General features: G+C 27.5%; 4 protein-coding genes and 1 non-coding gene across 5 annotated transcripts in view; 2 read left to right on the top strand and 3 right to left on the bottom strand.

Annotated features, from left to right (window-relative positions):
• Positions 1 to 2,722, bottom strand: part of LOC132926922 (high mobility group protein 20A-like) — a 4,731-nt gene extending 2,009 nt beyond the window's left edge. The window contains exons 1-7 of the mRNA XM_060991348.1: positions 2,104 to 2,722; positions 1,905 to 2,024; positions 1,709 to 1,833; positions 1,420 to 1,554; positions 596 to 655; positions 152 to 205; positions 1 to 27 (exon numbers count right to left, since the gene is read on the bottom strand). The exon at positions 1 to 27 is cut by the window's left edge and continues 70 nt beyond it. Coding sequence (XP_060847331.1) covers positions 1 to 27; positions 152 to 205; positions 596 to 655; positions 1,420 to 1,554; positions 1,709 to 1,833; positions 1,905 to 2,024; positions 2,104 to 2,140 — 558 coding nt within the window. The 5' untranslated portion in view covers positions 2,141 to 2,722. The remainder of the gene's footprint in view (positions 28 to 151; positions 206 to 595; positions 656 to 1,419; positions 1,555 to 1,708; positions 1,834 to 1,904; positions 2,025 to 2,103) is intronic.
• A 12,490-nt stretch (positions 2,723 to 15,212) lies between these two features.
• LOC132923926 (laminin subunit beta-1) lies at positions 15,213 to 40,042 on the bottom strand. Its single transcript, XM_060987937.1, has 32 exons — positions 39,808 to 40,042; positions 38,900 to 39,016; positions 28,972 to 29,093; positions 28,776 to 28,906; positions 28,527 to 28,695; positions 28,276 to 28,404; positions 24,029 to 24,187; positions 23,670 to 23,901; positions 23,408 to 23,596; positions 23,148 to 23,327; positions 22,100 to 22,316; positions 21,855 to 21,966; positions 21,612 to 21,773; positions 21,237 to 21,366; positions 21,020 to 21,147; positions 20,338 to 20,533; positions 20,123 to 20,266; positions 19,660 to 19,891; positions 19,432 to 19,595; positions 19,139 to 19,363; positions 18,840 to 19,033; positions 18,660 to 18,756; positions 18,386 to 18,577; positions 18,134 to 18,314; positions 17,869 to 18,050; positions 17,477 to 17,712; positions 17,218 to 17,400; positions 16,967 to 17,155; positions 16,739 to 16,902; positions 16,533 to 16,674; positions 16,103 to 16,436; positions 15,213 to 15,915 (listed from the first exon to the last, which is right to left on the bottom strand). The coding sequence occupies exons 2-32, from the start codon at positions 38,964 to 38,966 to the stop codon at positions 15,776 to 15,778; spliced, it is 5,322 nt and encodes a 1,773-aa protein (XP_060843920.1). The 5' UTR covers positions 38,967 to 39,016; positions 39,808 to 40,042; the 3' UTR covers positions 15,213 to 15,775.
• A 5,200-nt stretch (positions 40,043 to 45,242) lies between these two features.
• LOC132924706 (uncharacterized) lies at positions 45,243 to 52,165 on the bottom strand. Its single transcript, XM_060989148.1, has 5 exons — positions 52,118 to 52,165; positions 51,823 to 52,013; positions 51,640 to 51,768; positions 51,083 to 51,255; positions 45,243 to 45,420 (listed from the first exon to the last, which is right to left on the bottom strand). The coding sequence occupies exons 1-5, from the start codon at positions 52,163 to 52,165 to the stop codon at positions 45,272 to 45,274; spliced, it is 690 nt and encodes a 229-aa protein (XP_060845131.1). The 3' UTR covers positions 45,243 to 45,271.
• On the top strand, positions 45,321 to 45,392 carry Trnag-ucc (transfer RNA glycine (anticodon UCC)). Its single transcript has one exon. It is a non-coding gene; the product is annotated as a tRNA-Gly (tRNA).
• Positions 52,166 to 58,593: 6,428 nt separating the features above from the next.
• LOC132927636 (dynein axonemal heavy chain 6) lies at positions 58,594 to 71,860 on the top strand. The gene is given in 27 exon segments (XM_060992218.1): positions 58,594 to 59,390; positions 59,452 to 60,102; positions 60,162 to 60,276; positions 60,327 to 60,784; positions 60,847 to 61,271; positions 61,334 to 61,472; positions 61,539 to 62,075; positions 62,141 to 62,392; positions 62,464 to 62,899; positions 62,995 to 63,667; positions 63,727 to 64,173; positions 64,254 to 64,426; positions 64,506 to 65,400; positions 65,465 to 65,710; positions 67,067 to 67,304; positions 67,375 to 67,863; positions 67,936 to 68,108; positions 68,181 to 68,361; positions 68,426 to 68,605; positions 68,666 to 69,439; positions 69,533 to 69,773; positions 69,840 to 70,142; positions 70,250 to 70,401; positions 70,519 to 70,869; positions 70,946 to 71,038; positions 71,109 to 71,427; positions 71,521 to 71,860. Coding segments are annotated over 27 exon segments (9,846 nt in total). The 5' UTR covers positions 58,594 to 58,715; the 3' UTR covers positions 71,751 to 71,860.
• Positions 71,861 to 72,089: the final 229 nt, after the last annotated feature.

Raw genomic sequence — 72,089 nt, 5'->3', positions numbered from 1 at the left:
TGGTTTTATTTTTATTGATTCTTGTTCCTAAATAAAACAAAATACAGTTATAAATAATTATTAATAATTTTTTAATTAAATAAAATCTTAATTCGTAGTACATATTTTTCATGCAACAATTTTTTAATTAAAGTTTTGATAAAAAATTAACCTTTTTTAATTTTGTATTATCAGAAGAGGGTTTTTCTTTTTTTAATTCTGGATCCTAAATAAAATAAATACATAAATAGTTAATTACTATTAACATTGAATTTGTAATTTATAATATCATATAATGTTTTCTATCTGACTTTACTAGTGCCACTGGTGACATAAGGATTATTAGTATTACTAATATCACAAGTGTCATAAATAACCCATATTCCAAGTAATGATGCAGTGTTAATTCTACCTCTATTCTTGTAGAAAAACAACACTGAGTATTTTAATGCATTGGCAAATTATACAATATTAAGAACTCCCGTGGAGTGTGGTGTATAATATAAGAATATAAATAAATGAAACAGATAGAAAACACTATTAATTTGTGATATATAAGTAGCATATAACTATTTTTATTTAAATATCTTTAGTATAAAAAAAAATGTTAACTAACCTTTTTTAATTTGGTATCACCAGATGATTTCTCTTTTTTAAATTCTTCATCCTCTTCGTCCTAAATAGAATAAATACATAGCCAGTTAATAATTATTAACAATGTAGTAATAGTTTTATAAAATCTAAATCTGTATTCAATATATATTTTATCCAACTATCTTCATTTAAAGCACCAATATGAAAAAAAATTAATATAACTTTTTGAACTTTATTATTATGAAATTATTAGCATACAGTAAGTTCAATTACTGCTTATTACTGAAAATAAATAATTTATATAATAGGTTAATGATTAAAAGGTTTCAACTAAGGGCGTTATACCCGCATGTGTTGTCTCTGTCTTACTAATGTAGATCATAGCAAATTTTCGTTCCCCAGAATACATTTTGTGATGTTAGCTTTAATATTAGAGTAAATTTACCTATTATTAAATTTAAAGGTAAGAATAATATCTAGAAAATGTCATATGATTTTATTGATATTATCATTTTAAAGTGAGTTTTAGCTATGTAAAATATTACAACTTTAAAGTATTCATATCTCACTTTAAAATGATAATATCAATAAAATCATATGACATTTTCTAGATATTATTCTTACCTTTAAATTTAATAATAGGTAGATTTATTCTAATATTAAAGCTAACATCACAAAATGTGTTCTGCCAAATGCGAATTTGCTTTGATCTATATTAGTAAGACAGAGACAACACATGCGGGTATAACGTCCTCTTAATATCTTATATTATAACGCAAAGAGGTTCGCCAGAGACCCACTTACACACATTTTTTATGAAAATAAAATAATTAATAATCAACTAACTTCTTGGATTTGGATATTAACTTTTTTCTTTTTCATTTTGCGTTGAATAAAATTTTTATATGCATCTGTCTTTTTATAAGCTGCTAATTCTTCAACATATTTTACTCGTTCTTGTTCAGCTGCTGAGAGATATAGCTAAAAAAAAATTAAATGTTATAAAATTCCTATAAAAGAATAATTAAAGCTTTTTAATGATAATTGGTGGATGGTTTTCTAAATATTTATTTCTGTATTTATTGATGAATAACACGACAATTCTCTTCTCTATAACATATTATAATATAATTACTTGTTTTTTATCTGCTGGCAACTGATTCCATTCAGCAGCTAATACTTTAGTTATTTCAGCAAATGGTAAATTAGGATTTTCCGAACGAAATTGTTCACGTCTGTCATTTAAAAATCGTATGTATCCTGTAAATATAGACAACTACTTAATCTATTTTCAATAACTAAAAAAATGATAATAATTAATATTTAATTACCAGAATGTGGGGGTCTTGGAGCTGTTTTGTCACGTAAACATTTTCTACGTCTTTTACCTTTTACATTATTCTTATCAACTTTTTTAGTTATACCATTTTCAATAAACGCATCATCTTGATCTATGAAATTTAAAAATTAAAACTAGTTAATACATATCAATAAAAAAATACGAAATTATAAATATAAGTAGGTACCAACCTGATTTGTCTACAGACTCAACGTTTTTAGATTCCATAATACTTTCAAAAAATCGAGCAAATTTTCCTAACAAAGACTAAGCACGCAATTGAAATTCATACAAGACTTATCATTAGAAATTCTGACGAAATTCAAAACACCATAGAATAGTAAAAAAAAACGATCGTGTAAACTGTAAAAATATTGTTTTTTATACCAAGAATCTTGATTGCAACCGAGTGGAATCAATGGCTTACACGCTGGAAATGTGGTCGGTCACGTAGAATACGGATCAATACACGTTTACACGAACTCAATATTTTATTGATATTAACTTTTTAAATTTTAAACATAAATGTGAATACGGCGTTGTTATTTTCACAAAACACGCTTAAAGGGCAACCTAACAGGCAGAGAAACGGTGGCTTTTACTCACGCAGACGCCTCCGAGCGATAAGGAAATCGACGTTCAAATAAGAGAGAAAACTGAAATGAGAATGTGAGACGCTGTAGTACAGCGGCTGTACACGGTTAACAACGATATCAGTAAGTTGTGTACTTGTCTTGTGTTTCCAATCGTAAGATAGTAAATAGTCTTCATGTATACAACTACTACCACGGTCGTGTTATACAAGACTGTAATCATACGACTGTAATCATACGACTGTAATCGACAATCGTTCAGTACAGCGGTCCGCGCGAAGTGAAGTTTCGTGTTTATCGATTGGCTTTGTTTTTGTTATGATGACTTTTTCGTGTTTTTCGATTGTAACAGCACTGGGCCCAGGGCCAGTAGGGCCACTGTTCTACGCAGTAATGCAATACGCATAACAAAATTATAATATTAGGTACACTCATGGTCGCGATGATAATATAATATAATATTATTATTATTATTTTTGTTAATTAATCATGATTACAATTTACAATTTACATTATTATATCATACTTATCATAAGTACTCTGCAGTCTGCAAGTCAGAAGTTCCGTAGTCTGTACTAAATACTCTCCGCTTACACTTATAGTTTTGCTGTGTCTGGTACATTTGCTGCATTTTCTACTGTTTCACCATTTTTTTTTTTTAATCCTTTAACTATTTTATTATGCCGGCTTTACTTTTGTTCGTTGTTTTAATAGTGGCAGCAAAAAATGGAAACGAGAAGTTGCAATACAATAATTTTTATTAGCAGATTTCATAAAGATGGTTCTATGGTTAGATAAATAAATAACAAATCCGTTAAATAAAATCTTTAATATTAATTTTTAAATAGGAATATCTTATAACATATAATTATGTTTAAAATACTCTCCAATATATCAATAACTAATTAGTAGGTAGATAATAAAACTTAGTAAACAAACGTATATCGAAAAACAACAATTACATTTTTCAGTGTTCGAGAAGTTTAATTTTTTTTCAGTATGTACTATATTCATTACATTTTTCACCCTGGTCATATACAATTCAAGGTTATCATTGTATCAAAATGTGTAGTTTTATTCTGTCAAATGTGGCAGGAAAATTAAGTCGGTGTGATATCATTGAGGTTGAAGTAATGAAATCCACAACAAAATATGTATAATATCGATTTTGTCATGATGAAATCCATCTATTTTTGATATTGAAATTAGATCCATTGAAATAGAAAAAATGTATTATTTGTTGTATAGTAGATAGTAGTTGTAAATGGTTTGAATGTTGAAACACCTATGCATAGTGATAGTCTACATACTCCAATTATTCAATCACTATAAATAAGTATACTATTTAAGACTTAGGTCATTTATAGTCACTTATTTATCTGATAAACTAATTTACTAATCAACTAGGCATCTCTGTAATATTATTTGTTGTTATTTTATTTAAATTACTAAACAAATAAATTGACTTTTATTTTGTTAATTCATAGAGACTTTTTTTCAGTATTTAACTAGTATTTAAATTAAAAATATCATGTCATAATAATCTTTGATGTTTTTATAATATGACACAAAAATTGAAATGTAAGTTCTTGCAGAATCAATTATATATTCAAAAGATAATTTTTATTTTTTTTCTGCTTATTATTTTTAATTTATTTTGCTTTGTGTCTTGAGAGTGTCATCACACAGCTATAATATGACTTTTAAAGAAAATAATACATTTCAGAATTATAAAAGTTTCTATGAGTATACACATATTTATTCTTAATTCACAATATAGTAAGATTTTTATAATAACCTAATGAACTAAAAAATTTTATTTGTTATTTATATACCGCCTTTAGTTGATTTTTTAATAATTATAAGTATAGTAAACATATATATTATTATTGTTTTATTTATTTAAAAACTTACAATGAAACAGGTAAAAATACTAACAGGTACTCATATAAAATAACTTAAAAATGTGCCAACTAAAACTGGATAAAAGGTATTATTAATCATTAGGGCTCGGGACATGCATTTTGCATTTTTTTTTGGAACTTTTTAGATGATGCTCTCCTGGCCACAAATGTGTTTCATTAGCATGTAAATCTGAACAACTAATTTTTATTTTGAATTTTTTGGTGTTTATTAATATTTAAGTCATTTTTTGACATTTTTAGGTCATTTTCCCACAATTTTACTGATTTCACATTAGTTCACTTCTTATTGTTTCTTGTCAATTGCCGTTATGCCGATAACTTACTTAAAACTTTGAAATTACCACGGACCAAGATTAGTACTTATCCAATTTTATCTCTCCGATTACAGTCGTCTTGTAGTGAATATTATTTTTTTTGTCATATTTTGAGTAATTTGTAAGCTTTGATAAATGTATATAGAATTTTATAGTAAAATAGAGTACAAATTTAAAAAAAATGTATTTTTATTAATTTAAAACAAATATTTCTAATTTTTTTAGGACATTTTTTGTCATTTTTATGTCATATTTGCATTTTTTTAGGTCATTTTTTAATGTTTTTAAAGTTCCGAGCCCTATTAATCGTATTTCAAACAGGTTTATATTTATTGACTTCATTAGTCATAATATTGTAATTTGTAAGTAATTTTTTTTCTTACCATTAGAATTCATTGCCTATTTATTATTATACATGGAAAAAAATAAATGTTAATTGTTAATAATACATACCTAAATATTGTCTATTTAATTATAATTTATCAGTTTATAACATCATTCTTTAGATTGAAAAATCATTTTAAATTTCTAAGAAGTATAGAGAAGACCTTATAATTTAAAATGCTTAACTTCATAACATTATAGAATCTTTAATTTGACAAAACAAGTACTACAAAAATGTAGTTTAATTTAGAAAATCAGAAATTTAAAATCCATTTCAATGATTTTTTGCCAAAATGAATCAGTCCAACCCAAATTAGTCAAAATCTTCATCTAATTAAATTAGTTTATAAATGGTTGCTTAAAGATATATATTAATTTTTTTTGATAAAACTTATATATCTAACAAATTGTTTTATGATTGTTATAATAACAAAAAAAAGCATGTGAATGGCTGTAGTAAGAGATATTATCAAATACTATTTAAATTTGAATGAAAATAAAAAATTATTTAATTTAAATCTAGGTATAAAAAGGAATATTGGCAAAAACCAATTTTTTATAATTATGGACTATGGTCACGATAACTAAGGAATTATTATCTAAAATTGGTAATTGAAGAGTTACATAAAATTTATTTTGATGTCGTATCTATGGTAACTGGTAAGCAACATAGTTTATGGCAAATCTTAAACGCTTTGGTCATAAAATGATTTTGTCATGGATGTAATATTCACCACTAACTGAGAAAGAAAAACCATTATAATTAACAGTATATATTGTAGCAGAGTAAATAAATGTAGCTCAGTGACAAACATAATTGTCATCACCAGGCGAATGATCTGGTCTGTTTATCTTAGTTCATAGTTATGATTAGGGAGCGAATGTTTATGCTTTAAAAAATTTAAAATAATAAATTATTAATAACTTAAAATATAAAATAAAATGTATTATTATTAAAATTAAAAAAGATGTTTGCAAACTGCTGTTGAATTTTTTGTTAATCTGAAAATAATATACATTGGTATATATTAGAAACCTAGTTACCGATACGAGTGAAAACCAGCTATTCCCGGTTGGCGCGCAAATATTACATAACCCTTTAGCTGCGGGACATTTTGATCTATTAATATTAGTCATGTCGAATTCATTAATATAATACAAATAAACTTCAAATATGCACTAAAAACATGATGAATATAGAAATATGATCAAACAAATATGCAAAATTAAATTGATAAATTTGAATTCTTTGAGTGATGAAACAAATTTCTATCTTACTCCATATTGATTTAGATGTTATTAAAAAATATGATAAATGCATAAACATCTGCTCCTTAGTTATAATAATATTATAAATTAATTGTATACATAACACAAAAATCTGAAAATAAAAAATATAAAATACACATAGTATTTGATATTTAATCATAAAGTAACTAACAAAATAATACCATTCAAACAGTTAAAATCATATATCAACCATAGAAATATATTAATTTATTTTCACCAATAATACAATTTTTAAATTTATATTAAAATCAATATGTGATTAATTACATAGTGAATCATGAATCTTACTGATTACAATAGTGTAAAATTAATTCAGATATACAAACTATTACAATTATAAAATATTTATGTATAGAGTATTTAATAAATAATAATTAATACAATAATGATTTTGTTGTAAATTAAATTAAAATAAAACTAAAGCATCATCAAAAGAGTGTCTAAGTATATTTATTTATTAGCAAAGTAAAAGGCTTATGGTAAAATTAATAAGTCAAATTGCATTTCTATTAAACAATAAAATGCTAAGGATATGTTAAATATGAGTGGAAAGGAATGTTAATTTAATTATCAATATATTTACCCGTAATTTATATACAATTAAACAATATAAGTATTAAGAGGTATAATTCCTATTTTTACATAAACTTTGAATTTAAAATTTGAAATGCTATCAAATATTGTGTACTTTTAATTATGAAACAGTTTTAAAAGTAATTACTGATATACAATGATAATTTATTACAAGTAAAAAGAAACATACACGGAAAAGGCTAATAAAATTCAGGTAAAATAATACAATAGACACAAAATCAAATTACATTTAAATTAGTTATCTAAACTAACATTTTGATTCTAATTTACAATAGCTTATTGTATTTATGATAGAGAAATAAGTACAACACATTAAAATAAAGAATATAAAATTGTATTAAATACATAAAACAGCTCTTATATAAAAATGATCATTTTAACTAATGAAATTAATTATAACAAAATTCATTCTTATGGCGAATTACTGTAATAATACATTTAAAGATTCTTTTTATCAGTATCAGATGTTTCAAGTGGTTCTTTAAGTAATGTTTCACTCTTGTTTGTCTTGTCTTCTTGATCCTCAGATGATTTTATGTTTTTATTAATACACGGGCAGGATGATAGCAATGAGCAAACTTGATCATCGCCATCATTACCTTCAGAATTTTCAACCGGTGTCCTGAACCAGTTTAACATGGGCTTGATAATACCCCATAAGAATAGCAACAATGGCACAAGCACACATGGTACACAAACCATTATTTAAGAATTTGATATCTGCTTAAATCAACTGAAACATAAAAATGTTATTTTTAATAATAAAAAAAGAAGTTACTCTACTATAAAGTAACTGTAAGTGTCAAGTGTACTTCATTATTGAGTAGGCCACTACAATGGATGTGCTAAATTTGAATTAAATGACAAATCAATATAAATAATAAAAAAAAAATTGTGAACAAAGACAAATTATAATGTTTATATTATATATTAATATTAATAAAAGAAATTAATTTTTCTATGAATTATATGGTAAGTTAAATTAATTTTTGCTAAAAATAAATCATTTATATTGTATAGTAATTATTAAAATGTTATTTCATATTTTAATAAACAGTGAATATTTCTCTAATGAATACCTTTTAATAGCAAATACCTCTATATAATGGACAAATTTCAGCGACCGAAAATGTTTGGTATTTAAACCGTTAAATACTATATATTGTTGGTCATACACTGTAATATCATTAGCTGTTATTAATTTATAAGTCAATACCAACATATTGGTATAAATAGCTTAAAATTAATCTAAATATTTTAAACATTGCATTGAGTTTAGAAATAGAATATAATTATATAAGTAATGACAAACGATTGCAATTTTTTATTCCAATAAGGTCAAAATTAATTTTCAAATCATAGGTGTAAAATTTAAAATATTTTATAAATTTTAATTATAAAGTAGTTTGCAAACTATTGTGACTTTAAAAAATGTTGTCAAAACGTTATCTTCAAACTCTTATAAAAAAAAATGTGATGTGTATTCTCAATACTTTTAAATTGTTATAGAAACAGCTTCTAGAAGATTAGAAAAGTAATCAATAACAAGTTTCAATTTTCACTTTAAGGTAGTTTTGAATAATAAATTGGATCTACTTTGTACTTTAAAGAAGTCAAAATTAAAAATTCTCAGTACTTTTTTTATAATTAGGAAAAACAAACTAAAAATTAATGAAAAATGGGAATTTTTACGCAAATTAAATATAAATACTTTCAATACCAATTCCGGTAAACAATCTTAAGTTCAAGCTACTCCTTCTAATCAAAACCTTCCCCATTTTTATTTAAACATCAAAACATTATTTACTTCTTTCATTTCCGAGTTCATAGAGTTATTTATTCCGTTTCTCATCTAATAGCTTTATTAAGTAAACATCAATTATAATCATCTATACCTTTGTAAATTTATCTCATAATATTGTTATTGTTTCATTTTAATATGCAAGCTAATTACATTAAATTCAATTTGATATTCTTATCTTAATTTTCTTTATTAAATATTATATAATATGAACCTATACTACTTTAAAATAATCTATATTGTATTTATATAACTATTAAAATTGTTATGAGCTGTATTGTTTTAATTATTGAGCTATAATGGTTTATTCTAGCAACTAATAATAAAAAAATAAATATTACTAATAAAATAATTATTGTTTAGTAACCACAGTTACCAAAACTTTGACAATTTTCACTCAGAATGATTTTTTCATTGTATACAATGGGATATCATTCAATCAAAATTTAACAAAATCCATTAGTTATCTACTCAATTATAAATTCCACTCGACGCCTAATATACAGCTTAATTAATTTTTTTTATAGTTTACTTGATTACATATTTGTTTTAAAACTAGATGGCTTGTGATCATTTATTTTTATTTTTAAAAGTTACTAGATAATACTGATTTGTGAATTCATTGAATTTTATATTTTATATTAGGTTTTATATTTAAGGATTCAACCAAAAAATATCTAAACTGATAAAGTAATCAAACAATTGAAAGTAAAAGTACATTTATACACTCTAATAATCTATTAACTTTTTTTTTCAGTCATCCGATTTTTAAAAAAAAATGAATGATCATAAATTACTTAATTACTTAATTTATAATACATTGCATTTTTAGGTTTAATTATGAAATTCTAAGTTTTATTAAATTAATTTATGACTTTTAACTTTGTTAAATTTACAATAAAATTATTATAGTACATAAGTATTAATAAATTTTTTTTTTTTTTTTAAACTCGGTATGATTACATTTGAAGTGACGCCCATGTGTACACCACGAATGTCATCATAATTTAGCATTACTTCCATATATATATAATCAAACAATATTTTTACATGAAACTGTGTAAAAATATTCATTGTACTGATGACATTAAACAGCGAGTTCTGCTTAATGTGATCACATTGGTTTAGATTCTAAACCTCTAGAAAGAATCTATTAACTGGTTGATTCCATTAAACATTTTTTTTTATTGATAAGTTTATATTTATATGTATGTTTAAAATTAAATTAAAATAAAAAACATTTAAAATAAAGTAAAGAATATCTTTATTTTTGATTATACTTGAGAATCTATTAATTTCATTTTCATATTAGCCTGAAATTAAAATCTATATTCAATATAGTATATACATGATATTTAAAATTAAATAAATAATAATGTATGTACATTGTAGGTACCTATAACTTTTGGAACAACAGAAAAGTATTGTTTTCGATATATTTTTGAATAGCTCTTTTAACTTTTTCAAAATAATTCTTGTTATTTTTTAGTGAAAGTTTGAAATACCATTAAAACGATAAGAATGTTCTTAAAAATGATTCAGTTATCCTGTACTCGGTGATCCTAATAAAAGATTAATTTAACATTAGTAAGTAGTAACATAAGATCTGGTTTGGGATTTGATTCCAATAAACGGTTGATCCTATAAACCAGTGATCACATTAATCGGAACTCACTGTATATGAAATTGTTTTATTCAGTTTGAACCATCTTTTAAAAATACATGAAAATTATTTTCTTATAATTTTTCCAACAATAAAAGAACTGCGCTATGATGAATAAATATGGTGGAAAAAACTTACAAAATGTAAACGACGATTTACAGACAATTTTGTAAATCGATGAAACACTCAATCGAAGACACCGAACACTACCGGACACTTGCTACTTTTATGACGAAAATGACAATAATTATTGTATTATTTTATCGACAAGAAATACTAATAATGATAGTATTTTACGTTTGTAGCACAATAACAATTAAGAACAATAGTAATTTAAGTAACACAAATAATTCGATGTGTAATACTGTAATAATAACAAGCAATCACTACTCATTTTCCGTTCCCTCGTGAACGCACTGATAACGGACCGATAACGATGATCAGACGTCATGTTATTATAATGATAACAATAATTTCAACTCTCGACGCGGGATTTTAGAAATTTGATTTTTTAAACAACAATTAAATTATTTATATTTTTCTAAACCTTATAGGTAGCCGCCAGCCGGTACTCGGTAGGTACGTATTACAATATTTAAGTGAATAATAATTAACGATTAACAGGTAGATAATTAATAAAATCATATTTCGCTTGTATACAAGCACGGCACTAGAATTATTTTCCAGGCGGGGCAGAGTGGGGCAAATATTTTTTTTACATGGGCTAAGGTTTTTTCAGCAAACAATGAGGTTAATTAAATAAAATATAAATATTTTCGTATCATATAACATAACATAATATAGCTATTAACTTTATAGTACAAACCTTTGAATAGTTAAAAATGTTTTAAGAATAATGTCAAATATTTTTTATGTACCTTATGTAAGAAATAATTTTTAATCACAGACCTTCAACAACTATATATTAACATTGAAGTACAAAAATGACAATTTTTTTATTACTTTAATATTACATACCTTTGTGAATGAATGATTATGTTTTTTACTTACATTTTATAAATATAAATTAAAGTAATTGTGTTTAGTAATGAACATATGAATTTGTTTGACTCAGCTTTAATACAATGATTTGGGATACATTTGTTTGTTTATTTTCATCCAGTAATTAGTACTCAATAAAAGTAATAATAAAAAAATAAAAGATTTTTTCCTTATAAGACAATATTAGTAGGTTAATCCATAATAAAAAGACCAAAGATCTTATTTGTTCAAACTTCATTAATTCAATTATTATTTATTATAATTTATAATAAATTCAATTTATTCCGCAATTTATAATGTTTTATGACTCTTTATGTATCAGTTACATACGTATATTATAGGTGCCCGACAGTGTGAAACATAGAAGTTAGAAAATAAGTACACTTTTACATCATATTAGATGGTTAAAAACTGAAGTTTAGATGGGTGGGCGGGACAAAAATTTCGCTTCACAAAAAAAAGTCTGAGTTCGGCGCCACTGAATTCACGTTTCTTTACCGTATACAAATATACGCAAAAACGTATTTACAGTTAAAACTCGTAAAAAAAATACCCACTACGAAAATATTACCAAAACAATGGAATAAGAATATTATGATTACTCGTCGGATTCTTTTGACATGTGTAAACCACTGGAATAATATAATAATAATATAATCCATATTGTGCAGTAGGTACGACCAGTTATAATCGTGATTAAATACTGCTACACACCAATGCTGAATCGTCAATAAAAAAAATAGAAGCAAAAAATGTAGTGAGTTAAATGTATATATACATTATATTATATTCGTACAGGGGACATTATTGTTTACAGTGAATTATCGATAACACCTGTGTATCGTGGAGTTGATTCCGCAGAATCATCTATTTACGAAAACAGTGTTATTATAATATCTATTCGGCTACTCCGCCTGTTTAACTGTTATAATACTACCTAACTATACGTACGACGTACCTATCGATTTGGCTTCGCGAGTCTTAAATTAATAAAAAAAAGAGAGAAAGTTCTGCAGTGTATATGTTAGCAGCAATGTGTATAATATTGGTATTTTATAAAATGTCTAGGAACTCTATAATACTATAACTATAACTCTATATAATACCAACTACAGCTGGCAATCTATAAAATTGTTTAAATTAACTAAGTATTATATGAAATGCCCAATAATGTAAGTATAGGTAATGTATTAAAAATCCATGTTATCAGTATTGATATTTGACAATGTACCTTCACCGGCTTCACCTAATATAAATCCATTAGTAATCTGTAATATCGATAAGTTTAATAAAGTATAGTTTAGACTGCCGACAGATGCCTCGATAATTATTTCGTCACCGTAGTCTTATACTATTTTCACATTTCAGTCTTTGACAAGGTTACACTAACTCGTGGAGACTGGAGAGTTGAGTACTGGTTGTGAAGAGTTGTAATTTTTCCTTATAAGTACCTACGTTCTACATAGATTTTTGTACTTTCCACTATTTTCTAGAATAGGTAATATAATATAATAAACTGTGTACTACACTACTACCCATACAATTTACAAATTCATTTTTTTGTATACTGGTAAAATTAATTGTCTTTATTATGATAAAAGGAAATTTATTTTTTTGGATTTTTTCTAGTGATTTTCCTTTTTTACATATTGCCAATTTGTTGTTTGTCATTCTATGAAATGCCTATAGTTATTATACAAAATATTTAGGAAATGTATGTAAAAAAAAATATATATTATACACTTCTTTAAAAATCACCAGGTATTATATAGAATTCCTAGGTATTTTATATAATAAATTATAAATATATTATACACATTGCACTAACATATACAATATATATTATACAATAGGAGTCGAATACTCGAATGTAACTCGTCATTGAGTAAGTAACTGTAATATTTATGTAACTTCAATGATAAACACCGTTGAATTCAAAAAAAGATTCTAACTGAAGACTATCTGTCAGTTTATATTATAGGTACTAAGTATATATTTTTATTATATTGCAATATATATTTTATTATTAGCATTACCAGCAATATAGTGTAATATATTACTTATATAGGATGATGAAAACATTTTGGCTGAAGACATTGAAATATATCATTGAGTGTATAACATCAAAATGTATGACAGGATTTAAGATTTTGTTATGACTATAATAGGTTAGCCAGCTAATCAAAAGCCTATAATATGGACTTGATATAAAGTCAGCAGGATCAATATATGCCCACAAAATAATATTAAATCCTATTAATCCCAACAAAAAAACTATATTCAATGTTATAATTTATAATGAACCTATATCGTACACAATACCTAACCTACCTACTATAATATAGTATCAGGGTGATATATAGCCATTTATAGGTGAGGCACAGAAGCATAGCCTTACCAGTCACGACTATAATAAGATGAAAGGAAAAAAATATTAATATTTATTGAAATTTTATTCAAAATTAAATAACTATTAAGATAATTTTACATTTTCTACAAACATTGGTATTTTTTTCTTTTAATTTTGTAATTTGTAATTTTAATTCTACGCCAGTTTGTTTTTAGTGTATGTCTTTTTGATACTATTTATATGCTAGTTTATTCTTCGAAGTTTTTAATAAATCTAGTCAATTTTTTTTATTTATGTATGTATTTGAGTATATTTTCTGGTTTTATTAAGCTTTTGCGATATACATATATATATATATATAATATATATACATTGGACAATATACAATATACATATTATTAGTTAAGACGTTGAAGTCCTTTTATACATTAAATAAAATATTATGTATACCTATACCTATACTTACAATTAATATTTTAATTTCTGTATATAAATTTTGGACTCGTTAATCTTGGTTGATACTAATGATACTTGATTGCATATGAATTAACTATGTAGGTAGGTAGGTAAGTACCTATAATTACTTAATTACTTTCAATTACTAATGTATTCATGTATGTGATATAATAATGGATTATCATCATACCTTTAATCTTTAGGTATAGTTTTTATGCATGCTCGTTAAAATGAAAAATCATGTCATTGCAAAATCAACACATTCCATTCTTGTCTCAAAAACAAATATTCATTTATCTTTACTCGTTTATATTGTGGTCAATCTACTACACATGTCACATAAATATACATAAATATATATATTATAATTATATTATAAATCCGTGATTTGAAGACATCATCTTAATCAAAGAAAATAAAAAAGAACATAATGTGACGACTATATTATTTTAGAACAATATCACTTTGAGATATCAGCTAATAAAATAATGGTAGGTCTAAATAACCCTTATTACTGTCTTAATGGTTAATATCTAAAGACTAAAACTGCTAAAATCCAGATGCTTGTCAAATGTTAAAACAATAATATGCAAATATTATTATTGGTATTAACAGTATTAATTTACTATAGGTACTTTTTTTTTAAAAACTATAACGCTTGACTGATTGATGATTGTAAATGCAATAATCTCACAGAAACGTGGAACTGATCGTTTATACTATATATATATATATTCGCGTTGCATACAAACCTCAAGTGGAATTTTAAACATAATTTTGGCTCCTTTGGTTTCTGTCTTTTTTCCAATTACTTTTAGCCAGACCAGAGCACCGAAGTACAGTAAGTACTACTGCGTAGCGTAACATCAATTTAGAGGTGACATAAATACATAATATATACTGTATCGTGTAAAAAGAAGCCAATTAGTTAGGTAAGAATTAATGTATTATACGCAAACTAAAGTCTAAAATAGTGTACTAGTGTATGTACTTGGATTTTTACATAGAAAACTATATTTTAATATTTAATTTGTTGGATTGTCATAAATAGGCATCTAGTTAATATAGATAATAACTTATAATTATTATTAGTTATAAATTAAGAAAAAAAATATTGTGTTGATTACATAATTTCTTATTAAGACTAAACTCATAAAATGTATTTATGTTAATATAATAATTATAAACAATTACAATTACAATTTAAAGATTAGGTATAATAAAACATTTACATCATACTCAGTTACAGTAAATATCTTTTTTCTTGTATAAAATATTATTTTCTCAGTCAGAAACTAAGTATAGTCTATATTTATTTTAAATGTAATGAACACAATTATTTTATAAATATCATAATATTATCAAATATAATACAGTGTGCAATGAACATAAAAAAGTCAAATAAATAAACATGATTTAAAAAATGAAAACTATTAAAATAAATATATGACACTCAACAATTGAAATAAAGTATTACTGCAATCATTTTTATTAATTATTGCACGTCCGATAATGATCGGCTTGTGAACTGATTTTATCTAAATTATCTGACATAATTTTATATAATTCATCTACATCCTTAGAAAGCCTTGAAATTGATTCCTCTTGACTAATAATGATTTGTTCGGCATCTAAAAAAACAAAAATAATTTTTAATTTCTCTAATATAAACGATAACCATTGATGGACATGTAATTTTTATGAAAGTTAGGTATATGGTTATTATTTTTAATACAACCTTAATCAACATTACTTATATTATTTACAACTGTATAAAACTTTATTTTTCTTAGTTTATTAATAACATAAATTTCTTACCTCCTAATTCTCTCAATTTCAAAGTAGTATTGGCTGACAGTTGACTAGCTTTTTCTAATAAATGTTGTGAATTATTTTTCGTGGTCTTTGCAATTTGTGCACGGTTGTCTAACTTGTTATTAGCATCATTATATAAAGCTAATAGTTGTGATGCTTTCTTTTCAGTATCTTCGACTTCTTGTATCAAAGTGCCCGCTTCTGACTTCACTTCATTAGCGTCTCTAACATTTTTTAAGAACCCGGTCTGTAGCGTTTTCAATTTACTTTCTATAACATTGATATCATCTAAGACTTTCTGAACATTTTCTTGGGTAACTCCCGTTTCTGATTTAACCTAAATAATACACAATATTTGTATAAATATCACAAGACAAAACGTATAGAATTAGTAATGGTTTAAACATTTTAATTATGGATATAGGTTACTAACATTTGTTATGCTATTATTAGCATCCACAATATTTTGATTTGTTATTAGTATACCATCATCGACCTTCTTTTGTATACTTTCTGCTTCGGCTAAGGCTGTTTCAACGCGTTCGGCAACCTGAAGTATATTTTTGGCAGCCATCCTAAATTAACATAATATTAAAGTGTGATAAAATAAAAAAAATGATCTTTGTATTTGTAAATTACTGTTTCTTTTCAGCATCTTCATTTAACATTTTGGCTAATGATAAATCACCAGCAGTTTCATTGATAATTGTATCAATATTTTTTGGTAGAGATAACGTTTTATTTATGTCTTCAGAAAGTTGATGTAATTGTTCAGGTTGTAAGTTAATATTTAATTTCAGAACCTATAATAAATTTACAAATCATATTTCACACCTTCAGTCATTATAATTAAATATAATATATTACCTCTTCAACTTTCATTGCAACATCAGTAGATTGAACTCCTGAAGGATTCAAAAATTTATCATGTCTTTCAATTAAATTATAACTTTCATTTAGGATGCTCTGAGATTGTATTTTGGCTCTCTTTGACTCTTCTGAGATTTCTTTAGTATTAGTCAATGCCAAATTTAATTCTTGATTAGCTTGAGATAACTGTATACAAACATTTTGTTTAAATATACAAAACTAATTAATAATATATTTTATCCACTTACACCTCTATACAACTCTTCGCCTTTAGCTTCTTTATCACGTATGTGCTTTTGCGCTTCTTTAGCAAAGCTATAGGCACGTTCTGCTTTAGTAGTAGCACCGTCTTCACACGATAAACCACCACAAAATCCACAACCTGCACCACCACAAAGCTTGTCGCAAGTTTCACCACCTTTATCGCAAATCTATAAAAAAAAATATATATACATTATTTATATAATTATATTATAATATGTAGATTTTAAATTATTTGGATTTTACCTGTTGGTTTAATTTAGGGATTTCTTGATTCAATTTATTCATCTCCTCGTTTAATTTTTCCAATGTAACTTCATTATCTTTAATACCTTGATTAAAAGAATTTACATTTCGACCAAAGAACAATTCAGTCCTCTTGCACTGGTGTTCAGCATCAGATAGTAATCTGTCTTGTAAATTCTCTTCCATCTTTAATGTTTTTGCTTTATCATATGCTTCTTTGGTTAAATTTAAAGCACCTGAAAAAATATTAATTTTAATTATAACATCTTAGTATTTAATCAGAACATAATTCGTTTATTAAGATAAATATCAACAAAGTATATTTTACATAGCTATTTCCTATTAAGTACTCATATTTAAACAATATTAACTCTTAAATATATTCTTTTTACCTTCAACATTTCGTTCTTGAAGTTGTGTTGAATTATTTTTTAAGCTTTGTGCAGTTTCTTTCAAGTTGATTGCTTTTGCATTAAGGTTTCCTAGTGTTAAATTAGCCAAAATAACTCTTTGCATAGTATTATCAATAGTTTTTGTAACTACATTCAATTGATCCATAGTAGTGAGATTAATCCTGTATTTAGTAATAAAACAAGCAATTATACATTTATAAGTAAGTATAAACTTTAAGTGTAGTGTTTGATGTATAATAAATACCTGAGTTGATCAATAACATTATTCAATGTTTGAAGATCTGTTGAACTTTTCGTAGTTGTTTGCAATATATTTCTTATTTCAGATATTTTTTTCTCCATAGTTTCAAATTGGTTATTATAAGCACCTGTAGTTCCAGTAGCTTTTATTTCGGATGCTGATTTAAATACATTCTCCGTTTGTTCTAATGTAATCAATAAGTCAATAAGTCAATCATACATCTTTAAGCTTTTTATTTCATAAGATATATTTTACCAATGAGCTCTTTTTGTGTTTGATCCCAGTTTTCAAAACATTCTCCACATGGACTGCAATTAGGAGCTTTACCTAAATATCCTCTCGCACAAGTGTCACATTTTTCTCCGCCTATTCCCAACATACAATTACAGTGCCCAGTAGTCTGATTACACTGTTGTGTAGCTGATCCTTCAGGATTACATTCACAAGCTAAAATAAAAATAAAAACATTTCAAATGTATATTTCATTAGCATATAAATTGTACCAATACATGTTTATAAAAATATTCACCATAGCATTCGTTGTTTGGATCACCCCAATAATTTGTTTGACACTGATTACATTGAGTTCCACCAAAACCTGGTTTACATTTACATTGGCCGTCGAACTAAAATATAATAATTCATATATATATATATATAATGTAGATGTAGGCATAAATTTATATAATTTATTTTTATTATACCATACCTGGTTACATTGTTCAGAAACAGATCCCACTGGGTCACAATTGCACGGTTCGCATCCATTTCCACTAGCAATTTTCCAATGATTGGGTTTACACTCGTCACAAGTCAATCCAATGACATTAGGTAAGCAAGGACATTGCCCAGTGGTAGAATTACATACTCTAGACTGTGATCCCAAAAAGTCACACACACACTCTATATGTTAAATAAAAAAAAAATCACAGTTTATAGAAATCTTTATTGAAATCTTTTTAGTTGTATAATATTATTACTTAACTAAAATAATTAAATTAACTATACCTGTACACGTCTGATGGATGGCATCACCATAAAAACCAGTTCTACACACTTCACAATTGTCTCCTTCTGTATTGAACAGGCATTGCAAACATTTTCCACTGTGAGGATCACAATTACCTGTCTTGGTTATGTCTACGTTATTATTACAAGTGCACTGCCGGCACATACCTCCAGGAACTTCCGGGTTTCCATAGTAGTTTTCATCGCACATATTACACCTGGAACCTACGAAAAACAACAAATTGTCAAACAATGAAACATTAGAATAAAACACACTATGAGTCGACGTTTACCTTTGTATCCAGTTTGACATTCACAAAAGACATCTTGTGTTTTTGAATCCAAAGCACACCGATGAGCATAGGAATGCCCAGATTCGACTGTTCCTGGACATGGACATGCTCGACATGGAATGTCTATTCCCAAACGTGGATCGCCGTAATAACCCTCAATACACCTGACATTTTATAAATAATAATATGATCAGCATATAACTTAAACAAATTGTATATAATACAGACCTATCACAATTATTTCCTTCAGTAAAACTTTGACAGTTAAGACATACTCCGGTGCGAGAGTCACATCCATCTGTGTGTCCATGGCACATGCATCTTTGACAATTCGGATAATTCCATGAGCCTGGTTCACATTGATCACACTCTCTTCCATAGGTCTGAGTTCGACACTTACATTGTCCAGTTGAAACATCACACAAATTGTCCAGAGCTCCAACGCTGTTACAGTCACATGCTATATAAAAAAAATAAACAATTAAAATGATTAGAAATAATTTAACATAAATAAAATATAAAATAAAGACTATATTATTATAAACTATTGTTTGAACTTTGCATACTTAACCTGAAATTTAATAATAATAATAATTTAAATTCAACAGCAATCTTTGAAGTGTTAATATTGATTATAATCTAAATTAAATTAATATTTTTAATTACTTAATTGTTTATATAAAAAAAGTACCTTTGCATCCTTCTGGGCCAAATCCATAAGTACCAGGAGCACAACGATTACATTTCCTTCCAACTACATTTGGTTTGCAAGAACATTTTCCACCCAATGAATCACAAATGGCACTAGTTGAGCCCGTTGGATCACATTCACATGCTAAACACAAAATCATATTTCAAAAAATATATTTTTATACATTTTGGTTACTTGTTAGTTGTTTTACTTACAAAAAGCTCCATCCAAATAATAAAAACCAACACTATAATGATATTTTTGACAAACATCAGAGTCAAGTAAATGATCTTTACGGATAGTGTAGAATGCTTCTTTACACTTATAACGTCTATATTCTTCAAATCGTTGTTCGTTAGCTGGCGATCCTTGGAAAAATGGCATACTTTCCACATGTGGTATTAATACGAGCTATAATTACAAAAATGAAAACTTAAAATGTCTATACCAATAAAACACCTTAAAATATAGTAGATACTAGTTACCTATATTATAATACATATATTCAGAGCAGAAACAAAAACATATTTGGTTTTATACTAAAGCATTTTATTTTCTTGATGTATTAGCATTATTTTTTTAAAGCCTATCAATGATTATTTAATTAATTATAGGCTGTATAATATAATATTTAAAAACGGTTATTTTTTAATTATTATAATTGCTTTTGCATTTTTAAATCTACCAATCTACACCATTTTTATATTTAACGTGATATTTTAACGATTTTGCACGAGTCATGTATTATAATTGTAACCCATAGTTAATACCAATAATCCAATAATGTCTATTATCCTATTAACCAAAACTAAATATGTTTTGATCGCAAAATACTCTATTGGAGATCTTATGTATAACACGAGTGTAATATTTTTTTTTTTTTTTTTGAGTGCTTACCGAATCAACCAGTATTGACGCGGATGGGTTAATTGTTCTGTTGTTGTATCTTTGGAAATTAATTTTCACTTTATATTCTTTTTTTGCTTCTAAACATACCGGTGGCGAAGCTATAGCAAACCTAGAATCTGAAAAAAACGTTTATAATGTATAAATCATATTTATAATTAATAGATACTGAATCATTGCAAATGTTTTTTAAATATATTTGTTTTACCTTGTGATAATAAAACGCTTCTAACATCTCCAGCATTGTAATTCACTTCATATTCCGCACAAGTACTGTTAGGTTCAATGGGTTTCAATCTTTCCAGCGTAATTCTGACATCATCCCAATCATAAGGAATCTGTAGATTATAGAACATTTACATAACAATAAACTGATTTAAAAAATCGATGATATGTAATTAATGTTTTATATTTATAAATTATAATATTTATTGTTTATTACAATGTAGGTACGTAATAATTTTATATCCATAAACTTATAGGTGCTCGTGTTTTCAATATACACCTGTTATATATAGGTAGCACCAGTTTGGCTGTCTTCGCGGATACAACAGACACAAATATTGTAGAATAATATACTCACTTGTGGTTCATATCTGAGCACGATTTCGTAATTAGTTGTAGCTGGTATATTCTTCAAATCAAAAATCAACTCAGCATCATCAAACACTTTCATAAATCCTGTACCTGTCCATGTATCTTCTCGGCCATCTCTGTAGGGTTCTCGAATAAAAACTTGACAATTCTAAAAATTTCAACCATGTATGTATAATGTATATATATGTATGTATTGAAGTTGAAAAAATTATATGAATAAAATACATACGTCTTGTCCACAGTTGGATAATTCAGCTTCGCTGACCAAAATGTCAACGGGACCGACAAAGAAGTTTTGCTCTGGTACACTGCACGTACGTCCTGATAAATGAGGTCGACACCTAATTGAAAAACATATATAAATTTTAAAAATGATCGATGTATGAATCTACGAAATGTCCATACAAAATAATATACCAAATCATTTTTTTTTATTTTGGATTTTTATGATTTATTATGTAAACAACGACTTACAAGCATTGTCCTGTGAGGACGTCACACATATTGTCGTATGCTCCACCAACGTCGCATTCACACGGCTTACAGCCATCTTGACTGTCAGATAAACCCCAAAAGCCTGGGATACATTGATTGCAGTCTCTACCAGCCACATACCTCTTGCACGTACATTCTCCCGTCTCCTTGTTACAACCCTGATTGTCCACAGTTCCTTGAGTGTTGCATGTGCACACTATTACAATAATAATATGCGTTAGCCATATAGGTACATATTAATACTAATTTATATGTGCTGTACAGTATAAACAATTATAACAGTGTAATAAAATATTGTAGGTACTCGTATAATTGCTTATTGGCAGAACAGTTTAATCCACATATTATAGTGTTAAGTGGGTTCGATCATTTTAGCAGGTCACTATGTATAAACTATATTAATTGAAACAATTCTATGAATTAACTATATTTTAATATTAATTTCAATGCCACAATAGCCAAACTATTAATATAGTACGAGTATTTTATAACAATAATAATTATTAAAATAACTGAATTATTCTTAAAATATGTATTTATTATTATATATTTTCTCTTAAACAAGTTTAAAAAAAATGGATTTGTTGAACAAGCTGTTTTCTATTATGTGCCTGGTATATTTTATGGATTGTCTAAACAATTTTTAAGAGCGGGGAAAATTCGAGAGGTGAACATTTACATGTTTAATTTAAAATTAATCTAAATATTTTGAAAATACCGCAGTAAATAATAATAAACGTAATAAGTAATCACTGAAAAAGGTTTATAAAAATTAAAAATGTTTATATATAAATTTGATATAAATTATACGTATCTATATGTATAATTTAAGAAAACTTAGATAGAAATCTCCTATTATACATTAGATTTACCTATTATATAATATATTCATACATAGCGTTATTATGTTTTCTAGGTAAAAAATTAAAATAGGGTCATTAAAGGAGTGAACTTATACGAAGACGCATATTAATATAAATTAATCTAAATTAAAAATAATAAACTTCAACGCTTCTATATCATATACCTTGGCATCCATCTGGGTTTGACTCGCTGAAATTCCAAAATCCGTTTTTGCACATGTCACACCGTCTACCTTCAACATTGGGTTTACAGTGACATCGGCCAGACTCTAACCCATTGATAAGATCAGTCTTGGAATCACATATTCCGTCGTCCAAAGAACCACCAGGATCACAATCGCACGCTACAATTAATATAATATTGATTTATTTTCAAACGTGTTTTGTATTTTAAAAGTTATAGTAAAACACTCATCAAACTCACGCAAACAGACATCGTGGTCAGTGAATGGTTTCGTGGGGTCTTGGTAGAAGTACTGCTTGCACTGTTCGCAGTTCCGGCCCATAGTGTTATCCGTGCATCCGTCGCACACGCCACCACTCATCCGTCCGGTTAACTCAAATACGGCAGCATCGTGATGACAGCTGGTCGCATGATTGTTACAGTTGCAACCTATAAAAAAAAAATGGAGCTATGAATAAAACCAAATCAATTTTTTTTATGCCAAGACGTGAGACAAGCTTACGTCTGCACGCGTTCGTCTGTCGGCCGATAGCCGGTTTCCACGGGAAGTCGTTGAAAAAGTCTTCGCAAGACTCGCAGTTAAGGCCTTTTGTGTTGTGAGTGCACTCACATTGGCCGTACACCATATCCGGTTTGCTAGGTGTACCGTCTTGCGGCAAGCACCTGGACGCGTGCCCGTAACACGAACAACTACCCCGCACTACCATCTCTGTGATTGCGTAGTAATATTTTTCCTGCACACGTAAATAATAAATATCACAGTCATTTATTATAACTTATAATCCATTACACAACAAGTGGGACCCAAAATATTATTATTATATAGGAAATAAATAATAATATCGATTGTTATCTACTTACCAAAATCTCATCTCGGTTGTCCAGCAAATCATCCCCGAGCGTATGAAGTTTGGTGAAATTAATCCTCAAATTGGTCATCTTCAACAGGTTTTGTACTTCCGGCGAATACGGATCGTCATACATGTGATGTAAATTAGGAGGCAACACTCTCAAAATCACCTATGTAAAAATAGAAAAAAAAACTCGTGTTTAGTATTGAGACATCGAAAATTTGATCTTATAACGTATAAAAGAGTGAAATTAAGTACACAACTATGAACTATCCGTTACTTCTATTTCCTAATATTTTGATAATATATAGAATCATAACTTTCCAAATTGATGTCAGATTTTACTTTCATTATAAACACCTCTTACCATGATTTTAAATAAAGTATACGTATAACTATAAGCTTTGCCATAGGAAACAATATATTATTATTGTATTTTACCTTAATAATACATCTTATAATAAAAATACAATAGATACAGACGATTACACAATAAACACGAATTTTATTTAGTTCGTAGTCTCAGAATCTAAATTGTATTGTAACACAAAATACAACCGAGTACAGTGTTTTTATTTATTAATTATTTCTTATTTATATTAATTTAATATCTTTGTATGGTTCAAATACCTGGTTGTTTATTATTAGAATTCTATTCTTAGTATGAATTCAAAAAAGTCTAAGCAACATGTCCATATTAAAAAAAAACCGAATCCAAGATAAAATAACACGTGTACAATTATAATCAAACTAAAAAAATTTCGAGTGACATCTTGGTTAAAAATTTCCAAATAAAACTAGACATTCTTGAAATAATGTGAACATTTTATAGTCTTTTCGTATACTTTTGATTGAGTTAGTTTGTGTTATAGAGGTTATGTAACACTAAATTAGGTTTCTAAATTAAGTTTCCCGAGTACATCATAAAATTAATAATGATTCTTATAAAATTTAGAACTACCTAGGGGGCAGAGTGTATTAATTTAATTATCATTTATTCATTTATTTATGTAATTAATTTGTCTTGGATTACATCCATTTTTGAAATGTTGAATACGTAAAGTAATTTTTATGTTTTAGATTCTGAACGGAATTTTTTTTCGTCTGTCCTTACGTTTTGGAGTAGAAATAATGCTTTAATTTTTGGCTTCAGCCCCTTTTTGAAAAGGAAAATTAATCTAATTGGTGTTTTTTTTTTTTTTGGGGGGGGGGGGGTCAAAAGAGGAATTTTCCAGTAGTTTTCAAAAGCGTCAGGAAAAACCCTAAAAAAGTAACAGAAAAACGGGAATTTTTACGCATAATCAGTTTTCGACAAAATTGATTTTTTTATTTTGTTGTAACTCTAAAACAAATCATTGTAAATACTTGAAATTTTCACCAAATATTTATATTAGCGTTATCTATTTACGATTAAATATTCAAAATATTTTGATTTTTCTAAACTATTTATATAGACAATCGAAAATTTCGAATTTTCTATATATTTTTTTCTTGAAATGCCTTAAAAAAAATTAACAATCCAAAAAATCTTTAAAATTGAATACATGGTTTATTGTAAGTTGTACTTATTGTAGTAAAAAAAAAAAAAAATCATTAGTCACAATTTTTGTTGATAAGCATTTTAAGTTCAAATGTTTACAAAATAAGTCAAAATCGCGAAAATTTGCGAAAATTTGAAGTTGAAAATTCATAAAATTGTTGTGATGATAAAAACCTAATACAAGGTTCTCCATAAGTTTTCCTTCAAATAATAACTATAAAAAAAACTTAAGCGTCAATATAGAAAAAAATTTATTAGCGTATGAAATTTAATTTTTTACGAAATCGCATAAGATAACGATAAATTACAATTTAAACATAGATAATAACAAATAATATAATATTATATATCCTACTAATTATCCTAGATTTACAAATCATCTCCGTTCAGAATCGTTTTTCGTATACCTAAGTACATTAAATAATGTCAATAATGATACCTATCACTGCATTTAAATTTAACACATCCATTATAGTGACCTACTTTCCATCTCTACTATACAGCAGAGCAAACATTTTAAATTTTTTTTTTTTTTAATATTTCGATTTAACATGTTATATATTAGCAATGACATTTTTTTAAATTAAAAATACGAATTGCTTAATATCAAAAAGCTCCACTTAAACTTATTAGTTGTAAATTAGTCGTAGTCGTGTTTAGTTACTATCGATGTTGAATAATAAAATACAATTTCTGTTTCCCCTTACATTCGCTATTGTAGAAACGACGTATAAAATGTCAAAATTTTAAATTTAAACTATCATAGTCAATCGTCGGACTTGTATCTTAAAAGTTTTTAGCTCAATAGTAAAATTAAAAATAAAATAAAATTTTTAAATGACATAGTTTTGTCTTCCTTTACTAGAGATATTTGTTATTTGTAGATGACTTAAACTTTATAGTTGTAGAAAACCATGAGAACCAATCAAAGGTACTTATTACAGTATAATTTGAATAATAATCTGATTTATTTGACGGGGTATTCAAGTGGTTTGTATATTGTAAATATTAATAAATTTAAACATAATATTTCCTCCTGTCGAAATCGTAATCTGCTGATCGGCTTCATAATAGTATACATAAATACATAATAGATAACGATAATTTAAAACGATAAAAGACATTTTGGTACTTAGGTATTACCTATTTCATCATCAGATCTAATTTTTAATACACATATAAAATAAATGCCATTTTTATTAGATTTTATAAAAATTTAGAGTTTCTTAGAATAAATTGCGAACGATTTAATGATTTACATTGCTTAAGAATTTTTTTTTTATTTCAAAATTGGTCTCAAATTTGGATTAATTATCTGAAATCTAATAAGTAACTGTAGGTTTTATAGAATAAATTGAAAAGTGGCACTATGTTTTGTTTGTATAGTATACCTATAGTACAATAAAATTAATTTTCCGGTTATCTAATTTTTGAAGTTGAGCGTTAATATATTATACATATTTTTATTGATGTAATTTTTTGTATATAAATATTTAGATGATTATATTAACAGTTTGGATTTGTTATAAAGTATATATTTTAATATATCACAGGCTAATACTCGTAGTTTTCTTTGGTTCAATACCGACCTCAAAGTATAAACAAAAATGTTATATACAATATACTTATATGTAGCCCCGCATAATGTATAGAACCTTTTAAACTCCTGTAGCGGTTTAAATAATTTTGATTTCTTTTCATATGGTAAGTGTAAATTAAAAACATTGTACTTTAAATGTAGCTGAGTATTAATGTGTACCTTTATATATTTGATGTTACACTGGCATTCTTGCCCTATCGCAAATAATATTATATTTATATAATATATTTTTCATAGATTTTGTTCTTGTTCAACTGTATTGTAGTTGTTCATTTGTAATAACTTTACGTTTAAAACTTAAAAAATGAATATTTGTAGTTGATACTTGATAGGATACAGAAAAATAAACAGGCCGATTATTAGGTACTTGTACCAATACTACCATTGATTATTAATACTAGATTTATAATCAATGCTTGCACTAAAAGAGTGGATAATCCTATAAAACTATCTATTATTTTTTTGTAATAATATTTTTATTTATTTGATTTTGAAGCTCGGAATACAAATAAACATAACTAAACTAGAGCTCTGACTTTTATTATTTTTATCATCAATTAAAAATATTTGTATTTGTTTAAACTAATTAAACTAATTAAACTTGTTTAAATTTATTTTTCTTGAAAAAATTTTGTATTAAAATTAGTATTTTCTTAAGTTTTAAGTCAAAGATAAATGTATTAAAAACATCTATCCCGATTTTAAATCAATATATTAAAACTTGTCTTAAAATGAATTCGCATCTATTATAAGTATAACTATCTGGGTACAATGTCGTATTTAGGTCGGGGCCCCTTATTGTATGCTGAAGTTGGGACCAAAGGACCTTTATAATTCTATACTCTATGTCTTTATATCATCACTATTTAATTAATTTAATTTCTGTGTTTAAGGGTACCCCACTTCCTGTAGGTCCAAGGACACCAAATTTCTTACTACACTACTGTCTAGGTACCTTAAATTATTAACTTATAGATTTAAATAACTTAAATTAAATATTAATTAATAACTAGGTATTTAGTGATTATTTTTCTCAATTTTCTAAAAAGTTCCCACTCAACATTAAAACGTTAAAATAAAGATAAAAAATATGAATAAAATATAAAAGGTAACATACTTCACCACTTTGAGAAGGAGGTACAGAAGAATATCTCTGATCGCAAACGACTTCGGTCAAATTACGTGGTGGTTCTTTTGGTATATTTGGAAAAACGGAATCGCAATCATAGGCAAAGTACCTATATACCTAAAATAAAAAAAATATATAAAAATTAAAACTACACTCAACAACAAGTGATATATTTTTCTGTGCCCTATAGTTGAAGCAATAGACATTTAAATATTGTTTTCTGAGTTTTTTTCACTTACCTGCCAAGTGTTTCCAAAATCGTAAGACCTCTCGACCAACATTACTGCCGGGCGAAACGTCTTAAACGTAATGATTAAATGAGTGAAATGAAATTCAGCCTCAAGGTCTAATTGAATAGTAACATTTTCCACGCCGTTTTCTGATTGCCACCATTGTGTACTTGCAATACTAAATGTCGTAAATAATTTAAAAAAAAACAACTCTCATGACCAAAATTATATATTTATATTTGTTTGCTAATTTTTTACCCAGATGAATGGACAATATTATCGATCCTATGACTTAGCGAATATTTTGCATTTGGTTGAGACGGTTGTCTTGAATCGCACCAAAAACATTTTTTGCGATCCTCAAGATTGTTTACGATACAGTATCTTTCCTAGAATATAATTTATTTAAATGTAAATATTTTTTGTGATCTATATGTATATAGCATTTACGAACCCTTTGCTTCAAACCACAAGTCGAAGATGCTTTTATGTGGTTTTCTCGACCGATCAATAGATTTCCAGTAGCCGGGTAACATGAACTTTTATCACACGATGAATAATACGCCCCAACATTAACTAAAAAAAATCAATCAATACGAAAATTAAAATCTAAAATCTAAATAAAAATAATTTTTAAAATTACTTTATTAACAATTATAATCGTAATAAGGGAATAACTCATATAGGCATATAAGAGCCATATATTATCTTGGCCAATATTACTTTTTTTTTTTTTTATAGTTTTAATGATGCACATTTTCAATAAATTTCTTCGATTTATACTTATGTTAATATTTTACAGTACACACTTATACAGATATAGACAATTTTAAAAGTTAGATTGATAGTTTTTCAAATACATCCCAATAATAAACAATGGTTACACGTCTATATGCCTAGCTGTTATCTTTCCATTCACATTTAATTTTCAAATTATTCAATCCAAATACATTAATTTATAATCATTATTAATAATTTATAGTATATTAAAACGAATTTTTATTTCACTATATTCAATTATTAACCAGACAATTTTTTTTTTTATTGAATTTGTAGCTTAATGTATTATAATATAACATTTTAATATAAGATTATACTCATTTATCTATAGATGGCAAATAATGTATAATTTGTAAAACCGCATAAGCGTTTTAGTATATACATTGGATACAAATATTTTTTTAAATTCAATATTTTATCATTGCATAAAATTAAATAACAATATAGTATTAATATATAAATACAGCACTATGTATATTATGCTGCGCTAATATGAGCGAAACGAGACAATAGTCCATCCGACAAGTGATCTTGCTATAATAATTGTGTTTCAATTTTTATTGTTTAATTTAAACAATAAACATATTTTTTTTTTTTTCTAAAAATGTAGTTACAAACAAATTATTTCAAATTTATTTATTTATTTGTATGTCATTATTTTAAATGACATTAGTATTTAGTATTCACTATTCAGGCATATGAATAAACTATTTTTAATACTTTCATAAATATTACATTATTAATGTTTAATATTATTAATTGCAAGCTTTTAGGTTTATCAAAGAATATATTATGCATTAAATTTCAGAATTATACATAAACTTTAAAAAGTTTAAATCTAATGATTAACACGTTCGCGGTCAGTTACTGCTATACCAGTAATTTCATTTTTTTTCAATTTTTATGTAATTGGTCACTACTGTTATAACAGTAATTTACAAAACTAACGAAATTGGACATTACTGCTCATACAGTACTGTTTTTAATGATATTATACGAAACTAGAAATAAGACTGACCCATTACGTATACTTATATATTTGGGCACGTAACATTATCACACAATAATATTATTCCAAATGTGACATGTTCTATTTTTACATTTTCTGGTGGAATTTTCGTTTTTATGTTGATATGGATGTTGTTTGCTTTGTAATTATATGATATTATGATACAATAATATTATTATTAAAACGTTTATACGGAAAACGATTATAGAATAACAATTTAGTCGTGTTTTGGACGCAAGACAAAGCGTACGTCATTATTTTCGTGTTAATGATTTACTGTGTGATAATTAAAAATGGCTAATAATTCTAAAAAAGCTATTGAAGAGTTTTTAGATGAAAGTTTTGAAGATGAATCAGACATATCGAATATGTATGATTCTGATGCCGACCCGGAATATCGACCAGGTGAGAATAATACTAATATTAATTTTGCTGGGCCATCACAAAGCTTACAATTAACAAGTGCAGACGATCCATCAGCCGATGAATCGTTTTCCGAAAGCTCAAGTGATAGCAGCGATGATGAACCTGTTGATAATAGTAATTTAAGGGTGAACAATTATTTAGACATTCCAGACTTTGGTTTTAATAGTGATTCGATAGGAATAAAACTAGAAATTAATGAAAGTGCTCATAATAATCCAATTGAAATTTTTAAACAAATTTGGACCGACGAAATAACTGAAATATTTGTATCTTCTATTAATAAATATGGTGAAAATATGAGTCTCCAATGTCGTCCTCACAATAAAGGAAGTAGATCTACGCATTTTAAGCCAACAACCTCTGAAGAAGTACAACATTTTTTGGCAGTGTGTTTGCTTGGAGGTTCCATCAAATTTTCGGTTGTTAGAGACATGTTCTCTAATAACCCATTATATTATCATCCTATTGCTGGTCACATTATGTCAGGACGGAGATTTGAGAAATTATGTAGATGTTTTAGTGTAGAATATGCAAATGATACGAATCCATTGGTAGGCCCCATGAAAAAACTTTATCCAGTATTTGACATGTTAATTCAAAACTTTCAAAAGTCATATTTTCCCGATGAAAATCTATCAATGGATGAGTCATTGTTATTACATCGAGGTAGATTGGTATGGCGTCAATATATAAAAGGAAAAAAAGCTAAATATGGTATAAAATTCTATGAACTATGTACTCATGATGGTTACGTTTTGAATGTCGATATGTACAAAGGCAAACAAACATCGTCAGCAGTTGAGGAGGGGGTATCAAAAGTTGACAATATCGTCTTAACCCTTATGAAACCGTTTTTAAATAAAGGGCATAGCCTTTACATGGACAATTTTTATAATAGTGTAACTTTATCAAATATTTTATTAGAAAAAAAAACCCACACAACTGGTACTCTGAGGTCCAATCGCAGAGGAAACCCAAAGGAAGTAACCACTAAAAAATTGAAACGTGGTGATCATATTTGGAGACGCAACAAAAATGTTTACGTATCCAAATGGAAAGACAAACGCGATATTTTATGTTTAACTACTAAAAATCATCCAAAAATTATACCATCAAAAAACAAATACGGCATACTCAAAAATAAACCAGCAGAAATAGTGGACTATAACAACTGCATGAGTGGCATTGACCGCAGTGATCAAATGGTCAGCTATTACTCGTCTCCGAGAAAATCGGCAAGATGGTATAAGAAAGTATTGTACCATATGTTAGACATTACTACATGGAATTCATATTTTATTTACAAAAAACATTTTAATACAAATTTAAGCTTTAAGCAATTTCGTGATCAGCTAATTAAAAATTTGATAGGACTTCCAATGCAAACTACAGCAACAGATCTATTTAAAATTAAAAAAACAAAAATTCAAGCACCTGAAAACAATCACTATGCAGAAAAAATTCCCATACCACAAAATTATAAAAGACTCACATACTTTAAAAATTGCATTCAGTGTTACAAAACTAAAATACGAAAACAAACATCATTTCAATGTAAAGTCTGTGGTAAACCTCTTTGTCCTGGGAGATGTTTTGAAGAATGGCATAATTATAATCAATAAGAAATAAATATTTGTTTAAATTCACTTATGATATTATCAATTTTATTTATATTTACTTATATTATGTTTTAAATTAATTTGTATCATGAATCAAGTTGAAATCATGCAATAAAAATGTTTTTCTCTTTATATTTCTAAAGTTTGGTATTGATTTTTAAAATAAAACTCAAGTTCAGTTATTATTTTATGGTTTTGAATTTATTTTATACTATTACTGTTATAACAGTAATGTCCAATTACTAAAAACAAAAATATGCAGCAGGTCAATACTTCTATAGCAGTACTAAAATATTACTGCTATAGCAGTACTAAAATATTACTGCTATAGCAGTAATAAAAAAGTGCTTTTCTGATGTAGATACATAAATTATATCAAAAAGTGAGGTGTCCGTGAACGTGTTAAAAGATATTTTACAACATTTATAATCAATGTAGTACCTTAAACTGTCGTGAGTAAAATGGTATACATTGTATAAGTACCAACTATACAACATACATAATTCATTATTACGAAATCACTCAATTAGTATTTAAACTTCAAATAAATGGTTTTGTAATTTTGTACTTCCAGTAAAAATAAACGTGTACATATAGTACAATTAAATTTACAAATTAAAATTATCGAAGTGCACTGAATGGTTTTTCTTCCTCGTTTACAAGCCACTTTAAGTATAAATGTTATCTCAAATATAATATCTCATAATGTCATCACACTAAACATTGTACAGATTATATATTTTTTTTAAATAAAAATTTACAAAATAACTTAAACAGATAATGTATTTATATAAACATAAGCATCAAGAGATATTACGCGGGAATTTTTTCAATTATATTTCAAAAAATATCGACACAATATTTAAAAATGTTTAGTACAATTTTCAAAATCTTGCGTAAGTATTTAATTGGTAGAAAAAATGTTATTACAAAATTGTAAAAAACTTTAATAGAAAATTGAGCATAGATTAAACTATTTAAAAATTATTGTTTCCATGATAAATTAAATAGAAAAAATGCTCAATTAGTATAAAAATATTTTTAAATAAATGTTATTATAAGTTGCAACTAAATGTAATAAAATTATTCTAAAGATTTCAAATTATTTATTCTGAGATTTATTTTAACATTTTGTAACTGAAAATTTTTTATAATTTTAAGCATTTTTATTAATATTGAGTAAGTATACCTATGTAGTACCTATACATACAATACCTATATACGTATTTTAAGTGATTCAGTCTATAAAATTAAAAATACATAATTTGACTATTGCAAGTAGCTTATAAAATATATTATTTAAAAGTATTTAGGTAATACTCTAATACTTTTTATAAACGTTTAAAATACTTTTCATAAATAATAATAATAAAAAAATTCTTTTTATTTATATAAATCGTTTGGATATAATAGGTAATATTTTTAAATAAGTCGTATTAATGTATTATTAGGTACTTATTTTTGGTAAAATTATTTGTTATTGTATTTCATTCGTCATTTTATATAAGTTCTGTATAGGTATAACTTTATTGAATTACATAATTGGTTTATTTCGACATAAAAAATATAAAAATTAAAACGATCATTTTCCGTTCAACTGAAATTTATAAAACAAACAAGTACAGACAGGACCAGTCCAATGAGATAGCAAAATAGGCAGTCACCTATATAGGGCGACACTAGTTTAGAGGTGGCAAATTTCGAATGAACCAAAATAATTTAATTATTATATTATTTAGTTGTATAGGTATACAGAAATGTATATTTATTGTTCACAAAAACCAAAAAAAATATATCTAATAATATTATAATAATTCATTTACAGCGGACGCGGCGGTAAATTAGAATTGTCTAGGGCAGCTAAAAACCTAAGGACGGCCCTGAGTACAGATATTAAAATTTTACGAAATCGATTGTAGAAGTATTTATAATGTTATTTAATTAACTTTAAAAATGTTTACTTAAACATTATTTAACCAACTCTTAATAATCTATACTTAACTCTTAACAAGTAACAACTATGCAGCATTTCCATGATAAATCACTGGAATGTAAAAATAGTAAATTTTAAATGTATTACCCGCGATAACACACGTGACACGCACCAAGTATATTACTCAGTATACCCATACAAAACGACCAAAACCATTAGACGTACAAAATCTATCACGCTGAGTTTTTAGAAAAAAATTTCTGATTTTTATTAAACATATAATGATGAATGATGAATTGCAGTGAAGTTTCAAAACATGAAACCACCCTTAGGGTATAAAATACTAAACCATAGAAAAAAAACGGACAATGAATATGGATTTATTCAGAAAAATATATTTGTTAGTTGAAATACCAAACTATACATCATCGTATAATTAATAGGTGTGTACCTGCATACAATTTTATCATAACAGTAGCTGGTTCATTTTAATTTATTTAATTTAATCTACGTATCTATATTCTATACATTGTAACATAATTGATACATAAAATATGTACTATAATAAATAAGTACCTACTGTACATTTTATAATCGATGGTTATAATTATATTATGTGATTAGGTATGTAAAATTCGGTTTTACAAATAATATATTATGATCAATGAAATATATTCTAAAACACGTTTCATCGAAAGATGACTGAGGTTATCAAAATATTGTACAGGCTAACTGCTGCCACGCACCATACGCATACGCTGCACAGTCCAATGCCGTTCGGTATAGTTGGGTGGTCGGCTGGCGAAACCTAATCAATTCGCGGAAGTCCGTGATGCGTTATCACCAAATTCATTATAGGCATAGGATGTATGTACAATATTAATTATACACATGGTGTGTATGTGTATCAGCATAATATGCTACGAGGGATGTTAAAAACAAAGTTTAATATTATATTATACAATAACAAAATAAAGAAAACCAAAAAAGTAAAAAAAAAAAATTATAGGTAGGTAATAGGTAGGTATGCTACGTTATTATTTTCACCTTATTCCTAATATGAATGATTTTTTTTCAATCTAGTTTTTTTCTAATTGATTTACTTAATTCACATATTACCTATTTATTATAAGAATACCTACCTAATATATTTAAAATATCTATCGAAATTTTACGATTTAATGACGCAAGTTACAAATTACTCTAATGGAATTACATTTTCAATAACTCAACTATAATTATTTTATAATTGATTTAAGTCAATTGAATTATAAATAAATGTACCTAAAAAAATTATTTTTCTAAAATAACGTGTTATTTTTACTTTTATTAAATAATATTGGGTTCGAAAATCAAATAAATGTTTTCCAAAAAAAAATGTGTGCAGTAAAATTTTTATAATCATTCAAAAACATTATTATTATTACGTTAAGAGGACGCCATACCCGCATGTGTTGTCTCTGTTTTACTAAGACGTACATTATAACAAATTTTCGTTCAGCAGAATACATTTTGTGATGTTAGCTTTAATATTAGAGTAAATTTACCTATTATCAAATTTAAAACTAAGAATATTATTTAAACAATGGCATATGCTTTTATTGATATTATTATTTTAAAGTGAATTATAGTTATGTAAAATATTACAACTTTAAAATGTTCATAACTCACTTTAAAATGATAATATCGATAAAATCATATGTCATTGTATACATAATATTTTTACTTTTAAATTTGATAATAGGTAAATTTACTCTAATATTAAAGCTAACATCACAAAATGGATTCTGATGAACGAAAATTTGTTATAATGTACGTTAGTAGGACAGAAACAACACATGCGGGTATGACGTCCTCTTATAAGCTGTAACAAGTAGTTCAAATTTATAATAATTTCTTAAACTCGATAAAATATTTTCTTTTTAGTGCAATTTATAACACAGGCACTAGAAAACTGTTTTAATTTTAATGGTAGAAAGTGTAATAAATATTGATTGGTATAATAGGAATAATGGGAGTGAATAATTAATAATAAGAACTCTATTAATTTTATACAAGTATATTAAGTTTTATTTATATACATTCAAAAGTAAATAAAGTATGAAAGTAGTAAATAAGTAGGTACTTTTAAAAAAACCTTTTTTTAAATATTTTAAAATCCTTTGAGAAAATTAAAAAAAATTATTAAATTTTTGATAAATTGAATGTGAAATTTTTATATATTTACATAGCATTATCAAAGAAAAGTGCCTGTAAATTATACATAATTTATATAATATACATATTGATCGATAATAGTATAATAGAATAATATTAAAAATTGTAATCTATGTGTAGATCTTTTATTTGAAAAATGTATTTATGACTTTATGAGTATAAATCTGATTGACAAAATAATATACAAATGATTTAATATCGATAGTGTATTGATTAAATTCTGTATATTTAGGTACACTAATACAGTAATACACTATAATAAAAAAATAATATAGTATTATATTTATTTTAATAATAAATTATTTTATAGAAAAATGTTGTAAATGTAATATAATAAATTATGTTTAAAACAATCATTTCATTAAATGTATTATATTATCATTTATAGTTTTAATTTCGATCACTCGATTACACAGCATCCATAAAAATATATCATAAAAAAATGTCATAGCTATAATAGTAATAATAATTCAATCATAAAAAATAATATCGTTAAAAGTATTAACACTGTATATCAACACTAGCGGATGAACGGGATTTTGTCTGTAGTTCATTAAAAAAATTATATTCAGATAAATCTTTCGAAAATGCGTCTATGAGAGAGAAAAATAGTGAATAAGTGAGAGAAACCACTATTCATTAAATACGTCTGTAGCATGTAATAACCTATTGTTGTTAATGTTTTACTTCGACCGGAAACTTGGTGATAACATTAAAAAATATGAATATTCAGATAATACATCCACACAATATTCGTTTAGAGGAAATAGATCTATTGAATAAACGTATATATATATATTTATTAGTATATAAGTATTAATGTATTATCAATATCGTTTGTCGTGTGAATGATAGATAATATTATAGTAATATAGTTCACTGTTTATACGTATGGCGTTATAAAACACTTGCATAGTTAATAGGACGATAATATTACTTATTTTACAATATTATAATATTTTTAATAAAATAAATATCAAGTAATTCAACTGTCATAGCTCATAGATGTATACATTTTATTTTTATGGTTGTCTAAAAAAAGGTATAAATGGTATAATACCGTTTAATATATAATGCTTTGTTACATAATGAGATAAAGTTCCGGTCGAGGTTTTCTGATGAATGATGGTTATAATCAGTAACATACAGTATGGTTAAAATAATTCTAATAGAAATATATTGTTATAAACACAAAATTAATTTAAGTAAATAAAAAAAATTGAAAAATATACCATTACAAAAACATTGAAACCGCGTTTTAATAATTAATAAAATATTTTATTTTTATTTTTTATTGTATAAAATAACAATATACGGTTTAAAAAGAATAAATTGCCTTTATTTTAATAGACTGACAAGCAAATATATTTTATGATGAATAAGAAAAATAATATTCATAAATGCTTAATGTTAGTTATTACTTATTATTAATACATGGTATAGATAAAATCGGCAAAAATGGATCAAACGAGTTAGGTATATACTTATTAAGAACATTAATATACATGCTCAATTTAAACGTAAAAGTTAATGTGCACTGTGCAGATAATATTTTATCAGTATTTGATTTCCAAGCATATAGGTACTCTAGTTGATGAAATAGGTGTTATTACTTATTTATAATAATAATGTATACTTCTTATACAATATTGTATTGTTTATTAATAAAATTACATATTTTATATAGGTATAAAACAAATTTTGTTTACGGCATTTTGTGGTGAATTAAAAATAAATCAATGTATAAAAATTGTGAATGGTTTTCGCCTGTAAGTACAAAGAGAGAAACAATTTGAATGATTATTGTACTCAGCGTCTCAGCATGATATTCAGATACATTTTATCGTGTCGGAATAAGTTATACTATGCATTTGTATATCAGAGTTAAAAATTAGAATACTTTTAACTTTTAAGGATCGCTTGTAACTGTATTATTTAACATACCTACCTAGTGCCTACAGGCTACAGGCTACTAATGCGAATCGTTTTTATACTATATATTACTATATACGTGCGTTGCAGTGATTGTGAAAACTGAAAAGGAATTTCAAACGATAGCTAAAATCTATATACACGATTGGAGTTAATTTTTTTGTAAGTAATAGACATCCCATATTAAAAATTGCGATTATATTATGTCTATAAAAGTGTTCTGTACGAACATATTCATAATAATCGCAAAGATCAAACGTTTCCTCGCGAATATCGCGATATTTTACACTTTCGTCTTATAATAATAATGACATTATTATATACACGCACGGGTTAGAGTAAGCAGCATTAAGTCTTAGAGAAACAGGAAATGAATGACCGTCTGTCTTATATTATATTATACAGGTATGGGCGATATAATAATAATAATAATAATATAAAATCTTATAATAATATGGTATCTTACCCAATGAGAATAGCAACAGCAGAGCCGGGATGATGGTCCACGACGTTTTCGTCGTGTCGATCAGCATTTTTTTCTTTTTTTTCTAACGACTTACACGCACCGCAGTTGGCAAGTCATCTGAAACACACACGACCATACAATCACACACTCATACTCCTAGCACGCGCATGTACACGCACACACATATACACACACTGCATATGCACATGCACACGCACACACGTCGATCTAGCGCTCGTAGATAGATATACCCAAATAGTTCGGACGAGGGACCGAAACCGAAAAAAATATGTAAAATGTGTGCGCCACATGTGTCGGGCACGACTGACACACGTGTGCATCGGATGATGGCTATTCATTCACACGCGGGTCCTGTTTTCGTACAATACTAAGACGGTACGACACATTATAATGACCATCGAATTCGTGTATAAACACGAAAATCCGTCAACATTTTAAACAGATAATTGTTTTCCGAAGAGACTCGTGATAGGTATCATATATATGCGATACATAAAATAAAATAATACAAAATAGATAAAATACCCACTTACACAGTACCTATATTTTCGTACAGCATATACTTAGCTATATAGGTGATGTGTATATGGTACCCAATCGACTTTCCAAAAACGGACTATACGATTTTAAATCGTTTTTAAAAACCCAACCTGTACGCTTCTGTTTGAATTATACTTATACTTCTATCGTTTGATAATATAACGTCTGTATAATATTATATTATTTGTCATATGGTCGACCGGTAAAGTGTACAATATTATATATTATTATAGTAGCAATATCATAAAACACGACAATATTCGCATGTATATATGGTGATGGTGATCTCTCGGCGGAAATATATGGATCATAAAAATATAGGATATTACTATAGGCACGACACTTACCTGCTTGTGGACTGGAAGCTCGCGATCGTTGTCGTCAACAGCGCATGTCCAGCGACGGATTGCGCGCGCGGCGTCCCGATTACGCGGATAATATTGTGTATATGATCGCGGCGACGCGCAATATTGTGTACTGGTGCTAGTGCCGGTGCTCCTGTCGCTGGTGGCCCCGTGTGCTGATGCTGCGAGTGCGCTGTCGATGCGGCGGCGTCGGCGGACAGACTGCTAAAAATAAAACCGGTTGTGTCCGCCGGCGCGGCGACTGCTACTCCGGCGGCGGCGGCATCGGTGGGGGAGTACGCCGCCGCATGCCTCCGCGTGTGCGTGCGCGTATGAGCGTGCCCGCGATCGCTCGCTCTCGGATGCTGCGGACGTCGCGGCGCGGACCGGCGCTCGTAAACGGATTTTATATTTTTATGTTTTTGGGGATGATGAACTCGCAACCGAGACGGACGTGTTAATCCTACCTACCGCACACACACACACACACACACACACATGCATATCTGCATGTGTTCGTTCGCTTTGTACCCTTGTATAAAATATGTATGAACTATGTCAGATCCTTTATTCCTTTTTTATTTTATCGCACACGGCGGCAAAAGAAACTGCTTTGTTGCGTACTGTTTGGCCCGATAAGTAAGACCCCGACCTGACCTAACCTCTAGGTACGGATTACATTATGTATATTACGGAAAATATAGAATTGGTTCCCAAAAAAAAATTACTAATCAATAATCATCATACAACTGTTCGAAATGTATGGCATCTATATACGAATAATTTACTAAGATTTTATTCCAAAAACGGAGACCGAATTTTAATCTACTTCAGAATGAATAACAAATTATTGCAAATCGATCGACGTAAAATTTGATTCAGAATTTTATCCACCTGCCCAAATAATATAGTATATAGGTATTTGATATATATATATATGAAATAAAACTTTGAAAAGCTTATTAGTGCGTTAATATGTAAAAGGGACCGTATTCTGCTATAGATATAAAGTGTACCTCACCGCAGTCACCATTGATGTATAAGTCACTGTAAAATATGTATTAAATTTAAATTCAATGATAAATCATTGCATATGAAAAACAATTCAAAACCAATAAGACCGTTTTTCAGTCTATAATATTAAGACGTATATTTAATGATATATTTATGTTATTATATTAAAGTAATTTATTATATTAGTAATAGGTACACTTATACTGTAATTTGAATTAATTTTTCCAAAAAAATTGCAGCATAATCTAACCTGCATTTATTTATTATATATGATAATAGTAGTATAGTACCTACCTATGTATTAATAACATATATTATCAACTTTTGAGTCAATACCGACTTACCGTAGAATGGTAATATTAAATTCGTGGTATAAACAAGAAATAGTATAAATTAAATTAATCTAAATGTTTTAAAAATTTCATTATGCTATTTTATATATTATCTATACAAAATACAATAGTATAGATATGTATAAATTTCTATTTCTAATTGTAATTTCATCAAAATTTAAAGTTTTTAGAAAACTTGAAATTTCATATTCTTGGCTTCAATATGAAATACTTATAAGCAACTTTGTTTTAAAATTTCGAATATTATAGGTGTGAATATAAAAAGTGTTTTAAACATTAAATTTTTTTAAATTTTCATGATTTTACCAAATTGTATGCCAATATATTATATTTGTGACTCTTGACAAAATATTATGCATTAAAGCCAAGTGTGAGGAAGTTCAATGAATCATTTTTCTTTCATATTATTATTCATTATAAATATTTAATTAAATAGAAAATTATTTTCATATAAGTTACAAAACAATTAAACATAACAACGAGTACTTTTTTTAATCTAGATTAATATTTACATTGAAATTATACATTTATTTTTACACGTCAAACTGAAGCATATAGAATATAATAAATCATTAGCAATATACCTATACAATGAGAGGTGTGACGTTGAATATACTGTACTGTAATAATTAATAATATAGTTAATTTTTCGAGTTTCTGATATTCGATAACTGACGTCAGCATTTTCTGCACGGACTGAAATTTATTCTTTTATACTATAGACTACGGCTAAACTATGTGTTCAGAAATTAAAATCATATTTTTGATAATATAAATTTTACAGCACACTTTTATCGTGTACACGGACTCACTCCATGGACTGCATCCCTAATTGAAAGTTGCATTTATTATTATTTGTTTTTATTCAGTAAGCAATAATATTTACTACAGATTTATTGGTGCATTATAGGCTATCGAAGCGTAAGTAAATTATCTATTTATCTATGGCTATGTTACGAGTTTCAAATGTTCTGGATTTCACGATTCTCGTATTTGCCCAACACGATTACGTATGTAGGTTGAGTATTATTCAGCAGTAATGTGCTGTGTAATTTCAACCGTGAAACATTCGTAAAACGAACGCGTACACATCGAGATGAATATGATACCTCTATTCATAATCGTCTAAGCACGAATAATCGTTTAAGAATTACTACACGTTCATAAAAGCCATAAGGTTGATAATATAAGCCTACCTATTTAACATCTAACAATACTCGATCAAGGAGTTGGTTTAGTAGTTTTCCTACACAAGATTAAAGTTGTTTCATCGAAATATATTTTCGCGTGAAAGAATTAAATCGCAATAAATTATAATTGAATAGGTACCTATTATACCTAGTGATTAATATCCCGTATAGTTGTAGGTACTTTGTACATTATGTACTTTGTATAATTGTATTGGTAATTATTTATTTGTTTTGATTTCGTTTTTGGACCAATGCACTGATAATTTCTGCCTGTGAAAGGTATTCAAATGTCTAATACTTACACGCGAGAAATTAAAATAATTTTAATTCCTAGCACGTCAAAAATCAAGACGGTTGCCCTATAATTTTGCGATTTAAGCAGAAAACATCTGGTGCCTTTACCCAATGAACACAGTAGAATGTAGAATAACCATAAGGTATTTATAAATATAAATTAATTAAACAATAAATAATAAAAGTATATTGAAAAGTTAACATTAAGAAAATCCAATTTTTTTTTAATGTGTCAACTACAGTAAATCGATCAGAATAATTTTTATTTACATTCACTTATTAATCATTATGTAAAAATAATAAAATGTCATAAACATAAACTATTGAAGTATTAATATTATAATTTACCATAAATACTTCATGGGTTTAATAATATATTATATTATAATATGTCATACTGGTATAGATTTCAAAGTCATTGATTAGCCATTAGTGTATACGTCACAACTCGAATTTTGTCATTCAACCTTACATACTATTTCATTAAAGTAAAAATAATTTTAAATATATGTTTTTATTTATATTTTTCATTTTTATTAGCTATTTACTGCAATAAGTAGTAAGCCAAAGCTTACCAGTAGGAAGTAGCCAGTTTCAAAGTTGTAATACTTTTTTTTATACTCGTACTTTTTGACATAAAAATTAAAAAATTAAAATATAAATAAAACTTTTTATATCATGTATTTTCTCGTAATTATGTATTAGTATTCTTACAAATTATTTAAAGAAAAAACTTACTGGCTATTGTAAAAATTACTAATTAGAAGCAACGGCGAGCGTCACTTCAAAATTTGGTCCAGAGAACAAACATATTTTCAAAACCACCTTCCATCTTCAAGCAATAAGCAAATATTCGAACGATTTTATGAGAGTTCACTCATTTTGTGAAATCATTCTATTCACTTTTTTTTATCATTATTATTAGTGTTAGGTATATATTTCATTATGTATATTGTGTATCGTTTCATAAAGACTAACTAGTAAGTAGTTAATTACATATAGTAACTAACTGCATATAGTAAGCAGCATAATATAATATAGCACATACTATACATATAGTACATAAATTATTTCGAATAAAATTGTCACAAAACTCATGAAAATATGTGATAGTATTGGTCCAACTTTGCTATTTTGCAAAATATGCATAAACATTTCAGTTCTTAAAACGTATTTCCAATAAGTAATCAGTAATCATAAATACCTTGTACACACGACAATTAAATTAGTAACATACTATATTCACACTCATTGCTATAAGTTCATAAAATTAAAATTAAATTCAACTATCATTGAAAGAAAAATTATAGGCACTTCAGAACCCCTAGTTCTAGTGCCCTAACTCCTGAGCCCAGGTACTATCGCACCTTCTGATTCCTCTTAAGCCACTGTTAGGTATTGGCTATCAAAAACAATCCTTAAACTTTCATGTTGATGCTTAGAGAAAATATTCAGTTTTAAAAATGAAAAAATAATTAATTTAAAAAAAATTCATGGATATACCTATGTTTAAATATGGACATATGGTATGTTTGGTCTATTGATAATTTATTTATTTTATTTATCATCACACATTTCGACTACAATGATCATTATAACTACAAGCCTATAAACAATATTTTTCTGTATCTAGTATTTTTATATGACATTAGTAAGCTTGTTTTTTTTTTATGAAAAAATAATAGGTTTTGGTTAGTTCTAGTCCTAAGATTTCATTTAGTGTTTATTTTTAATTTACCTAATTAAAAAGCAAGCAAGTAGGTAACTGTATTGTTGTACAGTGGATGTTGAATGTATAAACTGTAATGTAACAAATTAAAATTCAATGATATGTAAATAATAATTGTATACGAAAAACGATTCTGAATCGGCCTATACTGAGTATATTTTATCATTTATTTTATATTGCTATTATAGTAATGTATTTTACTATAAACTAACACGATAGGTTGAATTAATTTTTCCCTAAAATATAGAATTATTTGATTACAATAAATAATAAATATCTATATAATATATGTACAACTGTTAATTATTATGACGTTTTAAAGCATTTAGACCGAAACATTTTTATTAACGTAAAAAAAAAAATAACTAAAAACTTTGAAAACTTTAGACATAGGTATATTAGTAGTTAAAAAACTTAAAATATTTTGAAAATTATACCATTGTATATAAATTTAAAAATGCTAATATATACATTTGGTGCAAATTCAAAGTAAAAAGCAAATTCGGTATTTTTTTTTTGAATTATTACAAAAAGACGAAATTTGATTTTGTCAAAAACTAGTTTTGTGTTAATTCTCATTTTTACTAATTTTTTTTTGTTTTCATAGTTACCAAGAAAAATACTAAGAATTTTATACTTCTGAGTTCTGACTCCTCAAAGTACTAACTTAAATATCCTTCGCTACCTATACCAGAAATTGTATATAATATATTGTATGTAATAATATAATACAGTAGTTGGATATCGAATAATCTTTAATGTATTTAAAAGCGATGTCAAAGACACAAAAACTAAATTAAATTAAAAAATAAAACATGTCATATAATTTTAAAACCAATAAACTCATCGCTCTAAAAGAATTAAAAAATACAATATTGTATTATTTTTTAGAAATCAAAACATAAAATAATATTAAATTTTCTATTACCTTCAACTGCGATGGTGGTGTAATGGTCAGCATAGTTGCCTTCCAAGCAGTTGATCCGGGTTCGATTCCCGGCCATCGCATAAATTTTTTTACTTTTTTTTTGTATACCTAAAGATAAAATTTAATACAGGATTTCTTTAGTTTTTTTTTACTACAATTTAATTAAAAATTACTGTAAAGTCATATATATTGTTTTATTACTAATAGACCTATAATTTCTTACAATAATAATAGGATCAAAATTGTTTTTATTATTTTGGTATACCTAATACCTATAATTTATAATACAAACAATATTAACTCTAGAAACTTGAAATATTTCATCATCACTTAGATTATTATTTTCTATACAAAATGAAAATTTCAAAATATTTAACCTAATTATAAGCTATTGTTACCTATAGGCTATAATTGATTTGAAGTGTTCCATCTTTAATAAAAATTATAGGTATACCTACTATAAATGTCGATAAAAAATATTATAGGTACTCGGTCAAAATGCTTGAAAATGCATTACAAGGTCCTTTATAAGTTATTTTTCTTGTAAACGAAATCAAAATATCCTGTTCGTCTTAAAAAGCAATGAAAATCTATTTATCTTCCCCCAAAAAAACACTGAGTATAGAATCTAATTTTGCATTAATTTGTTCATGATTTTTCTTTATATAATTTGATATTTTGATGTTAAATGTTAATCTTGTATTAGGTATTATTATAATATTTATATTAACGGCAGTTAAGTGCTTATACCATAATTATACCGTTTATAGCTACGTTCGTTTATATTATTATAAATCAAATTAATAAATTTCTTCAAAATCATACGATTGCGTATATGTATTATCCACGGTTATCTATATATTATATTATACTATATTAATAGTATTTTCAAAATAATAAGATAACCGCGGTAAGATCAAATATAATATTGAATATAGCTCCATTCGAAATCTTGAGGAATGTATCTAATTATTAGTGTTCGGCAGCACTGCCCTCAACACACAGCATGCTGTTATAATATAACAATATATATATATATATATATATATATATATATATATTTATAAACGTGTATTTATTATATCCGGGAAAACATCTGCTGCACAACCCTCTTTAAAGAGTGGTACGGCACACACAGCACACTATACGTGTTCCCAAAGACAATCACAAACGCACCGCAGTGTATAATATAATGTTGCTATAATAATGTACGACTATAATAATATCGAGTTTCATCTTTATTGTATATTATAATATTATATATGCTTCATAAATTAACGTTAATTTATAATTATTTTAATGTTTTTTTATTAGGGAGGTATTCGTAGGTAATAGATACACATATTTTGCCTACGGGAGCATATTATAGTTTTTTATAGACGTATATTATCCAAAATAAACATATCTATATAGTATCGTTTGACTATACTTGTACTCGTATAGTTATTGATATGCTCATAAGGATTGGATGTGATAGTCCACAGTATTGTAATGTTTTATATTCCTATCATTGGTTTTATAATTTATTTATATTATACATACTAATACATAGGCATGTATATTGTAAAGATTGTCTGATCACAAACGTATAACTAAAAAGACTATTTTAAAATGTGTACACGACCAATATTATTGACAAAGTTATATAATTAATTGCATTTTTAAAATTATTTTAAAGAAAATATTATAAGTAATGAAATGATAAAATCTGATCACACATGTATACAAAATCGAACTAAGTTCTTTTTATTCTAGGGTCCTAATACCTTCCTATTTAATATTAAATTTTAATTTATTACTATGTTAAAAGATTTTTTAATTTTTTTGCGATTTTGTTTATTTTAGGCAATGGTCGATAAAATTTATAAATTATCACCTAATTTTTAATAAAAAAAATGAGAATAACTATATTATAGCTATAATATTGTGTACTATTCCACATAATTTTATATTATGCCGTATTTATTAATAATAGAATTTAATTTTTTTTTTTTTAATAATGATGTTAAAAACTTGTTCTGAACCTAATTATTTGAAAATGTATTACAAAGTCCTCGTGACTCGTGAATTTCTGTTGTAAGTATTTTACATTCAAAAATAAATTGGTTAGGTACATTTTTTGTAATGGTTGGACCTTTAAAGTTTATATTTGTTCAAATTAATTTAATTACTCAAATACTCAAATTATTTTTTAGTTAAAAATAACTTAAAATGTATCCATTTTCCTCCAATAAATAAAATAATAAAATCGTCATTCGTTGTCAGAATGTTAAATTAAAAATAAAATAATAAATAAAATATTTCAAGTATAATTATAATTTATAATAATATAAAATACACCGTACGCGCCGAACTTGGCGGGTGGCTAAAATCAGAGTGAATATAATAAAAAATTAGATAATAATTAATAATAAGGGTTGATGATAATGTAACCAGGCAATATGTAAAATATAAAATATAGTAAAATCACTACAGTATATATTATATAATATTATATATTTTATATAATTATAAGACATTTTAAGCAACAAATGAATACCTGTTTAATGTTTAAAGAAAATAAAAATTAGAATAATATGAATAATTATTTTACTTGTAATTACATACCTAGAAATTAAGCGACCAGAATTTAATCAACAGATACGCGTAAAATGTGATCCTAGCCATATTTTATCTATATAATTCGGAACGCAACACTACAACACTGGCTGAAATATTGAAGGAAAATAGACATAATTTTAGTCAAAAATAATGTGGAGGAAAATGGAAACCAACCTTTTATTTTTTCAGAGGAAAATGGACAGTGGAGGAAAACGATATCTTGTTTTTGGAGGAAAATAGCTACGGCCATAGTATATACAGTAGAATCTCATTAATCCGGACCCTATTAGACCTTCACTTAATCTGGATAACTGACTTAAGCTGTTTTCACATTTATTTCATTTTAAAATATAAGTTATAACAAGTTCTACAAATTGTCAACATGTTATCACGATTAAATACCAATTAAATATTGTCAGCCATTTTTTCTTTATTCGCCTAATACTATGTATGTATATTGTATATTATAAATTATAATACACATATTCTCAAATCTATAATACACGTATTTTAGTTATTTTGTTTAATTCAGACTTACATTAAAACGGACAACCTAAAGCCTTAATTGGTCCGAATTAATAAGGTTCTCATCTACTGTACTTTTAGTCTTTAGATTGTAATAGCTTGAAAATTGAATACAATGTTGATAATTATAAGTTTTAAATAATATATTTCCTAATAAAAATTTAAAAATATTGATAATTTATAAGCACAGTTTTTTTCTACGCATTTGAAGTTCAAATATTGACGAAATGAGATAGTTAAACGATAAATAACGATTTTTCATATAACTTATAACATTTTAGTTATTATGTTAAAACACAAAAATAATTAATTGAAGAAAATTGAAACTTTATATAACTTTATTCTTCATACAAAATGTTATAATTTTAAAATATTTTGACTAATTTTAAGTTATTACGTTACCACGAACCTGTTACCACACCATTGTATACGGTAGTACAGTACCGTTGCCTTTTAGTATTGACTTATAAGTTAGTAACAACAATATAATAATATTATTATTATATAATACACAATAATATATACTATAGAGAACCTATATGGCTACATAGTACATAGAATATGGATATGTGATATTTTTGGTAAAAATTAGTTCAATCTACATTATTAATATTTTACTAATACTCAATAGTAATTTAAATATACAAATTTTAAAGTATACTTATTTGTTAGAAGATATGTATAAACTGAGATTGTTACCGCTCAGAATTATTCGTATGTCATGATTTATCAATGGAATTCAAATTACAAATTTTAATTTTTCTAACCCATATAATATGTACTGTGACTATAATAAAATAACAGTTATTCAAGCTGTCAATAATAATTTAGAAGCATCAACTTTTAAATTCAGATTTTATCAGGTAGATAACTTAATAATCTAATAAATAATAAATATTGTCATTCATTGAAATTGGAAATATTTGATAAGGTATATAGTATATAGAATATAGATCTAAGTTGGCAAAAATAAGAATATTAAACTATTAAAATTTAAAACTAACTCAATAAAAAGATTAATTTTAGATATAATATTAAAATTATAATTATTAATTACTCACTTTAAATATTCGCTGATATCTGCAATATTAGACGTCGATTTTACAAAATGTATGAAAAACTACACCGTACAGACATATTTTAAGTACCTGATAAATAGAAGTACCTACTTATAATAATAAATAATATTATAAATAAACGTTCCGTGTTTGTCACTACAACGAATATAATAATTTATCTACCTATATATTATAAAAATTAATCTTTTTTTGTTTACTAGAAACTGAAAAATTATTGGACTATTTTAAATAAAAGTTATGTCAATAGATTCTTTGAAACCCAGGGAATGTTTATTATAGCTTTATTTTTCAACTTCTATAGGGCTCTATAGAGTAGCTTCGACATGAAATTTGTTTCGGACTTTCGGAGCATAAAAAATCGAATATTTTTGTATATTTTTATATTTATAATTGCCATTAGGACTTAGCCGCAGATAATAAGATAGATGACAACTACTATCATTATGGTTGGATATAATTTTCTATATTATTTAATATTTTTAAACTATAATAAAGCTATTTTATATTAACTTAAAATTGAGTCGCAGCTATTTTATTTATATATAGTAAAAGCAAAGTATTGAGGTTTATGTAATAAACAAATACTCGACCGATTTTGATAAAAAATTATTTAATTTAATTATTAGAAAAGACTCGGGTAACACTTAATATATATATATTTATATATTATATACATATATACAGTGACGTAATTGTGGGGGGCAAGGTGGGGCACTTGCCCCCCTGACAATTTTTTGAGAGATTAAGGTATATTTTTTAACCGGGGGGAGGGGTGTCAGGGTTTTTATAATAATAAACATATTACATTCATTATACGTTCCCCCCTAGATTTTTTCTCAGTTACGCCACTATATATAAGTGACAAAGTGTATTACCGAGGCTTATAGAATAAAAAAATTATTTATTTATTTATTTATTTTATACGGACAATGTCCAATTTACAATATAATATAATAACGATAATAATAATTGACAATTAATACATTTTTTAATAATTCGATATGTGTAGTACAATTAATACAATAATACAATAATAATAAAAATTAATTATCACAAATATAATATAACGACTTGTAGATCGAAACGTTTGCCTATATTTATTAATTTTACTTATACGGATAGTGTTCAATTTACAATATAATATAATATGGATATTATATTAATTGATTAATTTTAAGAAATTTTTAGATAATATCTATAGATTGTACCAGTTATTTTAGGGTCGTTTAACCGCTTATTAGTATTATATAAAAATCATGACCGCATACTAGTTTTATTTCAAAAAAAAAAGTTGCTTATTATCATTAATTATAAATTACTTATAATCAATGCCATTGCCCATTACATCATTACTATAACGGCTGCAGGCGAATTTCCCATCTCAGTTTCATTCATCCCAGGCCAATACCTACGCAGCTAACATCTTCGAATAATCATTAATAATAATAATATTTATCGTATAATAATCGTCTACGAAACAACAATATTGTTAGTGTTAGTGTTTTCGATAATTCGAGAGGACGACGTCCAGATTAAATGCGCGATACGTGACTTAAAGTACTTACCACGACCAGTGAAAAGTGTGTATTTCGGACAACCTGGTCTGACGAGCCGTGACGGGTTGACGGCGCAATGGAAGATGTCGTCAGGTATTTTCCGGTCACGGGCGATCGCTGGCGTCATGTTACTGTAACCCGTTTCGGAGATGTACGAGCAGTAGCCGTTCAAAGATAGTGGACTGTATTGGGAAATGGAGAACATGGAATATAAGAAATAATTATCATAATAGAAAATTGAAGTAAAAAAAAAAAGCATCGAGACAGCTAGGTGGATACACGCCGTCGTCTACCGATAGTAAACAAAAATAATAAATAATTATAATACGAAATATTGATATTTAAAAATATGATAATATTAATTCACAATAATATGGTATAGGTACCTACTTATTGGATATGGTTAGTGCTTATCATATTATAATAGGTCTTTATTAACGCTAATCAGGTGTACAAAAATGATTGATAATAGATAATAAATAGCAAAATAATATTATGTTATACAATAAGATGGCAACGATCGACTTACGACCATACATATGCACCTATTTACATAATGACCAAACCTTTGTGCATGGAGACTCGACCGTGGGCAGGAACGTCTTGAAAGGGTGCTGTGGAAGACTGATGGACGTTGACTGGAACACTTTCGGGAGTGGCTGGTCCAAAACACGTGAAATTGCACGGAGACACACCTATTTATAACCATTAATTAAGACGTACTATGCTTAATCGACGATACAACGCACGTCGAACAAATGGGTGTGTAGTAGGTGCGATACACGCCCGCGCGTGGTTGTAGATTGCGGACACTTTCACAGAAAGAACAATTACGGCTGTGGCTGTTGATGTTCACTTCAGTCGAGTGATTGGCGGGTAAATACGCGTAATATTCTATCTGCACAACTGCGGAAAGACTCCATGGCGGAACACATTCGACCTAAACGATATTGCATCATTGCAACGAAAAACAATAATCGACACGAACGGGTCGAGAAACTAAACTGTGAGACTACTGAGATTTCGGGAGACGGCCCCCCATACAGGAACCGGTGGACTCGGCGAGGTGCGCTGGACTGCAGGTATATCCATTATCCGTAGTAGGTATACCCGCGGAGCGCGGCCTTATCGCGCGATAAAAATAGATTATATACTGCAAGGTACAGGTAAACACAAAATCACACACGTAAACGGCGTCTGAGGTCTAATCAAATGTAAAAAGGTGATATGTAAATATTGTGCCCGGGTAAAATTTTAAAAATGAATAGCTTTATTTTTGTAAAATCAAACAAAATTACAATCTCTAATTTATACTTAATTCGTTACAGCTATATAATATACATAATTAATATAATGAAATTGAAAATTAAAAAAAATATGTATAATTTTAAAAAGTACAATATTAAGACAAATAATAACAATATATTGTTGATATATATTCATCAACTGGAGTTTTACCATTATTAAATTTGTTAATTAAACTAACTTTTTAAAGTTTTTGTTTTGTTAATTTTTTTTTCTAGAAACATAAAAACATTTGGATGTTGTATAAAAGTTATAATTAAAATGAGAAGTGTTGGCTATCACATCGCCTATTATTTGTATAGGTGAATAGCACCAGGTCATTCGCGACAATTTTACGTCGGCAATCAACCCACCGTCGATATTGCCGACATTGGACCAAACCGCTGCTGTTCAATCTGCCAATCACGCGATTAAGCGAGTTGACTCATACGTCAGGATTCAGTTAATTACTTACCTCAACAATTTCTATACAGAATCATTACACAGAACGGGTACAAAAGCAACTATTGCTTAGATACGTATCCTTAGTGATGACCCAAATCAACATCAACTATTTAGAAAATAATGAATGTTAAATAAAATGTAAAATATTTGCCTTATTTTTGAACAGTTTATTTACGTCTGAAATAATGTCATCTGAATGGAGTTTGTCAGAAGAAAAAAAATTAAAAAATTATAACAAGTAAAATAATATTTTACACTTTAGATTTTTTAACTAATTTTTTTTTTATTTTCTAGTGATTCAACGAATCTTGATAAAAATGTCGACACGAAAACACTACATACAAAGTATTTACAGTCAGTATTATATAAAAAAGAGAATCCTGAAACTTTGGTAATTTGATTTTTTGTTTACTGATTAGGAAATAATCAAGGCTGGGCAAGTTAATGATATTTTTTAACTCAGTTAAGTTAAGTTAAATTACAATTTAAATTAAGTTAATAGTTAAAAGTTAATTCAAAATTTTCTTTCAATTGAACTAAATTAAGAGTTAACCAAAATTTAATATTAACTTTTTAACTCAGGTTAAGTTAGTTAAAAAAAGTATCTTGTTTTTACATAGGTAAAATTAAAATAATCGGTACCTAAAATTGTTCATATTAGGTATTAGACAAAAAAACTATTATTATTGTATATGTTCCAAAAGGTAACAGTACAAATTTTGTTAGCACATTTATAACTTATAAAATGTGTACCAACTACCAGCAATTTGTATACCTACAATAGTTCTCACAACTCTATTGAAATTAACTTAATTTGTTTAAATGAAAATTAACTCAAATTAATTAAAAGTTAATTCGAAAACTCCTAAAATTAATAATTATAAAAAAAAATAACTTATTAAGTTATAAACTTAACTTTAAATTATTAACGCGTTAATGCCCAGCCTTGGAAATAATATTTATTCAATTGGTATACATGTGCAATGTGCATGCTAAAAAATATGTATTTTCTACGATCAATTTAATTAAAAATGGCGAATTTATTATTATGTTTTAGTCTGGTTTTTTAGAATATACAAAAAAAAGAGAAGACTATGATAATAATATTGGAAAAGAAATTGAGGAGGACGATGTGGAATGTATGTATATAAATATAATTGATTATGTAATATAAAATGTGTATAATTTAAGATTATAGTAGCATTGTGTTGGTTTTAATGTTTAGCTACGGAACCAAGTGAGTTAGAAAGTTCTGTGTCCGATGAATCCGAATTAGACGACAGTACTGGTAAAACTGATGAACTGCAGTATTGTACAGAAGAACCTCCTGTAGTATTAGACCTAGATAAACTTATAGATCAGCTTAAGACTTCAGCGGAATACAAATTCGTTTATTTAACTTACGCTGTCAACAAAATGTCTATATTTTTTTCTCCATATTGTTTTAAAATTATTTTGTTCAAGAACATCGACCCACAATGTTTTTTTACGCTAAGTAACGAAGGTTTGATGTCACATGTTAAAGATGAAATAACTTTCACGCCCTTTGCAGAGTTTGAAGAACAGTATATATCTTATAAGAAAATTAAAGATGTAAGTTAATACATTTAGATCATGAACTAAGATATCTAGCATGGAATGGAAACGAACTGGTGTCGGGTAATAGAAAGCCGGGTCGCTTGAGATTTAGTAGTTTAAAGTTTTGTAAGGGAGGAAAAAATGGCAATTTTATTAAGGTATCGAGCGGTATTTATCTAGTTTATATATGATGAATTTAGGTAATGCTTGATATAAACCTTTTTGTTTCTCTCTACCGTACAAGACTCTCCTGAACCATAAGCAGCAGCTCGGTAATATGACTTTCGTTTCCTGTTCATTCTATCATAATCGATGAGTTGTACTCAGTATTTATACAGTGTTCCGTGAGGATTTATCCATTGCGACATCTCTTAAAATTATGAGAATATCATAAATATGTTTTTTTAATACTCACAGGGAGGAACAAGGATTACAAGTATTAATTAATTTAATTTAATGTTTTGGTAAAAAAGTTAAATAAATAATTTTTTATTAAATTATTTAGCCATTTTATAGTTTATTTTTCTCAAAATGTTGACGTTTCAACATTTAAATTTCATTTGCATTGTGATTGTATTTAAAAAAAAATTAGCTTTGAGAATATATTTATATATATTTTCTGTACTATTATACGGGAACGAGCCCGTAGGTAACATGTTTGATAACACTGGTACTTATATGGTATTAAATAATTCACAATTTTTCTCAAAACCAGAAACATATTAAAAATCATGAGAATAATAAAAATAAGATGTTGAAACGTCAACATTTCCGGAAAAATAAACTACAAAATAGATAACTTCGATTTTTTTAAATGATAAAATTAAAAATTAATTTTTTTAAACTTTTTTTACCAAAAATAAATTAAATTAAATTAAAATATGAAATACTTTAAGTCCTTGTCTTTGTGAAACTTATAAAAAAAAATAAAATTATGATATCTTTATTATTTCAGAAGATATCGCAATGGGTAAATCCCCACGAGACACTGTATACATAATTAATCTTGTACAATTATACTTATATGAAATATGTATCACATGCAAATTTATATACATTTAAGAATATAACATTCTACTAAGCAAGTATATTTATGTATATAATATAATAGTATTTAGGTTTTTAAGTTTTAACCATTTATGGGCAAAGAACATTGATCAAATTTAATAAGTGTTCGTATTGTATGGTATATTGTTTATAATTTGTAATTAAGTAAATTACTAAATACTTTGAACAATTTCATAATCATGAAGAAAAATTTAAATTGGAATTAATCTACGTGGATTTATTTTTAATTACTAATTGTTTCACGAAAATTTAATATTTTAAACGTTTATACATTTAAAAAAGCAATATTGAAGAATATTAGATTAATTTTCAAAAATTAATAAAATCTATATTTTTATTTATAGCTGAAATTCTTTAAAAAATTTCAACAATGGAAATGTCTGCACTTGTGGTATAAATCTATTTCATTGAAAAAATTTCAACATACGAGTCAAGAGTTACAAGTTCCTCTAACAGCATTTCTTCTAAGTAATCGACTTCTAACAACGTCGTTACAAATATCCGAAGTTATTAACGAGATTATGGAAATTTGTTTGTATAATAGTTCTGTAACCGAAGCGATTACTTTCCAACAATTTAAAGAACAACAGGTTAGAATAGAGTATTAAAGTGTTCACATTTAGTAATGTCATTAGGGTGGGAACTATTGCATCATTACTTTTGAGTCATCTTTAGTTTTGTTTGTGGTACTTATGGAATTATTAAATTATAAATGAACTGTATTTTTTTTAAATTAAACCATCTATCTTATGTAGAAATGCCAAATTTCTAGTGCAATTAAAGTATGTCTTCTTATACCTAAGTATTTTCATCCAATTGTATCGTTTAATTTCTAATTCCATTGATTTGTTGTCATACCGTAGTAAATTGAAGTCAGTTACTATCAAACATGTAGTAGATAGATACATAAGACTCATAATCAAAGTCACAGTTATTATATATATGAACAATTAATTAGGTGATACTAATACTTATATTTTAAATTACAAAAAATTATTAATGCACAATACGCTTTTGTAATTTCTGTACATAAACTATAAGAAATATATTTTTAAACGCATTTTCGTAATAAATTGTTTAGTTTCATACAAGGTATTTTTATATTTTTTTATTAATAAATTACAAAGTATGATATTTGCTTTTATTACAAAATATCAATTCATATGCCCCAATTGCCCTAGCGTAGATTACGTAACTAATCATACTCTAAATTAAATATATGTATATTCTTTAAATTTATATTTCATTTTTTGCGTGGCATTTTTTAGTTGAATAGCACCACATCAGCTATTAAAACCTTGAATGAATTTTATTTAAAAATCAAAAGATTGATGTTGGTCACATGCGAAAATGTACTGAAAGACACTGGGCTTACTGTTGAGGACCCAGATTTTAATGAATTAAGTAAAAAATCAGATATTACACAAGATAAAACGCTGTTCGAGCAACAGAGGTCCAAGATCAAAGTTTGCAAGAGATTATGTAATTTTATAATGTACATTGATTTCTTTTTACAATCGAATTTACACAAGTTCGTCCAAAAACAAATTATGCGGTTTGAAGCAGAAGTGTACACGCACTACAAGTACATTCCTAGTGACGATTTACTAATCGGAACTGATGTTGAGATGGTATTAGAAGATAGTAGGTCTTTGGATGATCCCAAGGTATCGAACTGATAAGCGATTATTTTAATGACATTTTATATTTTATTTATCACTGATTTTGTTTATTGTTATCCTTCTAGTTTCCAATATTCATATTTGAGGTTTATTTAACGAAAACAGGTACTGAGTTTAATTACTGCCTAAACGATTACATCACGTACTTATCGTTTTTAATGGAAGATTGGAAAACGAATATTGTAACTCACTTCACTCCACTCCTGGACGATAACGATTTCAATAGTTTTATAAGGTGAGTCTTGTATGATATATAAAAAGTACCTTCGCTATTTACGATTTATCACTCTGATCGATCATAATAACGATTGTCTTAGTCCCTCGTTTTTTGGTAAAAATATCGATCGACTGTGCGGCAATGGACCATCATTACAATTTCTATTTGATATCGATGAAGAATATAAAAGCGCTGCGGAAAAAGTTTTAAGTTATATCAATATAAACTTTGGAGCAGTTTGTAAATACTTAAAACGTGTGGAATACGTTTACAATATCTTTAGAGAAAATGAAGAGCTGGATAGAAGAATTATCCAAAACGAAACCAGTAAATATCAAATGAATAGGGTTTTTCTTGCATCATAATGAGTATTGTTTTTTACAGGTTTAACGAATTTTCGAAAACTATTAGAGAAATACAGACAGCAACTAAACGATGTAAATAAAATAAATTCTAATCAAATGTTAGGCATGTTTAATTTACAATTCGATTCAATGAAAAATGTTGTTAGACCTACTTGTAATTTATTATTAGAACTAGTAGAGCAGACATTGACCAAGTAAATTATAATAACATAAGATAGCTATTAATAGAGTGGTTATATTTAATCATTAATTACATTATATAGAGTGGGAAAACAGTTGGTAGAAAAATTATTAGTTGAAATAAATGAATCCCTCAAATACCTCTATACTACTCCATTTAACGCTGCACAATTTGTAGATTATAAAAAGTTTTTACAAACATATTCTAAAAGGGTATGTATTTAAATAATTCGTTATCTACTCATTAAATCTTGAAGAATACGTTAAAAAATGGAACATATGTTTTACTATTTCAGTTAGAAAAAATAGATATCGAACTAAATTATATTAAGGAACTTTATGAATTAGCTGAGGAATTTGAAATACCTGTTGCTGAAAGAGATATTGATAATTATGATGTAAATTATATTTTTATCACAATTGTAATTATTTTTCAAAAAAACTCAATCATATTTACTTACAGAAATTTGTAGAAGAGCTAACTTCTTTACAAATAGTATTTGAAGACATTTATAATGATCAAAATAATCTTGTAAAAGATTTCATCAAAATAATTGATTCTCAAATAACAGGCATGCTTCAAGTAGTAGAAGAAATATTTATTGAAGCTCAAGTAATAATAATTTGAAATGCAAATGTATTATTTTATTTTTAAATTTTATTTTCAGGAGCCATGGCTAATTGATATTAATTCAGATACAGATCATGTATTAAAAACATTATCTCTACTTAGTGAACAATTAGTAGAACTTCAAAAAGAATCGAACTTGTATAAGTCTTATCAGCGTTATTTCCGAGTAGAAATGACAAAAGTTGATATTTTGACAGAAGCAAGTGAAGCTGTGAGACTAAGAATATTGCTTAGAGATAGTCTAGTTGAATGGGGAAAAAAAATGTCTGCTTGGGAAATAGATAATTTTCATAATCTAGATGTAGAACAAATGAATACGTTTTTAGCACTAAATTTAAAATACGTTGTCCAATTTACAAAAAATCTTCCTGAATGCGAACTCATAAATCTTATTGATGAAAAAGTACAGTCTTTTAAAACAAAAATGTCGATTATAGCAATGTTGAGAAATCCGAATCTTAAGAACCATCATTGGATAAAAATTGAGCAGATACTTGGGACAAAATTCCCAACAAATCAGACACTTACTCTTAAAATACTTGAAGAATTAGACGTGTTTAGTTACGGTACTGAAATAATGGAAGTTTCTGGACAGGCCAGTTCTGAAGCCACTTTAGAAGCAATATTAAAGAAAATTGAAGATTCTTGGAAAATAGTAGATTTAATTGTACTTCCTTATAAAAATACACACGATATTTTTATACTTGGTTCATTGGAGGAAGTTCAGTTAACATTAGAAGAAGCAAATATAAATTTAAATACTCTCATTTCATCAAAACATGTAGTAATAATAAGATCTAGAGTTGAAGAATGGATAAGTTCTATGAATATTATGAATGACGTTCTAGTAAGTAACATAATAATTATATAAAACTAATAAAATTGTTTGAAATAATTTTTCTCTGTAGACCGAATGGATTATGTGTCAGAATAATTGGATTTATTTGGAATCGATATTTTCGGCTCCTGACATACAAAGACAACTTCCAAATGAAGCTGCATTATTTAGTCAAGTAAATAGTTCATGGAAGGATTTAATGCTGAAAGCTGAAAAAAATCCTTTGGCTATAAGCATATGTACCGATAATAATATCTTGAAAACTCTTTTAAAAAATAATGAACAATTAGAACAAATCCTGTTACATTTGGAAGCATATTTAGAATCAAAGAGAGTTATATTTCCACGGTTTTATTTCCTGTCAAATGATGAGCTCATAGAAATAATTGCTCAAGCAAGAAATACTAGAGCTGTACAGCCACACATGAACAAGTGTTTCGACGCTATTTGGAGAATACAATTTAAAAATGATGATGCAGAAGGAAAACCATTAACCCCAGATAAAGAAGATAGTTCACCTACCAACATTATCGCCATGATATCTCCTGAAAGGGAAATCGTTAAATTTTCATTACAAGTCAAAGCAGCTGGGAACGTTGAATTTTGGCTAACAAGGGTAGAAAAAGAGATGGTAAATACATTGCGGACATTCATGTTCGTAGCCATGGGAGATTATGACAAGATTCCTAGAGAAAAATGGGTTTTGTCACATGCTGCTCAGGTTACAATTAAAATAATTCAACGTAAGTATTTAAATGAAATTAAATTGGTTTTTTTCAGTTAATAATTGCAGTATCCCAGATGATGTGGTGTCGTGATGTCCATAAAATTCTTAAGCTTAAATCTAATATTCAAGAAAAGCTGGTTGAATTTGAACGAAAATGTTTTAAATTAAGTAGCTCTGGAAATAAGTCAATTCTATATAATTATCTAGTACCAATAAAGATAAATTATTATTATAGGACCTAAATAATTTAGCGGCCATGGTTCGAGGACGTTTAACAACACTTCAACGTTCCGTAATCTGCGCATTGATTACGATTGATGTTCATGCGAGAGATATAATATCAACTATGGTAGTCCGTAAAATAAACAGTGATTTAAATTTTGAATGGCTAAAACAGTTACGTTATTATTGGGATACTGTGGATAGTTGTGTTGCGTGCATGGCTAATGCTCGTTGGCTATATGCATTTGAATACTTGGGTGCATCCCCTAGATTAGTGATCACACCGTTAACTGACAAATGTTATTTGTGCTTGATGGGTGCACTTCAGTTAAATTTAGGTGGTGCGCCAGCTGGCCCTGCTGGTACTGGAAAGACTGAAACAACCAAAGACCTTGCAAAAGCATTAGCTACACAATGTGTTGTATTTAACTGTTCTGATGGGTTAGATTATAAGGTTTTTATACATAGTCCAAAAATAGTTAGACAGGAAAAAATTTTACAATTTTTTTTTTTTAGATGATGGGTAAATTCTTCTCTGGATTGGCTCAGTCAGGAGCATGGTGCTGTTTTGACGAATTCAACCGTATAGAAATTGAAGTTTTGTCGGTTATCGCACAACAGTTAATCACTATTATGAATGCAAAATTGATTAATGCCACTAAATTCATGTTTGAAGGGCGAGAAATTAAACTTGTAAAAACTTGTGCAGCATTTATAACAATGAATCCAGGATATGCCGGAAGAACCGAATTACCAGATAATTTACAAGCTTTGTTTAGACCCATGGCAATGATGGTTCCAGACTATGGTTTAATTGCTGAGGTTATATTGTATTCTGAAGGTTTTGAGTCATCAAAAATGTTGTCTCAAAAAATGGTAAAAATGTATAAACTGTGTAGTGAACAGCTTTCTATTCAGGATCACTATGATTTTGGAATGAGGTAAACTTATTTTTATATTTTTAAAATATTAACTATAATCGTGAAATTGTTCTGTTTCAAAGAGCTGTAAAAAGCGTTTTAGTAATGGCCGGATCATTAAAACGACAAAATCCCTTCATTAACGAAGATTTAGTTTTAATAAGAGCTTTGAGAGATAGTAATTTGCCAAAATTCCTAAAAGATGACGCTATACTATTCCAAGTAATCATAGTATTATTTATAATGTGTAAAATATAATCATAAATATAACATAATTTAAATATTTAGGGTATATTAAATGACCTATTTCCTGGAATTGTCTTACCAGAACAAGATTATGGAATGTTCCTATCCACAGCCAAAAGTGTAATGGAAAATTATGGCTATCAAATTGTAGAGTGTATTTACACCAAAGTTATACAGCTATTAGAGACAATAATTGTACGGCATGGTATCATGACCGTTGGTCCGACAGGTGGCGGAAAAACCACTGTTTTAAAAATACTTAGTAAAACATTAACAGAGCTTTATAATAACAAAATAGAAGAACAATATTATAGACCAGTTCAAATATACCAACTAAATCCCAAAGCTATAACTATGAGTGAACTTTACGGTGAAGTAAATCTCCTTACAATGGAATGGAGGGACGGATTACTCGGAAAGTTTGTAAGACAAACAGTTCAAACAACAAAAGAAATATTTCAATGGGTGGTGTGTGATGGCCCTGTAGATGCAATATGGATCGAAAACCTTAATACCGTACTAGATGATAATAAGCTCCTATGTCTAGCCAACTCAGAGCGCATCAAATTGAGCTCTTGGGTAGAACTTATAATCAATTATTGCTTTTAAAATAATTTGTTATAACAGAATTACTTTATTTCCAGGTTAGAATGATTTTTGAAGTCGGCGACTTGTCACAAGCATCACCTGCCACAGTTAGTAGATGTGGAATGGTTTACGTAGACGCAACCGAACTAGGATGGTTACCGTACGTACACTCATGGATAAATAGATTGAAAAATGATGTCATTCAAAATAGCGACGAAATAAAAAAATATCTGTTGACGCTATTCGAAACTTATGTTTATGAAGGTTTCTCATTTATTAACAAGCATTGTTTGGCTCCCATTAAACAGGTATAATTCCATAAAACTTTAAATTTGATGAAAGTAGAATAAACACGAATACATTTTAAGCACTATTTTAGGTAGAAATTAGTAAAGTGACAATGATGTGTACTATTATCGAATCTCTATTATGCGACTCTGAAAGTTTTAACACAGAAACAGATAATTCAAAAGTTCAAAATTATATTTGCCAAACATTTATATTTTCGTATTTGTGGTCATTGGGATCAAATTTAGTAGATTCATCTCAAAATAAATTCGAAAATTTAGTTTTCCGTCAATTTGAAAACCATTCCGAATTTTTAATTTCACCGGGAACTAAATTATTCGATGTGTACCTAAACACAGTAAATAAAACATTTGAAAATTGGAATTCCATTGTTCCAAAATTTCTATATAATGCAGATACACCTTATTTTGAGTTGCTAGTACCTACAGTGGATAGCATTCGATATGCATATGTAATGCAAAGGCTAGTTCAAATGAACCAACCAGTAATGTTAACTGGGACAACAGGTAAAAGAATATTAAATTTGACTAAATTATAGCTATTGTTAATTCTAATATTTATATAATATTATTAATAATATAAAACTGTATAATTATTCTAGGAGTGGGAAAAACTTCAGTTGCAAATTTAGTGATGCAGAATTTGGCAACAACAGATAATTGGATAACCGGAATAATCAACTTTTCTGCACAAACTAGCAGTAATAGGACTCAAGAAATATTAGAATCAAAATTGATAAAGAAAAAACGAAATCGTTTTGGTGCACCAGGAAATAAACGTTTAGCGATTTTTATTGATGACGTGAACATGCCCAAACCTGAAGTTTATGGAGCTCAACCACCTATTGAGTTACTAAGACAACTTTTGGATTCTGGTGGCATGTACGATCGAGAAAAATTAGATTGGAAATATGTAGAAAATTTAATATTATGTACTATTTGTGCACCTCCGGGTGGAGGTAGAAATCCCTTAACTCCGAGATTCACAAGACATTTTTCTATGATGTTTATACCAACTACAAGCGAAAATGCTATGAGAACTATATTCACTTCTATTTTGGACGGATTTCTTGCAGACTTCCCGCCAATTATAGCTAATTCGAGTTCAGAAATAGTAGAAGCCAGTATCGAAGTATATTCACGTATTTCAGAAGATCTTTTACCTACTCCTGCAAAGTCACATTATGTATTTAATCTCAGAGACTTGTCAAAGACCATACAAGGAGTGTTGCAAGCGGATTTTGCCACAATACCAGATCGAACACATTTATTTAGGTATCTTGTTATTGTAACTCATATGTATTCATATAATATTTTATTTATTTTTCTTACAGACTATGGTATCATGAAACATTACGTGTGTACCATGATCGTTTAGTTTGTCAAGAAGATAGATCATATTTTTATAATCTTCTTCAAAATGTGTGCACAAACTATTTCGATAAAAAAGTGTTAGAATTTTCTAAATCTGACATAAATCTAACACAGCCTCCTATGTTAGTATTTGGTGATTTCATGAATTCAAATTCCAAAGAAAATCGAATTTACGAAGAAATAACCGATACCAATAAATTAAAAAAAGTGTTGACTGAAAATTTAATGGATTTTAATATGGTATACAATAAAGACTTGAAAATTATATTTTTCATGGATGCCATTGAGCACATAACACGTATAGCGAGAATATTGAGGTCAGAAAGAGGAAATGCTTTACTTGTTGGAGTTAGTGGTATGGGGAAACAATCATTAACTAAATTGGCATCACATCTCAATGATTACAAGTATGCATTAAACAATGAAAGCGTGAAAAACAATATGAACATTATATTCAATTTTAAAATATTTTATGTTGTATGTTTAGATGTTTTCAAATAGAGTTAACAAAAACTTATGACTATACTACTTTCCACGAAGATTTAGTTAATCTTTATTATAAAACTGGTGCAAAATTCGAGGACACCACGTTTTTATTCACAGATAATCAAATAGTACATGAAGTATTTTTAGAAGATATAAATAATATTTTAAACTCTGGTAGATTATTTATATTTAATAGTAACATTAATTATGTATTAGCAATACACATTTTATAATTTATTCATTATTATTCAAGGGGAAGTACCAAATTTGTTTAAACACGATGACCTGGAGAAGGTCATTATTGCTTGTCGACCAGCAGCCATAGAATCAGGCATCAGTAGTGAGAACCGTGATGCAATATTCAGATACTTTATACAGCGAGTACGCTCTAAACTTCATCTCGTAATATGTATGAGCCCAATTGGTGATGCGTTTAGACGAAGATGCCGTTTATTTCCTTCGTTGGTAAATAACTCGACTATAGATTGGTTTGATGACTGGCCAAAAGAAGCTCTTTTATCTGTAGCATATAATAGCTTAGAGAAGTTTTCGCAAGCAGGAAATTTAAACTTGATTGACAATCTAACAAATATTTGTAACAGTATGCACGAATCAGTCAGTGAAGCTACAAAAAAATTTTTTAATCAAATGAGAAGATACTACTATGTAACACCAAAAAGTTACTTGGATTTCTTAAAATCGTATTTAAAAATGCATGAATTTCAAACCAATAAAATCAAAAATGAATCTGACCGTATTTCAAAAGGGTTAGGAAAATTGTATGAAACTTTCAATATGGTTGGACAGATGAAACTTAAATTAAAAGCAATGGAACCAGCACTATTTGAGAAAAACGAAGCTACATTGAAACTAATGAACAATCTAACGATAGAAAAAGCCGGCGTTGATACAGTACGAGAAGTAGTTCTTTTGGAAGAAGCTGCAGTCAAAATAAAAGCTGATGCTGCACAGGCAATTGCTGAAGACGCACAAAAAGATTTAGCCTTAGCTATGCCAGAAATGGAAGCAGCCAAAGCAGCTTTAGAAGCCCTAAACAAAAAAGATATAAATGAACTTAGAGTATTTAATAAGCCCCCTAAACTTGTTCAAACTGTTATGGAAGCTGTATGTCTATTATTGGCAAAAAAGTAATTGATAGTTTTATAATGAGTAGGAGGTATATACTTGTTATATTTTCATATTTTTGTTTAGAACTGATTGGGCTTCAGCTAAAATAGTATTAGGGGATAGTAATTTCTTAAAAACTCTACAAGAATATGATACAGATAATATTTCCGACAAAATGATTAATCAACTTAAGCCTTACATAGATAATCCGGAATTTAATGAAAAAAAAGTAGCCGTACAATCTTCAGTGGCCCGGTCAATGTGTAAATGGGTTCGGGCCGTGTACAGTTATTATCTAATATATCGAATAGTTGAACCGAAAAGAAAGAAGTAAGTAATTTTATTGCTTAATTATATTTACAAAGTACAAAGTGGTATATCATATTCCAAGTATCCAAGTACTCAAACTTTTATCATCTAATAAATAATAGTTACAAGTGCTTACAACATAATTAATTACATATTTATTGTTATTAGTTATTACTTATAACTTATAAGTTATAACAATATAAAAATAACAACAATGATAATTTTCAATCATATAGTTTAAATTACATAACCAAAATTTAAAATATAAGTAATTACAAAACAAAACATAAAATGCATTTATTATATTTTTGCAGTTTAATACTTATATATTATACTTTTGTTTTATTTTCATTTTAATTTTTCGTTAAAAATTCACTGATATGTATTAAAAATAGAATACACACTGAATTAGGACCGCAATTAAAAATGATAATGATAATAAGTAATAACGCAAAGAATATTATATTGGTACTTAATATTATATTATTATGCATTTTTGTTTATAATTATAATTATTAATATTATTATTAGTTCAAATAATTACAATCATTGCAGTATTATTAAGTCATATGATATTTAAATCATTACCAATTTAATAGGTATTATTATTAATTTAATTTTTAACTCTCTAATATTCTATTACACATTTTTAGTTTTTAAATTGAAAAATCAATTTGAAAATATATTAAATACTTACTTTTTTTTAAATTTTAAATAATTACCATAAAAGCGATCATTCAAAACTATAGTCAATTAAATAATTAAAAAGTAATTGAAATAATTTCTATAAAACTATTTATTAAGTCAATATAAGAAATTATAATAACATAAAAATGATAAAATATCTATTGATATTTATTGATTGGTCATATTATTATGTCATAGTTTTTTATTATTATTATAGGGATCGGCCGGTTCCGGTTCTCGGTTCTTGTACGCATTTTTATCGGTACCGCTTCTTATATGATATTTCAATAAAGTATATGTATATCACAAACTTTATATTGTTATTGTTAATTGATACTTATTATTGTTATTTAATATTTATTAATTATTTATAAATTTTTAATGAACACTGAATACTGTAGTAAAATAATGTTTTACATTTAAATATTAGTTATTAATTATTATAAATTAAAATGTTATACAGTGTACTAATTAATTATTATTATTAATTTTAAGATTTTTTTTTAAAGAAGAACTGGTATGGAGAACAGAAGGGGAATATTTTGAAACCGGATAAGAACCGGAACCGATAATTTTCTTAGAACCGGTTCATCCCTAATTATTATAAATACTTGAAATACAATATCACATTAACCTTTAAAATAAAATATTGCCATTGAAACAACAATATTTTCATTTTCATAATTTTAGACAACAAGAAGCTGAAGATGAACTTAATATAGTATTAACAGAATTAAATGCAAAGCAAAAAATGTTATCTGACGTCGAAGCACGTCTAAAAAAACTCGAAGATACTTACGACCAGAGTGTTTCGGAAAAAAACAAACTTGAATTAAACATAGGTAAAACACAATCGCGATTAAACAGATCTGATTTGCTAGTTGAAGCTTTGAGCGATGAACAGTTAAGATGGGAAAATAATATACAAGTATTTTGTTACATTCTTTTGCGTTACTTAATGTATTTCAATACAAATTTAATGTTTACGTTATATTTAGATGCTTTCCCAGAGTCTATTGACGGTGACTGGTGACATTATAATAGCAGCCGGATGTGTCAACTATTTGGGGCCTTTCACTGACGAGTATCGTAAGGATATAACCCATTCGTGGTTACAACTATTGACTCTATATGAAATAAAACATTCTACAAATTACTCGTTGAGCTCTGTACTAATCGATTCGTTTGAGTTACGCTCGTGGAATATGAGTGGCCTACCTAGAGATTTGGTGTCAACGGACAGCGCAATAATCGTGACTAGAGCAAATCGATGGCCACTGATGATAGATCCCCAAGAACAGGCAAATAAATGGATCAAAGACTTGGAAAAGGGCCATTCCTTGAGAACGTGTAAAGGAACGGATTCAGACATCATGAACGTAATCGTTGATGCGGTAAGATTGGGGTACACCGTTTTGATCGAAGGTCTCGAAGAACATATTGATCCTACACTAAGACCTATATTGGAGAACATAACATTTAGACGAGTAACTTACTTAATTTGATAATCGCGCAGACTGGGTCTAATTAATAAATTATTATCAATTATTGGCATATAGGCTGGAAGGCTGTTAATGCGCATTGGTAATACTGATATAGAATATGACGATCAGTTCAGATTCTACATGACAACCAAAATGTCTAATCCCCATTATTTACCAGATGTATGTATACAAGTTACGCTTGTAAATTTCACTGTAACACCGTCGGGCTTAGAAGATCAGTTATTAGTGTAAATAATAGTATAAATATTTATAAACATTGATATCTTTAAATTAATTTTAATACGTATTCATTTTTCTAGAGACGTTGTGCGATTAGAAATGCCCGATTTAGAAGAAAAGAGGACCGAAACAATTGTGAATATAAACGATGATAATAATTTATTAAAAGAAATGGAAGACAAAACATTGAGGATGCTCAATATGTCAAAAGGAAATATATTGGACGATGAAGAACTCATACAGACACTTAATAATAGCAAGGTAGGGCTAGATACGTAAATATTTACATTTCCAAAAATTTTTACTTTCATAATTTAATTTTCAGGAAACTTCTATTATCATCGCCGAACGCTTAATTGATGCAGAAGAAACAGAACAAAGCATCGGTATTGCACGAGAGCGTTATCGAGCAGTAGCTAATCGAGGATCGTGCCTTTATTTTGTTGTAGCACAACTGTCTGAAATTGATTCTATGTACCAATTTTCTTTAAATTATTTTAGTTCTGTAAGTTATAATAAAATGGTATGTAGCATTTAATCTGAAAACATCATTGTTTGACTTTAGATATTTTGCAATGTGATTAAAAATAGTGACAAAAAAATAAGAATAGATGTTAAAATGCCCACTATGATCGAAGATATTACCAGGGCTGTGTATACAAATGTTTCTAGAGGCCTGTTTGAACGCCATAAATTAATATTTAGTTTCTTGATCAGTGTAAGCATAAATTTGCAAGCAGGAAAAATCACAAACACCCAATGGAACTTTTTGTTGCGTGGACCCATAGGAAAAGTAAAAAGAAAAATGACAATTAAACCAGCAGTATTTGCAATGACAGAAGACATGTGGAAAACTGTAAACTATATGTCTGAGGTATTTTCGACGTTTAAACATCTTCCTCAAAATTGCACAGGACCAATAAAAATCACACTAGGAGATTTTATTCAAGATATTCATTTAGATCTCGAAAATAATGATCTTGAAGTGAACTGGAACTCAAAATTAAATTTATTTGAAAAACTTATGATTATTAAAGCATTTAAAGAAGAAAAATTGATTTTTGCAATTACTAATTACGTTAGCACTGAACTGGGAAAAACGTTTATCGAAAGTCCAGGCGTTTTGCTTCACTTATTATACAATGACACGTCCTCGACTATACCTTTGATTTTCATTCTTAGTCCAGGTTCAGATCCATTCGTAGCGTTCCAAAAGTTTGCAACGGAATTTGGAATGATAGGTAAGTTACGTGCAATATCTTTGGGTCAGGGTCAAGGTCCTATTGCGGAAGAACTTATAAACGATGGCCAAAGAGAAGGTCATTGGATATTTTTGCAAGTAATAATAAAAAAAAATTTTTTTATAATATTAATATTGAATAATTTAATAATTTAATAATAATGTACATCATGTTTTAAATTTTATTTTCAGAACTGTCATTTAGCATCATCGTGGATGCTCCGTATGGAAAATTTAGTTCAAAATCTAATTGAAAATCCATCAAATATTAATCCTGAGTTTAGACTGTTCTTAAGTTCGATGCCATCAAAAAGTTTCCCTACATTCGTCCTACAAAATTCATTAAAAGTTACAAACGAACCACCAAAAGGCTTGAGAGCAAATATGAAAAGATCATTTACAGACATAAATAACGATTTCTTCGAAAATAATGGTAATTGTCAATATCTTTATTTCAAATAAAATGTATAATATAATGCTATTACCAATGGCACGATAGCATTCAGCTCTGATTGGCGGAAAATGGTTTTTGGGTTGTGTTTTTTCCACGCTATCATATTGGAAAGAAAGAAATTCGGGTCGCTTGGTTGGAACATAGCATATTCGTTTACTGATAGTGATCGTGAATGTGCTATGCTATTATTGCATATGTATTGCTTAAATGCAATAGAAATACCATGGGACGCCTTACAGTACATTACTGGCGAGATAAACTATGGTGGCAGAGTTACCGACTCTTGGGATCAAATAACATTGAAGACGGTACTTTTGAATTTCTTCGGTCCTCACACTCTTGAGCCGGGTAACACAAACGATATTATGCTATATTATATTATGTAAATTATGTTGTTTTGTGTATTAATATCTATAAATTGGTGGTACACGCCTCGCCTACATCATATTTTTCAGGCTATAAGTACTCCGAGTCCGGTATTTACTTTTGTCCAGAATCGGTGAAATGCGCCACCATTAATAATTATCAGCTATTTATAGACAAACTACCGATAATCGAAGAACCGGAAATATTCGGAATGCACGAAAATGCAAACATCGCGTACCAAGTACCTACATACATTTGATTTTAAAATACAACATTAATTTTTTTATTTTTACATATTGTTATGCTAAAGTATCTGTATATCTATATTATATTTATATGTAATAATTCCATTTATTAGACTAAAGAAACACAAGAGACATTAACGACAATCATTGGAGCATATCCCAAATCACTAACAGGTTCTGCTGGTAAATCAGACGATGAAATCGTTATGGAAATGGCCATTGATATTTCCGAAAGACTTGTGAATGTAATAGATTTTAGTGAAGCTCATTCCACAATAATGAATACAGATAATAAGGGAAGATTGCCTTCATTATCTACAGTACTATCACAGGAGATCGAACGTTTCAATAAATTACTTGACATCATACATAATTCATTAAATGATTTACGTAAGGCGATAAAGGGGCTCGTGGTTATGTCTGCAGAATTGGAGGGAGTTTACTTATCATTCATAAACAATATGGTAGTACATAGAACATATTATACATTTTTTAAATACGTAATCTCGAACACATAATAATATCTTGAAAATAACACAGGTGCCGAAAATGTGGCTGAATAAAGCATACCCCTCGTTGAAAGCTTTGGGAAGTTGGGTTAAAGACTTGGCACTTCGATTAGATTTTATCTACGTAAGTGATATCTGCAAATAACCGTTACATGGATTAATGTAAATAATTCCAAAATTCCAAAATATTTTAGATCTGGATGAAATTTGGTAGTCCTCCTTCGTACTGGATATCAGGTTTGTATTTTCCACAAGGTTTCATGACTGGATGTCTGCAGAGGCATGCCAGAAAATATGCCATACCTATTGACAGTTTGAAAGTTGATTTTGTGCTTACCCAAACTATTTTGGTACAAGAAAAAATTGCCGCAGTGCACGCAGCTACCGCAAAAGAAGACAAAGACGCTTACGAAGGCCTAAAAAAACTGGAAGACGGCGTTTACGTACATGGCCTGTACTTGGACGCCGGGCGCATAGACTTGACTACCAGCAGACTGGTTGATCCCATCCCTGGTAATAATTCAATTCGATGATAAAAAACAAAATATTACTTTATTGGAGCTACAAAATTACACAATACTTTTGTATTATTTCTATTTATTCAAGGTGACCTTTATCCTTCGCTGCCCGTTATACGGCTAGTGCCGACTACCAATTTGGATGAACAGAGTTTGAGGTACAATTGCCCTCTGTATAAAACTGCAGCCAGAGCTGGAGTTCTTTCGACCACCGGACATAGTACTAATTTTGTAATTGCTGTATTATTGCCGACCGACTTTCCTGAGAGCTATTGGACCCTCAAGGGCACCGCTCTTATCACACAATTAACTAATTGATTGATTTGATGTCATCGTATATTATACGATATTATCGTGTATTCACATTGCGTTTGGTTACTTAACATATAACAAATATTATATATTTAATATATTATCAGTTTGTTTAATTCGCATTATATAGATTATCGTTAATATTATATTGTTATAACTTATAATCGATTTGCTTACGATGTTCGTACTATAATGTATTCTTGGGGAAGTATAATAAAACTACCTATATGTAGTTTTGATAAATACATACGACGATAGTTGATACTCGATACTAAGAAAATAAAATAACTACTTGCGTGTTATTGTGTGTTTAAAGCAATATCTACAATAAATCATATCGTATTC

The sequence above is a fragment of the Rhopalosiphum padi genome, chromosome 3 (genome assembly GCF_020882245.1).
Source record: "Rhopalosiphum padi isolate XX-2018 chromosome 3, ASM2088224v1, whole genome shotgun sequence".
In the NCBI taxonomy this organism is placed as follows: domain Eukaryota; kingdom Metazoa; phylum Arthropoda; class Insecta; order Hemiptera; family Aphididae; genus Rhopalosiphum; species Rhopalosiphum padi.
The sequence above is the reverse complement of the archived record's forward strand: the minus strand, read 5'-3'. Positions and strand labels throughout refer to the sequence as shown.

Excerpts from the sequence above, each read along its gene's own strand:
- LOC132924706 (XM_060989148.1), bottom strand. The coding sequence starts at position 52,165 with ATGGATATACCTGCAGTCCAGCGCACCTCGCCGAGTCCACCGGTTCCT. Across the intron at positions 52,014-52,117 it reads CGCCGAGTCCACCGGTTCCT|GTCGAATGTGTTCCGCCATG; the intron begins GTATGGGGGGCC and ends AATATCGTTTAG. Across the intron at positions 51,256-51,639 it reads TCGAGTCTCCATGCACAAAG|TCCACTATCTTTGAACGGCT; the intron begins GTTTGGTCATTA and ends TTCCCAATACAG.
- LOC132923926 (XM_060987937.1), bottom strand. The coding sequence starts at position 38,966 with ATGCTGATCGACACGACGAAAACGTCGTGGACCATCATCCCGGCTCTG. Across the intron at positions 21,967-22,099 it reads GTCCTCACAGGACAATGCTT|GTGTCGACCTCATTTATCAG; the intron begins GTAAGTCGTTGT and ends TTTTTCAATTAG. Across the intron at positions 16,675-16,738 it reads GAAGATGCTGAAAAGAAACA|GATGGCTGCCAAAAATATAC; the intron begins GTAATTTACAAA and ends ATGTTAATTTAG.